Source organism: Cavia porcellus, unplaced genomic scaffold (assembly GCF_034190915.1).
Source record: "Cavia porcellus strain 051 isolate PalLab524CR breed Dunkin Hartley unplaced genomic scaffold, mCavPor4.1 scaffold_6, whole genome shotgun sequence".
In the NCBI taxonomy this organism is placed as follows: Eukaryota; Metazoa; Chordata; class Mammalia; order Rodentia; family Caviidae; genus Cavia; species Cavia porcellus.
In genome coordinates this window covers 101,971,536-102,023,752 of record NW_026947489.1, presented here as the reverse complement: position 1 = coordinate 102,023,752, position 52,217 = coordinate 101,971,536, and the positions used below count along the sequence as shown (strand labels likewise).

The following is a 52,217-nucleotide window of genomic DNA, read 5'->3' as shown; positions in this document are numbered from 1 at the left end:
AGCTGCCATTTGTGTGCTAGCTAATGTAGTTCCTCACTGGGACATGATGTTCCTCGAGCCCTCAGTGCAACCCTGTAACTTTTAGGTCACTTTATTATTAAAACAATCTGATCATTCAGAGCTCCCTGTGCCCCACACGGTGCCCACTAGCTGTGCTGCCCATGCTGTACGGACAGAAGGGCACTTGCAAACCCCTCTTCTTGCACTACTCTCTCGATGGCCAAGGTAAGGGCAAGGGCAAAAGACACATCTGCCTACATGAGCAGCCTCCCGTTGGTGGTGGTGAGGTTACCGATCCCCTTCATCTGGTCATCATTATTGTGGGCTTGAAGATGGGTGCCCTACAGGTTCTGAAGACTCAACTGCAAACAGCATTGGTGGTCTAATGAAGCCTGACTACTCTTTCCAAGCTCCTCCCAGCATTAGGCCTTCCTATGACGCCTGCACCACCATCACATGCCGCACTGGTTGGCCAAAAATTTCATCATCTTGTCCTGTCCCTGGGGATGTGGATGCTGTCACATTCCATCTCATCAGCCTCTGGAAAGTTACTGAGAACCAAAAGAGGCAGTCCTTTCCCCTAAAGCTGAGCTTGGCTGCTATTCTGACTGGTGCTTCATGCCTTCCCTGTCATAGATTGGTGCAAGCCATGTGTCTTGGCTTCCCCCCTTAGCTACGAGTAGCTCCCATATGAAGTTTGTTGCCCTTAAAGTTCCTCTCACTTCTGGACTAAGGGAGTAAGTCTAGCTTTTTCTTCCTTCACGGGAAATAGGGTGGGAGGTCTGACTCGTAAACACTGCACCCTTCCAAAACAGCACTAATAACGGGGCGAGCGTACTGCCTCAGACACCCTAATGGCGGCGCCCAGCCAGCTCTGTGCAGGTCTCAGTCCCCAGATCCTGGCCATTGGGATTTAGAAACCCATTCTGCCCCACACCCCTCCTCCCAGCTGGCTGTGTGGAGAGCTCAGCGAACCTGGCCAGAGGACCTTTGGGTGGCGTGGAGGTAGCTAGCTCCTGCATTTGGCTTCGTAACAGAAGCTTTATCTAAGAGAAGGTGAGACCTGAATTGGGTTCCTCCTGAATATCAAGGACAGAGTCTCAGCTTTCCGTGGTAAGCAGAGTAACAGTAGCCTAAAGACGGCCACAGCCTATGCTCCGGATATTTACCTTACATGGCAAGAGGCTGCAGATGGAATTAATTTAGGGGCCTTGGCCTGGGAAAACTATTCTGCATCAGCCAGGTGAGCTCAGACTAATCCTATGAATCCTTAAAAGTGGAAACCTGCAGAGAACCAGAGCCAAGGCACTGAAGAGGACAGGCCTGTTGCTGGCTTGAAGAAGAGGCCATGAGCCCAGGAATGTGAGCCACCCCGGAGAACTAGAAGAGGCAAGGAAATAGATGCCCTCAGAGCTGCCTGGTCCCAGAACCCTAGATAGCTGCCTCCCAGACAAATGCCTCATCCTACAGCTGTAGTCACAGGCAGGGAACAAGCAAATGGGGCACAGGACAGCAGCTCCTATCTCGTCACTTTCCCTTGTCAATCAGAGGACAAATCCTTCCCAGAAGCCCTTTGGCAGCTTTCTTTTTCTCACTTACACTTAAGCTTGGCAGCTTATATTTTCTCAGAAGTGAGTCCTGGGGCCAACCCTAGCTGGAAAGAGCTGTTCAGCAGCCAGGCTGCCAGCATCTGTCAAGGCTTCTGTGGTGAGAAATCGGTCCAGGAGAAGAGCAGCGAGATTCAAGAAGCACACTCCACTCAACCCTTGCACGCTTCAGAGCTGTGGCTAGCCATCACATCTACACTATACATGTGTTTTGCTAAGGATGCTGCAGAGCTGTCTGTGTTCTTATATTCCAGTGGCTACAATAACAACACTGAGTAGGGTCAGCCAGCAAATGAGCGCCAGGGACCTCCTGTATGTCATTTACCACTGTCTCTGGCACCTGGCACATGGTCTGACACACGCAGGGGCTCAATACATTTTTTGTTGGATAAAATAATGTTCAGCATCTTCTCCAGACATATCCTCAAGCTTCGCCTGGCTGGTCGTCTCCTCTACACAACACCCATGCCTGCTGCTGCCCTCCCTCTGCCCCATGGCCAAGAAGGCCTTTCTTGTTCCCTCTGGCATCCTGATAAATGGTTATCAATCCCAAGAGCCAGTTCCCATGCCAGCTTTCCAAGCCGTGTGCTGCACTCAGGCTCCAACACGCGGGTCCTGGGTTGCCTTTTTCTGTTGTGTGAGTTTGGTTTAGCTGATGCCTCGGGGTATGGACTCCACCCAGGGAATGTACTTAACACAGCACCTGCTCCTGAGCAGGCTCTCCACACACACTGCTGAGCAATACAGAGGCTGCTGAGTGGTCCCAATGAGTCTCAGCACCCAATGGAGAACACCTGTATATTTGATGGCAAAATAATCAGTATATCCAGGGCATACTGAATGAGATACTGTTTTGGTCAGACTTTGGTCAATCTTTCTGTGCTTTCATTTCTGTATCTGTTCAATGAAAACAGACATGGAATTCAGTGCAGATGAAATGGGTTCACGCAGGGAGGTGGAATGCCCAGTATGGTGCCTGAAATCCTCAGCCCTTAGTGGCTTCAGCCTTACAGTCCTTGCAGATTCTACAGGGCTTGAAGTGTTACAACCCCAAACGGATTGGATCAGTATCCCTCTAACATGTGGGATGAGGTGTTAGAGGTGTTAGAGGCTGGGTCCCCAGGATGGGAAGGTGGAAGGACCCTGGGTCACTTGGGGCCATGCCCTCAGAAAGGACCATGGGGTTCCAGTCTCATCCTCTCTCTTTTGCTTTCCAGCTATTAGGTGAATGATTTGGCTCCCCTGCATCCCACACCCACACATACACCTCAGTGTGACCAGTCACCCCAGTACAGAGCCAAAGCAGCAGGTTCATGACTGAAATCTCCCAAACTGTCAGCCAAAATAAACTATTTCTTTTTGGGAGTTAATTTCTTAAGTATTTCATTATAGCAAGGGAAGGTTAACACAGACCCAAAAATACATTTGAGGGGCCAGGGATACAGCTCAGTGGCACAGCACCTGCCTGGCAGGCACAAAGCCTGAGTTTGATTCCCAGGAACAATAGTAAAAGAACCCAGAAATGCATCTGCCTGTTACAGAGGCTTTTAAGATAAGACACATCCATATTCTGTTTGTTCTTCCAAGAGATCCTGAAGTATTTACAACCTTAGGACTAACTCCCACTCAAAAATGGCTAAGGTTTCTAAAATATTTTGATGCCATCAAATATTGGATGCCAGACATCCTTCAGATGTCTGGGAAACATACATCAGTGGAAGACATCTTTCTTGGGGTTTTTTGTTGTTTTTTTAATAATATAGATCATCTATTTTTTTTCTAGCTGGGTTTTACGTATTTATTCAAAGTCAGAAGAAAAGCAGTCCAAGAACTACAGAAGAGTAGTCTAAGTGATTTATGCTTGATTTTTAAGTGAACATATGTGTTTATACATAATTTAAAACCAAAGAAAGCATGCTTATATAATCATGCACAATTTTTAAAGTTTAATAACTCTGGACGAATACATGATGGAAACAGTTCTTGGCAAGTAAAAATGTCATTTGCAGAATGACATCTAGCTTGATGTTCTTGGTTTGGATGCCACAACCACAGTTCATAGAGCCTGGCTTGGTTTGATTTTCTCCATGTGCTTGGTAACAGTCTGCAGTTTCTGCTAAGTGATTTTGCAAACCTCGTTACTAATCTGAGCCTCCTAAGTATGTCTTCTGCATGTTAACTTAGATTCTATACTCTAACTATGTGCCTTCAAATTTACTAATGCACATGTCAAGAGGAGACAGTGTCCATGCCCCTGTCTCCACTAGAATGATGGCCACCCCGCACTGCTATTTCTGACACAGCTGCGGAAACAACGTTGACATTATCTCTCCTTTGGGGCGTTGTGTTAGCGGCACTGAAACTGGTTGGGTTAACGGGGAGCATGATGGGCTTGGAGTCACACAGCGGAAAACTCAGTGTGGGCTTCACTTGCCACGTGACTTGGGCAGGTAGCTTGTGGTCTCTGAGCCTCCACACACTCCCACCCACAGACCGAGAGTGACTCAGTGGTGGGTATGCAAATTCTATCCTGACACGAGGTAGGAACTGAATAAAACAGCCGAGCAGATGAGCGCGCATAAAGCACAGCAAGCACCAGGTGCCTGCGCCTGGGGAAAGAGCTGCACAAATGAACCACTCACCGCATGTTTGCCAGGTCGGTGTTTACCAAGCAGGGCTCCCCCAACATTTCCCCAGACCCATCCTAGGCAGACACTACCTCATTTTCATCCCCCACCTTCAAACAATTCTCTAATTGATGTAGAGCAGATTGGTGTCAACCTGGAGGGGCAGAGGGGCCGGTGATTCAGGGCAGCTGGATTCTACCCCCATTCACTCTGCCACGCTCCACCTTGCCCAGAACAAGGATTCTGGAGTGCTTTTGGAGCATCTGGACGAAGGCACAGCACCTTGTTTTGCCAACCCAAAGGGGGAACTTACTGGGAAGGGGACATAGGGAAAGCCTGGCCAGCCCACACCTGAGGAAATAAATTAGCTATTTCTACTGCACATCTACCCGTGGCCTGGATCTGGGTCTAGATCTCTCCCCCCAGCAGCTCGGTGGCAGCAGGCTCCCCCAGCACCATCTCCTGCGTCAGGCTCGGCTCCAGGTCCTCCAGCTCCTGGCGCACCTCCTCCATGAAGCCACCATCTTTGTATTCAGCAGGGCCCTCATTGGCCAGCAGGCTCTGCTTGTTGGGCTCGTGGCTACTGTCGAAGGCCGGCTTGCACATGTACACCAGGCTATGGCTGCAAAAAGATGTGGCTGTGGCTTGGACAAAGATCTCCCCATGGGGGCAAAGCCAACTCTAGGTTGTGGGGGGCTGCTGTCTGCTGGGTTTCTGGCCTCACCTGCACACTACCACCTCTCTCACAGTTCCTGTCAACACCTCATTTTAAACAAGGTAGCCAAAGAGAGGTCAAAAGAGAGAATGTCCTGTGTTCCTAGTCCGACCCTGGCTCAGCAGCCCAGGCACTTTGGACTCAGGAGTTGAAGGTCACACATGGTGCCATCCCAGCCCCCTGCCCATCTGAGCGTCCAGGTAGGACGCAGTCTGACAGTGAGGTACAGTCACAGGCTAACCCCAATACCTGCTGCACAACAGGGGAGCCCAGGCTCATGCCTCTATAGGGGAGGCTGTCTTTCCAGCCGTGCTGGAAAGTTCCACTAGGACAGGAAAGTGTGTGGAGACGCTGTTGTGCTGGAGCCCTTTCCTGGCAGCCTCTGACATCCCAGCGCCCTCCACCTTGGGGAGGCACTCCTAACCACCCCTCTGCTTCTGCCAGTGCCTTCTATTCTTACCCATCACCATGGCCTGAGTGCCTCCTCAGCCTTCGGCTCTTCTCCCTCTATGCCCTCTCCATGGGGCATCCTCCCGGGAAGCTGCCACTGCCATTTATATGAGCCCCAAATCTGAACCCACTAAATGCCTGACACCACCAGGACCCTCCCCTCTGGATGGCCCAAGGCTACCTCCAAGCGAACCAACCCTCAACTGGGTCCACAGCACCCCCAGCTCCTGCCCTGAACCCCACCTACCCCACCCCTGCTGCCCATGGCACATTACCTCCCCTCACCCCTGCAGGAAGCAGAGGTGACTCACCTGTGGGGCTGGCAGAGGAGGCCACTGGCACACGGGCACCGGTCCAAAGCCCCCTCGGGCTCCAGCTCCCAGGTGATGAGGCCCAGCAGCCGGCTGGCAGGGTCATGGCAGAGCTCACCCTCCACGGGCAGCGGGGTACACACAGGGAACAGCAGGCCTGGAACCACCGAGAATTACCACAGAGGGGCAACAATAGGGGTGCACCTCCTCCACCCTCAAATGAAGATAGGTTTGAGGAAGTGGATGGTGGTCTGAGCTCAGGAGGGGATGACTAGAGAGCCCTGGAGCAGTCAGGGACGTCTGGAAGAGGAGAGTTGGGTTCAGAGAGCCACAAAGCTTGGAGAGATTAAGAGTGGACCGGAGGTTTGAGACCAAGGCTCTGCACTGACAAAAAAGCCTGAGCCAGGAAGGCCCTGAGGGAAAAGCTGGGCTAAATAGAGAAGGGGCCGGAGGGCAAGGAGGTGGGTGGCTGCAGGAGAGCTATGGGAGCTATGGGCACGCCAGAGCAGCACTCCCAGGAAAGGCTTCAGGAACACTGCAGCTGCAGGCACTGGGCGGAGTGGGGAGGAGAGGTTTAGGGGGAACTGGGAGGTGGCTGAGAGCTTTGGGGACACAATGCTGGGGGTAGAGTGGGTGTATGCAGAACTCACCTGGGGAGGCAGAGAGGGTGGAAGCTGGGAACAGGAGGGGGATGCACTGAGAGGATGGGGTGAATGGGACAGGGAGGGGGAGATGTAATCCCCTGGGCTCATGCCTGGATTTATTTCAGCCAGGCATCAACAGGGAAAGCATAACAACACGGTCTCCCCACTCTGGGCCTGACTATGGGGCCGAGAACACACGCGGAGAGCTTTCAGAGTAAACAGGCCTGGATGGCCTGCTGTGCTAGGCAAGGCTTTCCATGGCTTCCCCTCCACCCAGAGGAAAGCTCACCCACCTCTCTGGAAGGCGCAGCACAGCCCCGGCTGGCAATCCCTCTGGTTGTCACAGATGGTCCCATTGCCACCTCTGGTGGCCTTTTTGGTGCAGTGACCCCAGACGCATAGCTGGTCTTTGTAGCACTCACGGTCCCGTGTGCAGACCTGCAGAGGCAGGAAGAAACAAGAGAATCTGGGGTGCTTAGGGAAAGTCAAGGGGGTCAAGATGAGTGTGCAGTGCAGATGCAAGGGTCAAAACACCGGGAAATGCCACTTGGAGTGCCTAGGTATCAGACTGACGAAGCTCAAGATTTTGCAAAGGATAGCTGGGTATCGATGAGTTCCTCTCACCATCAGCGCCCTGGCCAGGAAGGGAGGGCTCAAGGCCATCTGTGCAGGAAGCTATGTGATTCCAGTGACATAGTAGGTCAGCCCTCACCACGAAAGCCCTGGACTGGAAGGCAGTGGGTGCTGAGAGCTGCTGCCACAGAGGGCATGGTGTGGGATCTCCACAGCTGTGGTGATGTAGGGTGGACTGGCAGGTACAATAGCAGCTGCTTCACCACGGATCTAGCCAAGCTGGGTAACAAGATGCCCTTTATTTTTTAAACTTATCAGGTTGTGTTGTTGTAATAAGGCAAAATGACAAAAAGTCTGAGAACGCATGACTTTGTTCCCAGTGTCTGTCATGAGGATGGAGAAGCGGCCCTTTGCACTGGCCTCGTGCTTCTCAGTGAAATGTCATCAGCAAAGCTCCCATCTCTTCCTGCGCCCTCATTCTGCCTCTTACTGAGCAGACTGGCAGAAAGACCTGGGGGAAGCTGCAGACCCTGGAGGAGAGCTGTCCTCTGCCCTGCCTGAGGCGGGAGATGTGCTACTCTGTATCTCTAGGAAAGGATGGCATGGAAGGGACAGAGACAGGTGTAGGGCCTCCTCCTCTCCCCTCCCAACCTCCCTCCTTGGCCATCCAGGAGGCAGAGGTGGCAGCAGGCCCCAGCTGGCTTCTGTGACTCCAGTCTGGGATGACTTCCTGCTCACTCCAGGAGTCAGCCGAGAACCCAACTCTGCAAGGCTATCCCAGCCTTGTCTCCCCACATCCCCTCGAGCCTTGTCTGCAGCCCTAGAGACCCTTGGGCATCCTCACCGTCTGCTCATCCCGACACGGCTGGCAGGTGTACTGGAAACTGGAGAACTGGCAGTATCTGGAGGGGCCGCAGTCCTCATCAATGATGCACTCCTGGGGGAGGCAGGAAGGGCAGCTCCATCAGCGAAATGCAGGGCAGCAGACCTACAGTGCCCTGGAAGGCTCAGGACACTCAAATGTCCAAGACCTCAGCCACTCTTAACTGGTCCACCTGGCTGGTCTCAGCATTTGCCCTCACAAGTTCCCTGCAGCCTTGAGGACCCCACATCCATGTCACACAATCACTGCCTATGTGCCATCTCCCCCCACATCCCTGGCTGGGTCTGGAGACTCAGGGCTGGTCTTGCTCATGGAGCAGATGGGTTTAATAAGTGCTAATGAATTCCAGGGAGGGCTGGGAGCTGGGCCTGACAGAGGCTGTGCTGCTGGCCATCCGTCCTCCAGGCTGCAGCTGTGCCCTTGGGGAGCCCTTCATGGTGGACTGGAGCCTCAGCAGAGACACAAAGGCGGCTGCCAGCTTCAAGCCAGCCCAGGGCTTTGCCCCGGGGTTGCCAGCTCCACTCCATGGAGGAAGGAAGGCAACTATGTGCCTGTTCCAGAGTCAAAGTTCCTCTTAGGCTCAGGCCTGGGAAAGGGCAGCTTTGGGGCAGGAAAAGGAGGACAACAACCATCATGGGTCCCTTCGCAGGGCAGGCACTGTGCCAGGCTTGACATTCCTGCTCTCACATGCGACCTCCACTAGTGGCAGCCTCCCCTACGCGGCCAACTGGAAGATAGAAGCTGGGGGGATACAGCCGGTGAGAGTGGAGGGACACTTTCCAGCAGCAGCTCTTGAATGGAGAAAACTCGGGGCTCCAGATGCACAGGCAGAAGTAAGGAAGGTCCTCCTGAAGCTTGGAATTCTGGGGTCCCAGCAAATCATCTAGAAGAGTGTTGGCAGACAGGGGGACCTGCCTCCACTCTGTCTTGGAGTGCTCTCCATCCTGAAGCAGGTATGGAGCTGTAATCATAAAAGCCAGGATGGGTGGCCAGGCCTGAACCTAAGGGCCCAGGGCTGATCCCCCTATATCCTGCCATGGGAGCTGAGGCCACAGCCCAGTGGGTATGGGTAGGATTTCTAGGAGCTAGGAAGCAGGCTGGGGCTCAGCAGAGGCCCTGACTAGGGGCAGAGGTTCTATCACTATCATTGGTCTAGGGGCCCCAGCTAAGCCTGCAGGATCTGAGTGCATGGAAGCCTGGCTCACGGCAGTTGCAGGCTGCTAAATGGCAGACTGAGCACTGTGGCAGGCCTCGGTGTATGGGCTGCTCACCAAGCAGAGCTCAGGCAGACAAGAAGCCCTTCAGTGCCACTGGATGCCACCTCCACTCAGCCCCACAGGACACAGTAAGGAGGCTGATAAAGATGCCTGCACCTCTGGGCACATGCAAATCAACCCAAACCCTAATCCTAATCCTAACCCTAACCCACCATACCCCACCCTCCCGACGGACCCCCATGTTAATAGAGGAGCGATTTAACTCTTACTAGGATTTCTCAAACGCCAAGAGAGATCACACTGCCTGATGCCCTAAAATGACCTAAAATTAGTTTTCTGTGCCTGCCCCTCCACAGTCCCATTCATTTTATTTATTTTTTTATCTTAATCGGTACCAGGGATTGAACTCATGACTGCCTGCTTGCAAGGCAGGCACTTATGCCGCTGAGCTAAATCCCCAGCCCTAATCCATTCATTTTAGCCCGGCAGCTTCTGCCAGTCCCCTCCTTGCAGCTCTGCCTGCTTTTGAGACCTATAGCACGAGGTGCTGGAGATGGAGCTGATGACTCCCACTGCCTTCTCAGCCACCCTAAAACAGGAGGAATCGCTATTACTGTGTTTCCTGGTCAGAAAACCGGTTCTGAGGGTTAAGAGCTCAGCCGGGGTCTGGACACTTGGTCTGTTAGACCAGGACCCCACCACAGCAAGAGAAGCCCATCCTCCTGCATACTTGAAATCGTCCGTAGATTACTTACAGCACCTCACACACACATACACCTCCGGATAAAGCAGCTTTAAAAAACCTTTTCTCAGTGTGAGATTGGTTGGATCTAGTAAGAAACCAGCAGGTAGAGAGCTCCAAATGGAAATCACGAGACACTCCTGTCTCAGCCAACCACACCTTCCCGTATCAGGTTCAGCCCAGCAGCTCACCCAGAAGCTTCCTGACATTCCTCCCAGTGACAGCAGAGTGGAAAGGGTGACACTAGGAAGGGAGGAAAGACCAACGGGCCCTGGATGCTTTCTCTGAATCCTTATGCATTTTGAGGCTCTGAGAGGGACACAAAATGGACTACGTGATCTTGAGGAATTCATAATTTGATTGGGAACAGAAAAGGCAAAAAGGCAACCTGGCAGAAAAGGAAACAAAGGGTACAAATAATGACAGTTACGAGGATGTTTTGCTTCTTCAAGACATAGGAAAAGATGTTCAGCTTCCCCAGCAGTCAAGAAAATGCAGCTTAAAAGAGGAGAATGTCACTTTTTCACTCAGAATAGAAAAAATGTAGACAGCTAATCTTTGTTGTTCTGCAAAATTATGTCTCCTTTCTAAAATAGCCACAGCCACCCAGGAGCCTGCACTGTTACCTCAAAGGGGAAAAACAGAATTAGGCTGCTACTCAGCTGACCCGAGGACTGGAAGTCTATCCTGGGTTATCTATCCACTGTGCTTCGTGTAAACACCAGGGGTTTAAAAATGGAAAGGGAGATCGGAAAAGAGTCAGAGTCGGAATAGCCTTGTGTGAGATGCCACAAAGGCTCCACTGGTTATCGCTGGGTTTGTAGATAAAGGGAATGAGGGCCAAGGAGCAGATTCTCCTCTGTGCCTCCCGAATGGAATGCAGCCCTGTCCGCACTGTGATTTAGCCCAGTGAAACTTGAGTTAGATTTCTGACTTCTAGAAACATAGGATGATAAATCTTTTTTTTTTTTTTTTTTTTTTTTTTGGTACTGGGGATTGAACTCATGACCTCATGCTTGCCAGGCAAGCGCTTATGGTGCTGAGCTAAATCTCCAGCCCAGGATGATAAATCTTAAACCACTAGGGTTGCGGTAATTTGTTACCACATCAGTAGGAAACCAATGTCCAGTGTGGGTAGGGGTCTGAGGAAATGGGCACTGCCAGGTGCCTTGGACCACACTCTTTTGCAGGCTCATTACAGGAAGAACATGGGTCAAAAGCTTAAGGCATACCCTCTTTGACACAGCAATTTTCCTTTCAGGTGGCTACCCTTAGAAACACTTGTCCTAAGTGCACATATTTGAATATGAAGATGCTTAAGGTTACACTGTTATATTATTTGTAATCCAAAACTAACAGAAATAGCCAATGAGAGGGAATTGATTATCACACAGACACTGTGTGGAGAAACGTCTCAAAGACAAGAAAGTGCTTCTTTGCATAATGATTTCCATAATGTACCAGTGAGCAAAGCAAACCTATGCCAGAATTATAATCCCATGTTTTAAAAGCACAACAACACCACACATGAGACTGTGTCCAGGCACACAATGGACACACAGTGTACACATGGTCAATCCTTAGCAATGACTGGGCTTCCCATTCCCCAGAAGTCCTATTGATTCACAATTTTCCCTACAGGCTTCTTCCTCCAGATCTTACATTTAACAGGACATGAGCCAGGATCATTCCTGCGCCCATCTGTTGGGAGCAAAGCTATCTGAACCTCGGGAATCTAGAACAAGGTCACCTCTTCTCAAAAGAGTTTGGCAGGGCCCCAAGAGAAGCGTACAGAGCTCAGGGAGCTGATGCCCAAGGTGACCTGGCCTTCCCCTGAGATAACAGAAACAACTTCTCTCTTGTTCCCAGGTAACCACCAAGGCATGATACTTTGTTGAAGATGAGGAGCTATTCTTGCTCTAGATCTTACCCTCTCCTTAAATTCTCTGTGAAAAGTCTCTTATATGGATTGTATAAGTAAAGACACTTTCTCCCATCAGAAGAGGGCTCTGCCTGACCTCAATTCAGCCTCCAAAGTCCTCCCTCTGGAATTTTAAGAACCACGCTGAACGTGGCACCCATCCCCATGAGAGACTCTGCTGTTCACAATTCTCCATCAAGAAAAGTACACGTGCATGACCAGGAGCCGTTTCCTCTCCCCATGAGCTCCTGTGTGTGACAAACTGTCCAAACCCTGCCAAGCCACAGCAAAGCAATTCCATCTTTTCAAAGAAAGGGAAAGTTGGGGTCACAGAAGCTTGCCAAAGACCTCTGAAAATCTAAGTACACTACCACTGCTGCTTTCTTTGGCTGACAGGGCTTGGGAACCCCCAAGACCTCCAGCCCATTAATTCTACATGACAGCCCCTGAGAAAGCTCAGTGTCTGTTTTGACACAGCCTTCCAGCTTGCCTGGTGTGACCGGGCAGCATCATTCCCAGCAGACCCCAGAAATCCTTCAGAAGACGCGTCATACTAGAACCCTTGGAACTCCCAGATGCCTGAACTTTGAATTTTGTTTTATTGTCTTTTTTTCATTTTTATCGGTACCGGGGATCGAACTCACAACCACCTGCTTGCAAGGCAGGTGCTTATGCCGCTGAGCTAAACCCCCAGCCCCGGAACTTTGAATTTTGGTTAAGAGCTGTTGCACCTTGGGGTGCAGATTTGACTTCTGTTAAAAAGTAAAGAGGACAGCAGGAATTACGGTGTGGAGTGAATTCGGGGTGTCTGGTAGCCATGGCAACACAGAGCCAGGCACGCACACCCTCACAACTTGAAAGCCTGCTTCCTTCCCCCACACATCCTGGCCAGGACCCAGCTTGTCAGCAGAAAGGCGGGCCTAAAGCAGCAGGGACTTGATGCTCCCAGTAAGTCTGCATCTCTGTCCCTGTCCACGTGGGGACTGACACCCAAGGATATCAAGCAGGTGGGCAGTGGCCTATGAAGAAAGTCCTGGGGCAGAGCGGTCTCTCATTAGAGGAAGACCCTACGCTACAGCTCTATGGCCCTACAGCTCTCCCTGCACTAAGACTGTTCATACTAGGTGTCTTCTGAGGATCCCTCAGCGGGAGGGAGGGGTCCCCTCATTCTGTGTCACTACTCTAAGGAAGAGGTCAGCAGAAATGAACAGGTGGGAGGGAAGGGCATGGGCTGGTACAGAAGGGAGACAGCCAGGTTTTTACCATTTTCAATAATTCCAGCTTCTGTTAGCTATGCTCAAGGCACATTGGGGTCAGTATACAATAGGGTCTCAGTACCCAACAGGGCCCGGGCTGGCTGAGCAGCTGAGACCCTAGGTGCATGAGTCTTGTTATCTTGGCCATGTGAAACCACAGAGGTTCTTGGTTTGGTTCCCTGACTTTTGAGGGGCGAGTACCTTACAGGGCCCCTGTGTCTTAGGGCCCCCTCTGTCTTCGGCCCAGGAGTGCAGGGGGGATTCCACAAGCCACACAGCCTACACTGAAGGCTGCCCAGGAGGAGGGATGAGACACCATGCTGATCACCATGACTAGGTGCTCAAACCAGGGCCCAAACAGCCACTTACTGCATCCCAACACAAGGACTGGCTCCACAGGGCCAGGAGTGGCCACTAACCAGCACAAGTCTCTCTAATCCTCTCGGCATGGTTATTACCCCCATCTCACAGGTGTGAAAACTGAGGCTCCAGACGAAGGATTTGCCCAGAGTTACCCACCTTGTCATAGGTAACACTGGGCATGCTAAAGCCCAGCTCTCCCCATCTCTTCCTGGGGAGTCGATTCGTCCTTTTGTTCTCTCTGGGTCAAACAGGGTCCTGTTCAGTTGCAGCTTAGCAGGGCTTGTCTGCACCTCTCATCCCCAGGCACAGGCCAAAGTCACATCCCTTGGGCATGTAGGCCGCAGTGTCCCTATGGCTGAATGACAAAAGCCAGCCGCGTGAGTGTCAGGGCTCCTCTGCAGACACTGCCACTCCCTGTCTGTCCCTGCTCCCCTTTCCCACCCTGAGTTCTGGCACCCTTAGAAGGTGGTCACGGGACGTGAGCCATTAGAGCATGGTTTCTTTGTTGTCGCAAGAAGGAAGCTGTATTTAAAAAGCCCAGAAGTCTGTAGGAAGTGGCCTGGGAACATGGCATGAGATCAGACAGGAACGCTGGTGTGGAAACTTCCCCGGGCTTCGACAGCATTCTGTAATAGTGAAACTGCCCGGGACTTACTGCACCCTGAAATAGTGGCAAGTGGCAAAGAGCTGTTCTGCCTCTTTGATTTTCTATTTCAGAGTTTATCAGTGGAGCGGGAAGAGGCTCCCAGGAAACAGAAGCAAAAAGCTGTGGGGTGACGTGGCAGCGGGGTTTCCAAGGCCTGCGTGTTTGGTGTGGTCAGCCTTTGCTTGCAGACAAGGAATCTGCCTCAGAGCCCAAGTCACCATCGCTAGAGGGAAAGCTGAGAGAGAGGGGAGAAGACACCATCTACAAGCCAAGGAGAGAGGCTTGGAGCGCGTCCTGACCCCCTGACCCTCAGAAGGAATGGTCCTGGCTCACAGTGGCACTCACCATGCCCCTGCCCTCTACAGGAGCTCCGCTCCCACATCTTTGTCCTGAATCTTCCTGCCGCCAGGTGACCGGGGGGGGGGGGGCAGTAGAGAGACACAAGCACATCCTGAAGGATATGGGGACCTGGCAGAAATCAGAGTCCATCAGGGAGCCCTCGGCTTCGCCACCACACGCTCTGCTGCTTGGGGCTTGGCTGGAAGCACTGTTTGGGGTCAGCTGTTCCTTGGCCCCTGCAGTTATGCTGGGCCATAAATGCTCCAAGGATGAGAAAGAAGCTGGGGTGTCAGGTGGAAGGACCAAGGTCCCAGTTCTGCCAGGACTGGGGGCCTGCTGGGAGTGGAGCTTGCAGTGTGACATCACATGTCTGGGCACCTCTGTCCTTCACTGTCCCCATGTGTTCTCCTTCAGGCTGTGATGGTGCCCTTGCCACACTCAAGCCTGGTGCAATGTACTAGAGGTGAAACTTGGGCTCTCAGGCCCATGCCTGGGTTCAAATACGGGTTGACTGGATGCTCCTTGGCAAATTACAGAGCTTCTCTGTTCCTTGATTTCCTTATCTGCAAAATGAGGACCTATTCGGTTTCCGGACATGTAGATTTGTGCACATTTCCCCAAGTCACTTAGCTCCTAGAGCACATCTCTCCCTGCAGGACTGAACTGGGGCAGGTGGGACCTTGAGGGCAGCCCCAAGGAGGACCCAGCAACCTGCACAGCTTCAGTTCAGGCCACTGATCACATCCTAGGATGAATATTTCTCTTCCACTGAAAAGCCCAGAATCATCAGGCTTGATAGGGGGCTCTCCTCATCACAATGCAACCTCCTGCTTCTCTAGAGCCCACTGTTACAGGGTGAAGAAAAGAGGGGAGGACAGATGCACAGAGCTGCAGGAGGGCCCAGGACCAGCCAGCTCACCAAGGAGGGTAAGCAAGGGGGCAGAGGGAATGAACATATCAACACAGAGGGCTGGGGATATAGCTCAACAGCACAGCACCTGCCTGGCAAGCGCTAGTAGTGTTTGATCCCTGGTACCAAAAAGAAAAAGGGAAAACATCAACACAACTCAGTTCTGGGGATGGAGGCCCTATTCTTCACCTGTAGCTCATCTTCACACCGTCTTATCTTCCAAGGTGAGCAAAAGGAGCCCCATTGTACAGACAAGGAAACTGAGGAAATGAGATAAAGTTGCTTGTAAGTCATGGGTAAGTGGCAAGGCTACAAGTGACCATGAGCTAGGGCTGTGTGGAGCTAAGGGCAGATTGTAGGGTCACAGTGTGAGCTCTGGGGAGCTCTGGGCTCTCAGGGAGGGGCTGCCTGCCTTGCCCACTGTGGAAGGACAGGGTCCACCAGGCCAGCTCTGGTGTCAGGTGACTGGAAGGTTAGGAAGGGAAGCACAGGACCTCTCCTCTACTCTTGGGACTTTCCCTATTCTTGGGAGTCCTTTTCTGATTTGCAGACAAGGCTAGTCACAGGAGCCTGTAAAGTGCTCACGTGTCTCAAACACAACAGTGCCTCCAGTCTTTCCTGGACATGGCCCTGGAAACTCTCTGCCAGCTCAGGGCTGCAGCAAACTCGCCAAAGGCTCTGGCAGAGACAGCCCTGTGGAAAAATCTGGGCCAGCTATGATTATCCTAAAATGCCAGCATCTGCAAAAGCCTGGGTTACCTGAGGATGCTCAGGGAAGGGGAGGCTCCCTCAGTCCCAGCTGGGCTCTGCACACTGAGGTATGGAGTATGCCTCACTCCCAAACCTTCTGTGCCAGAAGCTCTCCCTCCACCTACACTGCCCTTGCCCGCAGTATAACACAGCCCCAGACCCAGGGCTCTTGCCTATCAGCGTGGGGCGACCTTCGCACATCAGGTCTTAGGTCCAGAAAGGGGTTGCACAGAACAGTCTGCTGCCTCTTCCACAGACCTTTTCCGCTGCCTGGCCACAGCACCAACCCCATTCTCTTTCTAGCACATTCCTTGTGCCGGAGCGTCTGTGCCTCCTCTGGAGAATGCATATCCAGACTGCCTTCCAAAGGAAACTTCTTCACAGGCCTGAGTCTAATCAGCCATGTGCCCGTCACCCTGCCTGGCTGGAGCGACGGGGACAGCCCTCCTGGCCAGGTCCCTCAGCGCTTTTCTGGTCTGGTTTGCCACAGTCCCAGCTGCCATTCCAAAGACACAAGGTGGCCTGGCTCTCTGCTTCCAGCCACACCTCGTACACAGTTGGCCTTCCACGTGCTGAAGGCTAGGACACTGGCAGAACTCCAGGCCAAACAGAGGGACTAAGTTACAGCAGCCACCGGAAGCACTTCCAGTCTCCCGCAGGAAGAAGGCCTCAGCCCTCCCTGCTCCAGTGTTTCCTTCTTCTGTGCTGCAGGGTCCTCCATCAGGGGTCTCAAAGTAAGATCACTGCATTTACCAAATAAAAAGGTAAGACACCTGGCAAAATTTGAATTCTGAATTTTAGTATAAGATACCCCAATATTTGTGTGGGGCAGACTTATACGAAAAATCATTTTAGCATTGCATACCTGCTCATCTACCTGCTAATCTAAGATGGAAAGCTTCACAGTTATATTTCTTGGAAGGGGGGCAGAGTGGGACTCATGCAGGATGACAAGGGGGAAAGGCGTGGGGCCACAGGAAGAGAGACGGTGGCCTCAAAGCCACAAAGGCAGCCCACAAGCACTTTAGGGAAGACCATGCCAGACCTTGGAGACCCTCAGCAATATACATAAGCTCCGTCATCCTTCAGAAGGAGGTAGAAGAGGGGTACCCTGCTCCTCTACACCCAATTTTGGCCTGGACATCAGTGTTCTATTGCAGGTGCAGCTGCTGTTCTTACAGAAATATCCTCTGATGCTGCATGATAACTATGACTGTAAGAAAACAATCATAGTCTCATGCCTCCCACATGCTAGAGCATGCGCATCCTGAGCATTTAGTCCGTCACCTTTAAAACTGCCCACTGATGCTGGACTGATTACAGGGATACAATCCACCCAGCCACAGATTATTCCTTTCTGTCTTACAGATGACAAAACAGAGGCACAGAAAAGTTGAGTAACCTGTCCAAAGTCAGACAGCAAGAGACAGGTGGAACTGGGACCTTAGCACTTGATCAAACAGCAGTGAGAGGCCAGCCAGATGCCCCAGGACAAAGGCGTCTTCCCAGCCAGACTCTCAACCCACAAGCCTTTCCCTGTGGGCAAAAGCAGGGAAAGTGAAGAGCACTCCACCAGCTTTGATCTAGAATGCTCCAAAGGCCCCCATACTACAGGCATGGTCACCAGCCTGTGATGCTGTTGGGAGGTGGCAGAACCGTGGGAGACGGTGCTTAGTGGCAGGAAGTGAGGTCACTGTGGGTGCAGCCTGGAAGGGCATGTGGCAGTTTAGCACCAAGCATTTGAGCTGTTTTACTCTAGCCCTACCATGATATTCTTCCCATAACCCCCAAAACAAAAGTGCCAGCCTCCTTGGACTGAAGCTCTGAAATCATGAGCCAAAATAAACCTTTCCTCGTTTTAAATCTATTTTTGCAGCACCAGAAAGCTGACAATCCCCAAGGAAAGGGAGGACCCCAGGCCTCGGCTGGCTCCGTCATCCCCCATCCACTGGGGGGTGCACCCACCTCTGCTGTGCTCCCACCCACAGAAGCCCTGCCTTCCCTGATGCATTCAATAAAGCAGCAGAGGCTGGGCAGGGCCTCACCAGGGGGCTCCCTTAGTTACAGCTCTTCTTCTCAGAACCCTCGGCCATGGGTGCTGCAGGCTGCAGGCTGCAGGCTATACATGCCTTGGACCTCCTGCGCAGCATGGAACCCCGAATTCAGGTGGGTCTCAAGCCTCACAGTGAAGCAGGAGAAATGCTTCCAACAGTGAGCAGAGAGCATGTTCTTATCAGGTTCCCAGGAGTGGGATAGGAACCTGGGTCCCTGGGAAAGGCGCTGCCTGCTAGAGAGAAATAAGGCTTCTTCCAACTTTTCCCCTCCGCTCTGCTCAGGGGGCTCTTGCAACCCGGGGTTTTCCCAGGCTCAGACCTAAGCACGGGGTTTGTTTGCAGGCAGTGGAGGGCTTTGTGGCTCCCACACATGTCCCAGGTCACACCTTAGTCTCAGCACCGTGTGTGGAAATAAAGACCTGCTCTCCAGCCACCGGGCTCAGTGCCACAACATAGTTATTGCCCTAAAACACAAATCTGATTATGCACATCTCTGATCATAATTGTTCTCAAAACTGTGCCATGAGGGGCCCTCAAAAGGCTGAGGGCTGGGCTAATTCAATCTGAAAAATTGGAGGAGACAGCCCGCCCTCCAGGCCCTGGGAACCGTCTGCCTGCATCTCTGATAGTGGCATAATAAGATGATGTGACAAGGGATGGACAACAAAACATGCCCTGGATTTACAGGGACCTGGAGTTCTGTCACTGGGGAGCTGACTGCCTGATTGCACCTGGGAGCTCCTGGATCCCATGAAGGGTCCTTCAACACTTCTGGTCCCCCTTACCCTTCACTCTCACTTACTTAATGAGCTCCAGACAACCAACCAAGACCCTCTTTCCTCAGGACCTTGACCCTAGGTGGAGGACATCCTGGAGAGGGTTTGAATACTTCTGTGCCTGAAAGACATGCTCCTCACCTCTGCTGTCCTGTTCCATACTAGCGAGGTCTGAATTTAGTCAGAAAAAAGGCTGAGAATGCTTTAGGGCTCAAGAGTCCTGAACTGTAGAGAATTCACCACCGCTGTGAGCACCAGTAAACCTTCATCCTGAGTATGTCTTTCTACCTCCTCTACCCCCTCTAACCTGGAGTCCAAACTTTGTGTAGTCTATGGAATTTTTTTTTTTTTTTTTTTTTAGGAGAAAAGAAAAAAAAGCAGAGAAAGGGTACAAGTTATACAGATTTGCAGAAAAAAAATGAACAGTAGGAAATCACTAGTTAATGGATTACATATTGTCATCTTAGAAATAATTGTTCAAGTCACAAAATTAAAGCTTGTAAAGTGGACATTCCATCAATGATACTGCAAACAGTTCTGTTCAATGATCCAATAAAACTCTGTGATATCATATTCTATCTTATACACTTAAATATACATGCAGTTATATAGTTTAGAGCACTTTCTTTTCCTCTCTTTTGTACAATGACTATTACACATTTTGGGTTTCATTGCTCCCACGGTTCTTATTGCTTTTTTGGAAGAGAGTAAAACCAAATGTGACATAACAGAACAGAATCGGTCAAGTCAAAAGGATGGACATAATAGATAATGTAAAAACATAATACAAGGTGATCAACAATGGTTACCATAATGCCTCCTGCTATCTCTAATAGAATTGCCTATATCCTTAGTTATAATACAATTGAACAAAACAGTAAAGAACAAAACCGACAAAACCAAACCATTGGAGACATTGTAGGTCTTCAAAAGTAGATAAAAGTCAACGAGAATGGGCGTTATAATGAATCTCATTATCTTCACAGCTGATGCCTAAATTTTCAAACCTGATACTATCCAGCAAAACAGAATAGGGGAACATCAGTTAAAAACCAGATGGTGAGAGTAATACAGGGCTTTAAATCGAGGTAATGGAAAGTCAAAGTGGGTTACTATAATATATCCTGCTATTTTTTTCCTTTAATTAAAAGGATAAAAATTTTTTTAAAAAGTATTAAAAAAGTAAATAATGGAGTGGAGATTGAGATAAAAGAGGGCATAACAATGAAACAGCACAGATCAAAACATAACCATTTAAGCAGAATAGTGTTTCACCACCAGATAATCCTGACCTAAAAGTAGTTACCATATTGTCTCTTTCCTTGAAATCCTTGAGTACAACTTCGTATACTGTAGCATTAAGTATATCAAAACAATATAAAACCATTTAAGAGAATGACAGCATTACAGAGTATTTAGAATCGACTAATAGAAAATGAATAATGGTTTCCGTATAATCTCCTTATCTTTAAAAGTTTTTGCTTATACTATCGTACATAATAAAATCCAGTAAGATACAACCTATTTAGACCATTGGAGACAGAAGGACAAAAGCTAGATGAGACTTCACAACAAGATGATACTAAATCAGTATTACCTATTAAGATGTCATTTTCTCCAAAATAGCTTTTCCTATCATCCAATCTTCTCTGTCTCATTTCTGTTGAGCTCTTATTCTGTCAGTAGCTGTCAGTTTGTCTTCTTCACTTTGTTCTCTGCTCCATTAGTTGTGGCCTCCACTATTTCTGGATTCTTTGTATTTTTCTTTTTTTAGAATATCCTGCAATACTCTCTGTAGAGTTGAATTGGTGGTTGCAAATTCCCCCAGTTCCTCTTTATCCTGGAAGCACCTTGTTTTTCCATCAATTTCCAGGGACAGTTGTGCAGGATATCTCAATCTTGGCTGGAGATTATTATCTTTCAAAGCTTGAATTATTTCCCCCCACGCTCTTCGTGATTTGATGGTTTGTGCAGAGAAATCTGCTGTAATTCTGATGGGTGCTCCCTTGTAAGTGGTCTGTTTCTTGTCTCTGACAGCTTTTAATATTCTGTTCTTGTATTGAATTTCTGGAATTTTTATTATTATATGCCTGGGTGTTGCTCTGTTTGGGTTGTAGGTAGCTGGGGTCCTGTATGCCTCATACATCTGAGTATCTTTACCTTTTGCTAAATTAGGAAAATTCTCCTGGATTATTTCTGTGAGTAGCTTTTGTAGTTCATTTGTTTGTGTCCCTACTTCTTCTTTTATGTTCTTAATCCTTAAGTTATGGATCCTCTTATCATCTTCTTGTCTTTGTATTATTGCTGTTTGTTTCTTTGTTATTTTTAAGAAGTTTTTCATTTCATTCTCCCATATTACAATTCTGCCCTCCAGTTCAGATAGTCTGTCCTTAGTTTCTTTCAAGCTGTTATGCCAGTCTTCGATAGACTTCTTAGTTTCCTGGTAGTCTCTTTGAACCTGCTTCACGTATTCTATGCTTTCCCTGTTTTCTCCATCAAACAATTCTCCCCTCTTTTTCTGTTCTTCCATTCCACCATCTGTTTTTTCTTGGGTGGTGCTTAGCATTTCTCTAACTATTTTGCATACTTCTAGCTTCAGGTCATTGATAACTTCATTCCTGAATTGGTCTATGAGGCTCTCTATATGGTGCTTTATGTGTATTGGTGCGGTGTCCGCTATTGCCTGTTTCTCAGAATTGGGGGCCGAGGAGCCTTTCTTGTTGCTGCCTCTTCCCATATTCTCTGTTCCTTATATATGCAAGCTTATATGAGAGGCCCAGCTTCTCTCCCTGTCAGCCACAGCCTGATCGAATTGCACCGGTTAGGTGTTCCCACTCACCGCTGCGCACCAGGCAGCCTACGCGGGGGCCCGCCCCTCCCGGCCTCCGTCAGGCTCTGGGATCTGGGCTGGGCCAGCCTACGGGGTCCGCCGGCAGCGTCACGCAGGCCAGGCACTTTTCACCAATCCCGCCCGAGAGGGGAATGTGTCGCTGGAGTCACCACCGCGCCCTGTTCCCGCAGGACTGCTCGGGCCCAGAAAGTCCGCTGGAGTCAAACTGTGGTGGAGTGTCAGTTTCTCTCACTCACCTCGCCACAAGTCAGAACATGCCTCCCTGCCCGTCCTGTTTTCGACTCCGTTCGCAGACTCCCGTTCTCAGAGTTTCCGCGCGTCTCTCTCCTTGCCGAGCTGATGTAGAGGCAGCCAGCCACCGCGCGGCGGGAAACCCAAATCGCGGCTTCCAATGGCGCAGGGTCCAGCCTCAGCAGCGAGACTTTTCTGTTCCTGTTTTAGCACCAGGACTGCATTCCAAGTTGGTTTTTCTCAGCCGAGTTCATTCCTGAGTCAGCAGGACATAACTCCACCTGCTTATGTCTCTTTAGTCCGCACCATACCTGGCTTCTGAGCCTAGTTTTTCAGAGAGCCTCCGGTAGTTGCTGTTATCTGTCTGCCATGTTCTCCCGGAAGTCTATGGAATTTTGTAGCATCAGTTCCCAACCCATATCCAGGCCAACTTTCTGACATCAAAAAGTACAGATTTTAGCCCATGCTTTTTTTTTTGTCTTTTTGAGACAGGGTCTGGCTATGCAGTTCAGACTGGCCTTGAGCTCACTTTGTAGCCCAAGCTGGTCTCAAATTTGCAACGATCCTCCTACCTCAGCCTCCCAAGTGCTTGGATTACAAGTGTGAGCCACCATGTCTGGCCAGCCCATGCTTCTTGAATCCCTTATCTGCTGGTTCATCTTCAAGAAGCAGCACAAATAACTCCTCTGGCTTGATGCTTTCCCTGGCTTCCCAATGGGAATCCAAGGCAGAGCAGGATGTGACTCCATCCTTAAAGCCCTGGACCTTCACTAGAACCGCCAGTCTCTTCTTCACTGAGAGCACATAGAGCCTCTTTGGATTCTGTGATTGTTTCTAGAATCAGAAAGCAGGAGGTAACAGTATACGTATCTTCCCATCCCATCTCAGGGGACACAAGGGCTCCAGGTCACCCGTGACTCATTCTTAATGAACTGCATGTAGAGGAAGGAACCTGCATGGCTTCCGAAGCCAGCTTCTACCTGGCTCCCTGCCTCTGGCTCTCTAACTCTGCCCTCCGGACCAACTCACTATATTGTGAGCAAATCCAGGCTTTGTGGCAAGGTCGTGGTCCTGGCAGTGATCCTAGAGGCAGTAGCAGAAGTCCACATGAAAAGAGCCATTAGGAGAGTCCCGCCATAGCTGAGCATCACCCCTGGCCTCAGGTGTGAGCTCCCAGACACAAAGGATCAGAAAAAAGTCACCTGCAGTACCTGTTGGAATCCTGGAGCATAACAGACAGCTGTTCGGCCCACCGAGTGCAGGCTGATAGGGAACAGAACACCGCGTGTCTCACCTCACCCTCTGCTTGCCAGCTCCTGCTCGGTGCTCTGAGGGTGGAGACTGGGTCTAGCATGTCCTGCAGGCAGGCTACCTAGAAGCAGCTAGAACATGACCATTTTGTGCCCCTAGCAATCTCAGGCAGCCATCAAAGTGCAGAGGTCCACCTCCATACTCCTCCACTAGGTCACTTTATGGCTTGGCTGTTGACTTCATAAACTTTTCACCTCCTCACCCTTCCTGGTCACTCTCCAAGGCAAACCTGTGAAAACGCTGGTTTCCTTGGCTGAGCCACTCCCATCCCCATGCAGGAGCCAGGTGGGGCTTGAGCTCCTGTGAACCCCAGTGAGTTTCACAGGGTCTCGGGCCCCAGTGATGGGTGCATGACTGGAGCAGCTGCTAGAGCACCTTCCGACCAGCCTTGAACTTCTCAAGTCTGGAGTCCATGGTGAGGGTTTTCATCCTTTCTCTCAGGATAAAAATTCTGAGCAATCACATCTCAGTAGCCACATCTGAGGAGTGACATGGGCTCTCAGAGGCCATCACACGTCTAAAGAGTCAGAGTGCTTCTTGACCACAGTGTCTTAGGGATGTGAAGAAACCTCCTAGAAGAAGATATGGGAGGAGTCACATCCAGGTAATTGTGACCAGCCTTCCTCCAGGCACGATGGAGCTTCCAGGGAAGAAGGTCGGTCTGTGGTACCACGCTAGCTCTCCTAGGAGTCAGCTCCGGATGTGACAGCCAGAATATCCCCAGTGGACCTCTGCATGGCACTGGTCCGAGGGTTGCACCTGCTTGACCCCGGCCTCTCATCCACACCCTGGGCCTCTCAGGGTGCTCTCATCACTCGTCCTGATGCAGGGTGGGAAACAGCAGCTGGTTCACATCTGTGCCCAATGCGTCTCCAGTCTGCAGGCTCAGCCGCTCTGAAGCACTCACACCCACAATCTGAGTTACCCAGCCCTGTATCTGCCCAGGCAAACACCACTCAGTCCCAGGAGGCAGCAGAGCCACTGCCATGGGTGGCAGCGGTGTCCTGGGCCTACACATCCTCAGGGATGAGGGGAGACCTGGGCCGGTGCTCAGTCAGGGCCTCCTGGGGCAGCTGTAGCTGAGTGTCTCCCTGCTCCAAACACTCCACATGTGGGTCCTCCTGAGGTCACCTTCCTTTCAATGCAGCGCTCAGCGGGAGGAAGCCTAGCAGCGATACCCGCATTTACTGACTTCTGCCTAGGCCTGGAGTTGTCCACATGGCTGCACAACCCTTCATCTGTTCGGGGACAGGAGCAAAGCGGGGATGCAGGTGGCTGCTCATGTCACTCAGCAGTTACACAGCGCCAGCGGCGCTCCAGTGAGCGGCTCTTGCTGCTCGGTCTCCTGCACTCACCTTTCCAGCTCCCCACCATGGCAATGGGTAGGCCTCCTCCAGTTACTCAGCTGGTTTCCTGTTTACTCTTTTTATATGAGTCAGGAGTGACATTTGACTAACCCTTAAAACTGTTTTAGCCTTGCCTTGGGAAGAAAGTGATCGTCTTCACAGTCCAGATTCTCAGATCCGTCCCCTCTCCAGGCAAGTCCAGCCTGCAGAATGCTCCCTCTGTCTTGTCTATCTCTCACGTAACAGCAATACATATTAAAAAGGAAGTTTTGTTGCTGATGTACATTAACTATACATTATACTTCATATGTGGCGTGATGATTAATCTTGTCACCTTGACTGGTTTCAGAGATGCCTAGAACTTCAGTAAAGCTTACTTCTAGATACCTGGGTGGCTCATGGGTGTGTGTCCTCTGGTCCCTGCCCCTTTCCCCCTGCCTCTTTTTTTCCCTTTTGCTTTGCTTCCTGGCTGCTGTGAGGTGAGCAGCTTTCCTCCATCACATCCTTCATCGTGATGCTCCCGCCTGGGAGCCAACCACAGATGGAAACCTCCAAGTCAAACAAACCTTTCTGCCTGAATTGTGTGTGTTGGGTGTTTTGTCCCAGCAACGGAAAGGTTACTAATACACCACCCAAGGCAATTCTTCCACTGAACATGGCCCAGGCAAGACAAAATGTTGGATACCCATACTCTGGACTCAGTCCCTAGACATAGGGGCTCAAGAGCACCAACCAGGAAACCAAGGCTGGAGATCACCTTTCCCGTCTTCCTCACCCATCCAAGAGGTTCGGCTTAGAGTTCTCCGTAGGCTGCAGATGTCTGCTCTAGGGAGCAACAAGATTCTAGTGGCCATGTCAGGTGATCTCCAACCTCCTGAACGTCACAGCTTGGATCCTTGCTCTGCACAGCTGTGGAACTGGCCAAAGAGCAGAAGGGAGGCAGGAGATGCCTTGAGAGGAAGGAAAGGGAGCTGGCCTGCAGCAGGAGGCCTCACCTCCTCAAGAGAAGCAAAGGTGGAAAAGGACTAGAGCCCAGGCCGGGATGTGTGGGGCCAAGTTGGGCAAAGGCAGGTAGACTCAGGCTCAGCTCCACTCGTGCGAGGTCCCACCCAGCAGCTCTGCTTTTTCCACTGCCTCCAGACTCCTGTCTCTCCCAAGCACGTCTCTGGGGATCTCCTTCCCCATGGACAGCGTGCATCACGCAGCAGGAAGGCCAAGTCAAAGGCCAGAGACCAGATCAGCGCTGCCTCAGGCAGAGCAGCTCCCCGGGCGCCCCCGTGCTTCGCAAAGGGTGAGAATGCTTACCCTCTGAGCATCTGTGTGTGCCAGGAACCGGGAACCATGTCTTCCATCCTGCTCGCTGCCTCTTGTACCCACTTCCTCTGCTGAGAGGCCAGGATTTTCAAGACTGTGAAAAGTTTGGGCCTCTTCCACATTGTATCACTGAAACGTGTCTTCAGACAGGGACAAATGCCACCCACTTCAAGTGCAGCTTGGTGGCAGCTGAGAATGTTCCTCTGTACTGCAGCAAGTCTGATCCTTATCCATGGCAAGAACACAGGAGAGAGAGAGAGATCCTCACTGTCCTCTTCTGTCCCTTCCTGGGATCCCAAGGGGTTGTGCGACATCGGATAGCCAAGTCCTAACCTTTCTGGAGCTCGCAGTATTACAGAAAACTTCTTTGTTATTTTATGAACTTCCGATCTCTTCTCTGGGACCTGAGAAAACCTGCTCCCATCGCCCTTCACCAGCTTCCACAGCAGTGCCACTAACCTGGGTGCTGTGACAACACAGAGGCCCCATGACCCTGCTTCCACAGTCCATTAAAAGCTGAGGTTCCAGCTCTGATCATTGCATATCTGGAGACACATTAGATACCACCTTGTCTGTTTTCTGATCTGTAAAATGGGAAGTTTGGCCCAGAACAGGGGTGGGAAATGTGTTTCAAGCACAGGCCTTTTCCAGCTGGTGGCAGCAGTTGCTTACGGTGCTGTGCTGCCTCTATGGCTGAGGCTCTGTCTGGGCTCATAAAGCAATCGATTAGCAATGTCTGCCATGGCCTGGAGATGGCGGATGGCAGTGTAGGTACGTGTATTCATTCTCGGCCTAAGGGGTCTCAGAGACCTTCTGAATTCTACCATACATAATTCCATGACCCTGTGAAATACTGCTCTATCTCTGGTGAGGCTGTTCTTGACCACTGTCACCTGTCGGAAGCTTTCTTAATTACTGTAGTCAAAGTAAGGGCAACCTGATAACAAAATAAACATCTTTTTATGTTTTTTTATTCTCATATCAGCAGGCTGTGCTTCATAGCCCAAGAGGTCCAGGAAATTAACTCAGAAAATACATTCTCTAGTGCCTCTTAGATAGATAGTTCCCACACAGTGCCTCCTTCTGAAACACCCTTTCAGACACACAGGGCATCCCCTTCACAGAGCAGGCCCACACTCAGAGGAAGCGAGCTGCCCAGGGAGCCGGGAGCTGATTCTGACCTGTGACAGTGCAGGGCTGAGCTCTTCTGAAATGCCCCAAATGTTCTCTGTTTTCCAGGAGATGGAGGTGAAAAAAATGAAGCCAACAGTAGGGTTTAGACAGAACCCTGAGGTCTGAGCAAACATTAAGAAGGTCTGTCCTCCATCCGTCACTGTCCCTTTCAGAGCCTGCTGGGATGTGAGCAGGCTAGAAGTTTCTTGTTTAATTGGAGAGACTAGCTGAGCTTGTCAGATTTGGGGCATGGCTGCAAATTCCCTGAGAGCATTAAATGTGTCCCCCAACTTCGTCCTGACCCACCTCCCTTCCCCTGTATCTGACCCTGGCCAAGACTTCTGCTGGCACTGCCCCCTGTTCCCCTCCAGGAAGCCATGGTAAGAATCACAACGCCACACAAAATTCCCTCGAGCACAGGGGTCTGGGGTCCCAGATGGAGACAGGGGTGGCACTGAGTCTTGGGAGATTCTTTCAGGAGATCATGGGGCTAGGGGACAGGGTAAAAGGCCGTCCCTCCCTATATGGCCAGGAGAGGCATGTCTTTGGATCCTGGGGATGAATCTCTTGAAGCAGCCTGGGCCTGGGTACACCCAGACCTGGGTTTTTACCACTCTGATGAGAGGTGTGGCTCATGGGGAGGGAACCTAGGCTCGGTGATGTATGCGTCACAGTCCCCGAGGACTGTCACGCTGCCCACAACTGCTGCAAGCAGTGTCAGGAAGGCACTGCTTTCTCCAAGGATTGCAGAGACCAGGAATGTTTAGTTGAGCCTTTGGCTCCAACTAGGCCCTGCATCTCCTAGTGCCGACAGACACGAAAAGTGAGAGGTAGGAAGTCCTACATTATGAGGAGGAGCTAAAATAAAGCAGCCGCCATGGCAAACAGTACGGTGCTGCCTGAACAAACCCAGAACCCAACGACCTGATGACCTGGAAATTCCACTTCTCGGAAAGAAGTGCACAGATCGGAAAGAACTGAAAATAGGATCTTGCAGAGGTGTTTGGACACCGATGTTCACAGTGGCATTAACTAAAGCAGCCAAGATGTGGAAATAGCTCAGTCGTCTATCAATTGACAGATGGATAAACAGATGTGATATTTGCATTTCAGTCTTACAAAGGAACAAGACTGTGACATGTGCCACCGCAGGATGAATCCTGAGGACACCATACTAAGTGAAAAGCACCAGGCACAAAAACACAAATACAGCGATACCTCATTTGTCAAATGACTTCAAACACAAACCTTCCACTACTCAAACAGCAAAGTGCAGAAAAAGTCTGCTCGATGTTCAGAGCTTGTAACTGTGCTCCACAGTCGAACCACAAACCCAACTTGAAAGAACTGTAAAGGCTGACGGTGAGTGACAGGCCACGTCCTGCTGCAGACACAAAGCGGTGACACTCGCCCCGACAACATACAGTGCTTGTGTTTGGGCGTTAGAGCACGTTCTCGTGCTTTTTTTGAGTGCGCTTTATTTGTGTAAAATATTATAACCATGGCTCCAAAGAAAGTCTGTGATACAAGAAACAAAGCTAAAAGGAAAACAGTCAGAACCATGATAGAGTTAAAGAAAGCAATCACTGTGCAACTTGCTAAAGCCCTGGATAAAACAATCTATAATTCTAATTTCTGGGCCTCTGAACCTATTATCTGGTTTTCCATTACTTCTTACGGGAAATATGTGTTCAGTTATTGAACTTTTTGTTGTTCGAACACAAATTTGGAACAAATTTAGTTCAACAACCAAGGTATCTCTGTACTGCATGATTCGTATGTGAGGTATCTAGAGTCATCAGATTCAGAGACACAAAGTAAAATATTGGGTGTCAGAGGCTGGAAGGAGAAGGGTAGAGGAAGTTGTCACTGAATGGTACACAGTTCACATTTTACAAAACCAAAAGAATTGGGGAGACTGACTGCATGACAGTGCAAATGTACTCAACAGTACACTTACTGTGATAAATTTTATTATATGTACATTCATATGCATACATGAGCCCAAGTTTTTAAAATGTTCCATTAAGAACCTGGGTTTTGGAAGTTTGGGAGTCAGTAAGACCTCAGGGTGTGGCATTATTTTTTTCTTTTAGTACCTGCTCTATCAACCGCTAACTTACTATGCAGTTTCTCTGAGCCTCAGTCAATCCATCTGTAAAATGGGGTCAGGGGATGTCCTCCTCAAAAGGCTGTCACATGGATTATTGTAGAGGATGCCGGAGACCTAGCATAAGAGCTTTTGCTATCATTGTTAGGTATTCCTTTTACCAATTAGTAACACTAATTATCATCACATCACAGCATGATTGGGTGGTGTAGGTTGTTACCAAGGCCATTACCTGAAAATGAGAAGTAGGTAAATTTGGAAAGAGACTGGCAAATCTAGTCACTTTCTGAGTCCCTTGCCTAAAAATGGGAGTACTAGGGAATGTCTTGGCCCTTGATTTTATTTTCAAAGCAAAAGAAAATGGAATTTTTTAGAATGATGCCATGGGCAAAGAAAGGCAGGGTATAGCACAGAGCCCTCACAACCAGAAGCCGAAGACCCTGGGTGGACGTTATCCAGGCTGGTCTGGAGGTGACAGCCACATACCTGCTTGGAGTAACTGTGCGGCTCCTGCCACGCTCAGGCTACTCAGAAACCTGCTTGTTCTGCAACTGATGCGTTCAGTCTAATGAGATTTCAAGTCCAATCACTGTCACTTAACGGCCTGACCACTGGCATGGAGCAAAAGGAGAACACTCCATTTCTAAGTAAAAGTTTGCAGATTTCCAGGCCTGAAGCCAGGCTTTTTGCAGGGCATGGGCTCAAAGCCCAAAGGGGACTAAGCCTCAGGCTCCAGGGAGATTAGGCAAAGCCCTGTCCCCGGTGACGTCTCTGCCATTCAGGCCACATTTTCCTGCCTGTTTCCTCTGGGGCTGATGTGGCAGTTTGTTCCACAGAAAAGCACTGCAGATGTAGGACGCAGTCCCAGCCCAGCACGTACCTAACTTTTTGCTTGAGCTTTTTCAAGCCCTTCCTCATCCAAGTCCTGTCCTCTCCAGGCTTCAGCTGCTGCTCCCCAGACACACATCTGGATCTGGCACCCTACACTGGTTAATATTCCCCAAACATGCTTTTATTTCCACAGGCCTCCTTGACTCTGAGTGAGGAAGGTTTTTTCCCCACCACAACTGAGAATTCCTAGACACCACTGAAAATGCAACTTAGCAGCTGCCTCTTCCAGGAAGCCTATCAAGAAATGTGAAGGGTCAGGGAATTCCCCACTTGCAAAGGGCCAAGTGAGTCTGCCCAGTTTGCAGCGCTAGCAGAGAACGGGAGACTCCTGGGTCAGACAGAGGACTTTATTTCAACAGTAGGAAAGAAGCACGAGATTCTCTGTACACCAGCTCCTCCTGCTCCTCAAGTCTCACACAAGCCTGTGGGGTGGCCCAGGAGATGCCACCTGTGCAGTGGGTTTGTATCACACCCAAGGAATCTGTGGCTTAGAGAACCCAAACCTTTTCCAGTGGACTGCAGGCCCACCTGCCCTCTGCTACAGATGGAGAGGAGTCTCTCTGTCTCCCAAGACCTTGGCTGCACACACACTACTGAAGACTGTCTGGAACAAAATGAGCAAAAGCCTGGGAGAAGAACTGTCTCCCAACAAAGTCTTCCCTGACTATCTGACCCTGCACCACAACCCCACCATGCTCTGCCCAAATTATGCCTTAGAAATTACACATTCAAACCAGGCGAGGTGATGCACACCTATAATCCCAGCACTAGGAAGGCTGAGGCAGGAGAATCACTGTGAGTCTGAGACCAGCCTGCACTACAAAGTGAGCTGAAGTTCAGCCTGAATTGCATATCGAGACCCTGTTATAAACAGAAAGAAAAATTACACATTCATGTTGTTATAACCTGTTTATTCTTTTGGCCCTCTACTAGCCTGGGCGCCCTTTAATGTTAAAAACTATTTTTTATGGTTACCTGCCAAAAACATCGTAGGTATTCAAAAGAAAATGCAAATAAGTGAATGAGTAATTAATGCTGGAAATTTGCATGGGCCTGGAGATTAGGAGTAACCAAATAATAACAAGGAACTGACATTTACTGACTTATTCGTGTGTTTCAGGTACCCTACAGTGGTTTTGACCTGATTATTTCATTCTCCTCTATCTTCTTAACAGTATGAAATGGGAGGAAGTCTTATTAACCCCATTTTTTCATATGAAGAAGTACAGAGCAGCAGAGGAACCATTACAGTTTGGGTCTGGAGAGTTCCCCAAAGTTTGTGTGTTGAAGGCTTGGTGCCCGAGGCAGCAGTGTGCCCAGGTGGGCATTTGGGGAGTGAGAGGATCAAGGGGGCTCTGGCCTCATCAATGGATGGACCATGACAGATTCATAATTTGATGGCACTGCTGCGGGAGGGTGGGGTCTAGTTGGAGAAAGCAGGTCACAGGAGGTGTGGCCTTGAAGAGCAATGCTGTCCCCCCCTTCTCTCTCTCTCACACCCCTCCTCTTCCTGGACACCATGAGGTCAGCACCTTTGCTCTGGCACAAGTTCATGATGTCATGATTGTCTGCCTCCCCACAGGCCTAAAGCCATGGGGCTGGCCAGCCATGGACCGAGACCTCTGAATCCATGAGCCACTGTAAATCTTTCCTTTAAATTCATTTTTCATAAGCACTTTGTCACAGTGGCCCAAAGCTGACTGCACAGAAATGTAACCAAAATCGCACCACTACTAAGCAACAAGCATATCATCTGACTGATCTGCCTGTGCCCAGCCCTTCACTGCCTCACTGAAGTGCTGTTTCTGCCAAAGGCATGTATGGACCAGTTTGGGGTGTCTGAGGAGAGAAAGAAGGAAGAAAGGAGGGAGGGAGTGTCTTCGTTTTTTTAATTTTCAAGGGCACAGGCAATAACACGCAACTCACCACCACCTACGCCCATGTGACTCAGCTGTCAGACCACACAGCCCCCATTCCCTGGTCTCCTAGGACCCCCCATCTCCCTATCTGCCCCACACTGGCTCAGACAGTATTTGGCCTTAGAAATAGTCTGGAATGCCAAATGAACTTTCTCTGGGACAAAGACAGGGATGCAGTCAATTTGAGGAGTCCTCTATATTTGCTACAACTTACAATTTTCAAACAACCATTGGCTTTGACTGACTCATAATCAGCAATGCAGAAGAACAAAGAAACTGTCCTCTTTCCTTGCCTCCCAGTAGATCAGTCATCGTAACACCATCGTAGGTCAGGCTTGGTGACAGAAGCCTTAGAAATGGCTGTGAAGAGGAAAAGTCAGCGGGATCTGTCGATTTTATGTGGCCTTACCCTTTGACTCAGGAAATTTATTTCTAACAGTGACACAATGAAAATATTTGCAAAATCAAAAAATACAGGTAGTTGGTGCTGACAAAATTATGAATAATTTACAGTCTTTTAAAAAATATTTTTAAAATATGTTTGTAAAAGAAAACTCCACCAAATTTAAATTCCTCCAGAGATTTCTACTATTAATAATTTAACATGTATTTATCACACTTTTAATGCATCTTTTCCTACAATGAGATATTTTGTTTTATATATATTTTATATAATGTACATATTATATATTCTGCTGAAATTTGCTTTTTTAAGTTAACATTTTATTGAAGACATTGTTTTATACCAATTTATACAAAACTTATATATGAGCTCCAAGGAATGATTTTGGATGTGGAATTATTTATATTTAATGAACTCCTTTTCAAAGGGTATCTCAGTAGAAGAGAATACAAATTAATATCCCAGGCTACAGCTCAAAACGAAATCCCTACCCCGTAAACACCGCTTGTCCACATTAACTATTTACTGCAGGATTATTTAGTCATCTCTCAGAATATGCAATTACTTAATTTTCCCCACCACTTTTCTCTACTGGATAAAGCTGAGGACTTTATACATGACTACAAATCACAAAGTCAATTCAAAATCTGAATCCAGAAACCCAAATACAGCCATATTCTTAGTGTGGCTGCAGGAGAGCAGAACTGGACACACATAGGACCCTTGTCACCCTTGGAACAAGGCCTCTCTGGGTACAGGAACTGGCACCCACACTGCCAACATGAGTCCTCATCCACGACCTTGCAGGACTTGCCCATCAGCCTCTCACTCTTTACCCTTCCCTTGTCCCCAGCACCCACCCCAGGAGCCCGGGCACGCTCAGAGGAGGGGCAGCACCCAGATGAACCAGGCCTGTGGCTCACAGCTCTCAGCTCCAGCCCCAGCAAAACTGGCTCGAGAGCTCGGAGGGTCCAACTCCTGGCATCCGGGAAGGGCTTCCCATCCCCTCTCTGCTTCTACCCAGTCCACTGCTTTTCTAGTGCTTTGCTGGGAAGCGGGGGCAAGTCAATTAGAGCCCAGTTTTAATTGCTTTTCGATAATAATGAGCTTCAGACAAAGAGCTTTTGTAAACCTCACCACACGGATCCTCACGCAGTCTTGTGAAAAGGAGATTATTTGTCCCAAATGACCCATAAAGAAACGGGTCACCAAGGGCAGAGCTTATAAAGGCTTCGGCCTCAGCCTCAGCCTCACTCGAACCCAGACCCAGCTCACATCTTGTCCTCATTTCTCCATTCTGCCTCAAGGGCTACCTTTCCTGGGGTCCTTCTCCACTAAGTACTCAGTCTCCCTGGAAATAACCCCAGAGCGTGGACAACCTGGAGGGAGTCATCTGAAATTCTGTGAATTCAGTAGGGTCCCAGGAGGAAACTGCCTTTCCTCTGGATGCTGGGGGCATCCAGTTGGGGCAGGAAATAACTCAAGGAGGGAGGGATGGAAGGAGGGGGGAGAGAGAGAGAGAGAGAGACAGAGAGAGAGAGACAGAGAGAGACAGAGACAGAGAGACAGAGACAGAGACAGAGACAGAGACAGAGACAGAGACAGATCATCACTCTTAGCTCACTGTCTCCTGGCAAAAAAAAGAACTGGGAGGCAGGGGTCAGTCTCTGGATCTAGTAAGTTACTGGGTCACTCCAAATTTACTGCCTAGGTGTTTCTGGTAGTGAAATGTGCCCACCTATGGCCTCAGGAACTGACCAGTATTTTGGAGTTGATGCATGAATGAACCTGCAGTTCAGACTAGGTGTGTCTGGGTACAAAAGCGAATACACACATTCTGTTCTATCATTTGAGAAGGTGAAACCAGAAAGGCAGCAAACGCAAGGCATGCTGAGCCTTGTAGCTGTGAGCTGTATTTAACTAGAGGGTGCATCCTTTCAGAACGGTGCCTTGGCTAACTGCGGCAGATTCTTCTGTCCATAAGGCATGTCCATGCACACACAATGGCTCGTCCACTCTGAAGTTTTCAACATTTTCTTCCTAATCTTCTGCACAAAAGTAGCATGACACTGGCCAGCTTACCCACTGGCCCCTGAAGCAGCCAGGCAAGGACTCAGCACAAAAGCCCCCTGTCAGCCCACATCACTGCTGCTGATGCACTCAGGTGAAATAAACCAGCCCGTCCTTCCCCCCTTGCACTTGAGTGTAGAAACAGACCAGGGCTCTGCAGAGTCTGCAGACTCCTAGACAAGGATATAGAGTTACTGTCAGTAACTTTCCAAGAGCCTGATCAAGTTACCATGCATGTTAGGACACATACTGGCATTTAAAGAAAGGAAAATATGAGGTGCTTGGTGATTATTTTTAATCAAATTCATCTGGGAATTTTAAGTCCTGAAAATTTAGAGCCCCCATTCATGCTGACTGAAGGCTTGAACAGCACACGATTTTTTTCATCTGGAATGACAAATCTGTGTTTTCCTTTAAGAGATGATTTCTGTAGCATGAAGTACAGTTTAGAACCAACTGTAAAAATCATTAAATTGCAAGTAATGGGTCCATGGTGACAATGCACGATCCTTTGCATTTCTCTAAAAGCAATCTGGTTTTCATAAGAATCTTGCTCAGAAAAAGAGGTCCATGACTCAGTGAGCCCTTGAGCCCTGGCTCTACTGTGTTAGGGTGAGGTCTAGCGGCAATGGCTGGGTACACTGGAAACTGGATCTTTTCCCCTGACTCAAACTGGCCCCTCTACAAGGAGTAGGGGTCTGGTACTGAACTGCTAACACCATCTCAACCACATGGCATCCCCTTACAGGAAACGTGGTAAGTCTCCAGAGTGTTCTCCAAAGCCTGGGGCATTTGCCAGACACTGCACGGTCCATCATCAGCCCCCCAGATCTGCCTCCCAGCCAATCAAATGGATATTTATTCCCTGGGGGAAACTCACTGACCCCATACCCTCAGGGCCTGGTGTCCTGTGTCTACCCATCCCCTCCAGCCTCCTCCTCTCCTAGGCTGTCACACAGAGGAGTGCCCCCACTGTCCAGTGAACATCAAGTCATGTGGGCAGGTGTCAGACCTGTCCCTCGCCAGGCCCCCATACGGACTCCCTCAGGGGTATTCTGCAGGCTTTCCCTCTTGGAACCCTCCAGCTTCCACCAGGACTGCATCCCTTGGCTGGCCTGTCTCCGCTTTCTCCGCCTCAGTTAACCCCTTCTTTGTCTCCTAGGCCTCTGCACTTCCATGCCTAGGAAGTTGTTACTTCACAGTTCCTTCACATGCAGATGAAGAAACCAAGATGGCCCCTGCCTGTAGATGACAAATTGCTTCCATTCTCCAGAGTCTCCCTTTCCAGTTCATGGCATTGTACCCATACCCACTAGAGCCCTGTGAATGTCCACCCTCACACAGCCCACAAGACCACCAGCCTGCAGTACACGTCAGCCAGCTCCCAACATTTAAGCACCGTGCCAAAACAAGCAAAAAAATTGCCAACTTCCAACCAAAACAACATTGCCTTCTTAAGGAATAGCAGTACATTAGTTTTCTTCCAGCAATAAGGCCAGAAGAGGAAGGCACAAATCTGATGCCCTTGGAAAGCTGGGGGGTTGCATAAGTCATTCAGGGACAAGGAAATTGGTCCTGGCAGTCTCCATAAAGGAGGAAACTGCTGCTGCTGAGCACATCCGTGTCACAGCCGGCTCATCTCTTTGAGAAGACAACGTGCCACTGAGCCTCCTCTGGCCTGGAGATCAGACCTGTGACTCCCACTGGGTCATCCCCAGAAGGATTTCCCTCTTATCTTTTTCAACTTTAGGCCTTTAGACTATGACACAATCCATTCCACCTTGAGACTAAGCAAGAGACAACCCAGGGGGAAAAGTTAGAAGGACCCAGAGCCCGCCCGAAGCCTGTAATGACGGCAGCCTTTGTCCTAACACATCAAACTCCCTGGCCAGGGCTTGGATGATACAAAGTGTGGGTCACCCTGGAGGCTCTGGGGATTTTATGATCTGATGCATGAAGTCCTCCAACAGAGTCCCCATCGGTGTACTTGGTACCTGCTGGCTCCCCTTTCACAGCTGAGACACAAATAACAACTGGATTTAAGTTCTCTGTTGTTCCCAAACCAGGGATAGTGTGCAATCAGACAGTGAGGTCTGGTCAAGGAAGCAGGCACTGGGGAATCCTGGCAGAAGCAGGGCAGAGTCAGCTCCTTTCCCCGTGGCCTACAGCTTGGGCTGCCAGGCAGGACAGGCCACACAAAGGCACAGGAGATGCCAACTTACGTGGCTTCTTCGGCCTTCTTCATCTCCTACAGATGTAATAATCGTCTCGGAAAAGACCGTCTGTCCAGTCTGGTTGTTGGTTATCTGCAGGAGAACAGGCACAGTGAAAATGAAATCACAGTGACTTGGGAAACCCCATGAGACATTTTTCTTTCCTTTTCTGAAATAGGAGCATCGGGTAAAGTATCCAGGATGCCCACGTGCACTTTGGGGTCTGCTGGCAGCTGTGGGATGGACAGTGTCCTTCGGTGCTGAACCAGAAGACAGGGAGACTGTGCCCCCTCGGGTCACCAGGAGGGAAGTGAGGAGGGGACCATGGGTGACACCAGGAGCTCAGCACAGCAGCTACTCTCCCCATTCCTGGGGCTCACCCTTTGAAACTCAACTTCTTATTTTTGATATGCTTTTGATACACAATAACGACACTGTTTCTGGGAAATCTGTATATGCATATTCGATCTTTTTAATCACATCATGCTCCTGCTTCCCCCAATTCCCTTCCCCATCTCCAAAAAGTTTCCTTCCCTGTTTCCTGTCATCTCTCTTTTATTTTACTATTACATTTAGTCATATTTTGGATTTCTCCAATAAGAGAAACCATGCAACAGTTAACCTTTTGCATCTGATTTATTTCACTTAACATCATGGTTTTAAGATCCACCCATTTTCCTACAGGTGATTCAGTCATCCTTCTTTCTGGCTGCATCATACTTCATTGTGTATATATGCCACATTTTCTTCATTCATCTGTTAATGGACCTCTACAGGTAAGGAGTGTGATTTGCACTATTATCAACATGGATAGACAAGTTATCATTGTAATCTGATAAATTTAACTCTTTGGGGAAATACCTAAGAGAAGAATATCTCGGTCAAATCAAATTGCTATTTTTAGGGGTTTTTTTTTGAGAAATTCTGAATTTGATTTCTATAGTGATTACAGTCATTTAAATTTTCACCAACTATGGAGAAAGGTTTCTGTATCCCCCACAACCTTGCCAGCATTTATTGTTTTTGAGTTCTTGATGATTAGCTGTTCTCCCTGGAGTAAGATGGAATCTCAGTGTTGTTTTGATTTGCACGTCAGATCAAATGTATGAAAGCACTTTCCCGATGCAATGAAGTCATTCCCCAGAATCGGGAGTGAGGCTGCAGAGGCCAAAACCTCTTCGCTTCTCATGAAAGCTGCTCAGGGTTCCGGTGGACTCAGAGACCTGAAACTTATCAAGAAGAAAGCTGACAAACTGAAAAAATCAGGACGCTGAGCATTTTTTCACATACTTATTTGCATTTGTATTTCATCTTTTGAGAAGTGTCACTATGGTAACTACTTTTATGTCGGGATAATCTTGTGGTGAAACACTATTTTGCTTAAATGGTTATGTTCTGACCTGTGTTGTTTGTTGTTATGCCCTCTTTTATCTCAATCTCCTTTTTTATTATTTATTTTTTCATTTTTATCCTTTTAATTAAGGGAAAAATAAACAAAAAAATAGTAGGATATATTATAGTAACCCACTTTAATTTCCTACTAACTTGATTTGAAACCCTGTATTGATCTCACCATCTTGTTTTGACTGATTTTCCTCTATTCTGTTTTGCTTGATGGTACCAAGTTCGAGAGTATAGGCAAAACTGTGAAGACAAAAAGATTCATTATGACGCCCATTCTGGTTGACTATTATCTTCATTTGAAGTCCTCTAATGTCTCTAATATTTTGGTTTTATTGGTTTTGTTCTTTACTGTTTTATTCAATTTTATTATAACTGATGATATAGGCAATTTTTTTAAGATAGCAAGAGGCATTATGGTAACCATTGTTGATCACCTTGTATTCTGTTTTTACATTATGTATTATGTCCATCCTTTTGATTTGATTGACTCCGTTTTGTTATGTCACATTTAGTTTTACTCTCTTCAAAAAAAAAAAAGTAGTAAGAACAGTGGGAGTAATAAAACCCAAAATGTGTAATAGTCATTGTACAAAAGAGAGGAAAAGAAAGTGCTCTGAAGGACATAACTGCATGTATATTTAGGTGTATAAGATAGGTTACCACATTACTGAGTTTTATTGGATCATTGAACAGAACTGTTTGCAGTCTGTTGAATCTCCACTCTATATGCTTTAATTTTGTAACTTGAACAACTATTTCTAAGATGACAATATGTAATCTATTAACTAGTGATTTCCTACTGTTTATTTTTTCTGAAATTCTGTATAACTTGTACCCTTTTTCTGTTTTTTTTTTCTTTTTTCTCCTTAAATAAAATTTTAAAAAAAGAAGTGTCTATTCATTTTATTTGCCCATTTTTTCAGTAGGTCATTCGTCTAGGGGGTCTAAGTTTTTTGCTTTAGCTCTTTATGTATTCAAGCTATCAGTTCTCTATCAGAAGAGCTGCTGGCAGAAGCTTTTTTTCACATTCTGTAGGCTTTACACTCTTGTTTTCTTTGCTGAGCAGAAGCTTTTAATTTAGTGTAACCCCACTTGTTGATTCTTGGTATTATTCCGTGTGCTACTGGAGATGTGTTCAGGAAATCCTGGCCTACGCCTGCCTCAAAGTGTTCCCCCATTTTATCTTCCAGCAGATCTGGTGCTTTTGTTTTTATATCTAGGTCACTGACCTGTTTTGGTTTGATTCTAGGACAGGGTGCGAGAGATGGATCCAGTCTCATTGTTCTGCATGTGGATACCCAGTGTTTCGAGCACCGTTTGTTGAAGAGGCTGTCTTTTCTCCAGGGTATATTTTTAGCTCCTCTGTCAAAGAGCAGATGGCTAGAGGTGCGTGGGAGTCTTACCTTCCATTCTATCCCTCTGGTCTGCGTGCCTACTTTTGTGCCAGGACCATGCTGTTCTTTTGTTACTACAGCTAGTAGTGAGGGTTTGATGCCTCCTGCTTTGCTGTTTTTGCTCAGGATGCTCTGGCTATTCTGGGTCTCTTCTGGCTCTACAAAAAACCTTAGGATTATTTTTTCTAGTTCTGATGTTGGTATTTTGAAAGGAATTTATTTCATTAAATCTGTAAGTCAGTTTTGATAATAGGGTCATTTGGACAATACTGACTCTGCCTATCCAGAGAGAAGACATGATTTTCTATTTCTAATGTCCTTTGCCATCTTTTTCTTCAGAATTCTATGGTTCTATGGTTGGTTCATAGGATGGTAGGTTAGTTGGTTGGTTGATTTGTTTGTTTGTTTTGCTCTACCATAAGGAGGATGATTTTCCTGATTTTTTTTTTCTTAGTGTATCAACTTTCTTTTTGATAGGTTTCAGGTCTGTGTGTCCACCCGAACATCTTTCATGGGAAGCAGGGCTTTGGTCACAGCACCTCCATCCTGATGCTGGGGAATGACTTCATCCTATCAAGAAAGTGCTTACATGAAACAGGAGACTTGCCAATATTCTTCTGTCTGTTGTCTGCCTTTAGTTCTGTACCTAACTGCAGGCACCTAAAAGTCAAGCCCAACAGAAAACCCAAGCCAGTCCTGCTCCATTAAAGGCCAGGGCGAATGGCTGGCCCGGCCCAGGAGCTAGGAGGTCTGTGTTCTTTGAGGCCTGGCTCTGTTGCCAACCACCGTCTAGTGCATCACCTGCAACAAGTCATTTCTCTTCTCTGATTTAGTTTTCTCATTTCTACTTCATGTTTAAAGTCCCTGAAATATCACAAGAATCCACAGTCAGAACAAAGTGGAAATAGCCTACTTTGCAGTCAGGGATCAAACTGCAGTTCTGAAAAAGTAAGGACCACGTCTTTTTTACTATGCTTTTAAATGTTCACTCAAATAATTCCCCTCCTCAAAAAAGGGATGATGTCTGCCTTTCTTCATGGCAAATTTTTCAGGATTAACCAGTGGCATAGCTTTTTTAAAAAATTCTACATTTTTATATGAATGACTCACAGAATTTCTCAGAGCCTTTATTATACCCACTTGAATTTTTTTCATCTCTAGGAGGAAAACATATATATTGTTTTTCAAATATATTTACCCATTACTAGAGTCCTCTTTCACAAAGCACTGCACAGAATTGGTACTTCCTAGAAACCACTTGAGACATACTTCACTGTGTTGGTAATATAACTTAGCTATAAATATAACAACAGTAAGAATAAGACCAATTGTATTTACACAGCACTTTATAGTTTATAATGATCTTTCACGTATCTCAGGTCATTTGACCTTTAAGATTCTATAACATAAATGTTGATATCCATATTTTGCAAGTACTGTTAGTGAGGGCTAGGAATTTTAAATAAGTTTTCAAAGTCACAGAAGTTACTGGTAGAACTCACACACAGGGATTCGGATATCTACAGGGAACAACTTCAAGATGCAGCTGAACCAACATGACTGTCAGAAATGATGGTTCATATTGGCTTTAAAGAGAGTATAATAATCACGTTCATATTCATTCTCCAGTCTAGGGCTTCTGTTTGGCTGATCCAGCGAGCTGGGGCCATCACCACACAGAGCACAAGAGTCACACAAAAGCTACTTTATAATAGAACCAATGGCCCACAAAAGTTGACTCCCTTGCACTCCACGGCACAGAATTACTATTGTTTCAAACAAGTAATTATCTGGGTGCTTGAACAAACACAAGCCTCTTTCAGGACAGCCATCATGGCCTTGCCTATAGGAGTTCAGACCAGATTGGAGGTCAGGTTCTTTGATAATCACAACAGAATGTGAAGCAAACAGCCTCTAATAGTGATGCTAAATACGTGCACTGCATGCCCTCTTCAAAAACCTGTAGACCGACATCCTTTATTCTCTGAGTCCTGCCAAACCCCACTACAGATATAGATACCGCACACTAGGCTACTGCTATGTTCCTAGAGCTTAGCAAAATTATCTTCAATAGCCCAGGACAGGAAATAACCTTCTTGTTCCTCATGCAAGACACTAGCCCAACAGACTCTCCACAGATGGTAGGATGGGAAAGAAGATCTGCTCTTGGATGGAGAAGCAGCAAAGGAATGAGTATTGCATGTCATGGCAACAAAGCGTTTCTGTTCTGGAGGTCAGATGTATCATGTTTGAATTCCTCCAAAGAAGCAATGAGGATCTATCCACGCACAATAACTGGTCCCCGTCACATCTCGCTACTGAGACAAACGTAAAAATCTAAGAGACAAAGTCCTCCTAGACCAGAAGGAAGCCCAGAGTTAAAAGTTATTGTTTAAATGCAAAAGCAATTTAAGCTTCGGATACACATTTCTTCTCTTAATATGGTCCTCTCACTGCCTCTCCTTTTTAAGCTTAGTGTCTTCATGTGCACTCTTGGCTTACATACCATGTTGAACAGACTTCAGTGGTATTGCAGAAAGGAAGAAGCACGGCCACAACTGCCCTTACCTTGTGAATTTCTCGGTGCACATGGACAGTGTTGTTTCCCACCTTGGTATCTGTGTTGGTCTCATTGTGATAGATGGCAGGTAAGCTTGCCAAGTTCATTTCTGATGATGTTTTAGCAGCAGCTTCTTCTGCCTCCATCTAGTAAACCAATGAAAATAATGCACAAAATTGTTGTCAAATGCAATAGAAAAAAAGAGAACTACCTCTCTTTCCTTCTTGTAATTACAAAGAATGGAAATAAGGATTGAGACTCCATTAAGATCAGGCACCATCCTCCCTAAGAGGTGAGTGTTAATATCTCCATTTTTACAAATGGGGAAACTGAGGTACAGGAAGGCTAAGTGAATTCCCAAGAGTCCCAGTGAAAGGTGGAGTTGGAACATGTTTCCACGAAATGGTCCTGGCTGTCATGGAAATGTTCCTAGTGCTTTGGCAATCTCCTGGTGGCCCAATCTGGAGGTCACCTGCATTCAGTTCTCACATAGACCAACAGTCAATTCTGTGTCTTCCTAAGAAGTATACTCAGTCTGCACAGCCCATGCATGGCAGCAATGATGGAAAACATATGGGGTAAACATTCCAGTCTTTTCTCTCTTTGATGACCCTCAGTGGCGTTGAACCCCAAATCCCCACAACAGTAACCTGCTTATGGGAATACGCTTTATTGTTTTCCTTCCTGTCCACCTCACTCTTGCTCTTTCTGTTAGTGTTTTCTAGGACCCTCCCAAATCCCAATGGTAGAGCCACAGCCATGTGTCTTTCTACCCCATCTCTTAGGTACCCATGTAGGGCGCCCTGGCAGACGGACCTCTAGGGAAGTTAAGTGAACAAGTTTGTGGCATCCGCACTCCCTCTGGATCTTCTTGAACATTAATTGCCCTTCTCTAGCATCACGTTTCTGAGGTCATGTCCTCAAATCCTCCAGCCTCATGAGCTTCCACAATATCTATATCAGATACAGCAGTCAACTCAGGGCTGTGCTCAACCTTCCCTTCCAGATTTATCACGCGCATCCTTAGGCTGGATGAGCAGACAGTTGAGAATGTGACCCATTCAAGACTATGTCATACACTGCTTGAGCCAATCAGATACTCTCTCAGAGAATTTCAAAGGGCAGGCACAAGGAGAAGTTCTGGTTGATGGCTGGCAGTTTTCCGACACTGCTATCTACAACTCTGAGCTATTTTTAACCCTCAAAAAGTACCTCCTTGTGCCAGGGATTTAGTTTAGTGGCATAAGCACCTGCCTGGTAAGTGTGAGGTCCTGAGTTCAATCCCTGGTACCAAAAAAAAAAAAAAAAAACCTTTCTTACTGAAAAAAACTCATTTCCCTCTATCTCCTTCAGTACTAGGTAAGCCTCTTCCCACCTCCCCCAATCAGATCTGCCAAGCTGGGATGAATGGGACAAAGCATCCTTGCATCTCAATGCAACACACACATGCTGAGCTAGACATGCAAAAAAGTCTGCAGGGAACAAAGGTCCAACTCATCAGACAAGCCGGGTCGGTCCTACTATGAACACTGGACTAACGCCAAGATGATGCTGAGATGTCAGACACTAGGTCCCTGCTTCACTATAGCAACTGTCATAATCACTGTCGTTCATCTGAAGCACTGGCTACTCTGAGCATTGCACCAGGCTCCTTGAGTATTCACAGCACCCCGACAATGAAAAGGTGCTGCTTACTCCCACAATGCAGGTGAAGGAAAGCTCAGTTGGAGAGATGGTCACACTAGTTAGAAAGGGGCAAAGCTTGGCTCTAACCAGAGCTCAGGCCTGTTTGACTCTAAATCCTGCATCTTTCTCAACATAGGACTTTACTCCTCACAAGTAGTTTATGCTTTTACTAGAAGATAAGACACATTCCACAACCATCTGAGTGATGGACAGTGATGAACTGTCCTATGTGACCATCTCTACAAGCAAGTCACAGGAGAAGTCAAGCTTCCAGGAAGAGGACAGGCTGGACCGGGCTGATCACAGAAGGTAACCATCTGGGGACTGAGAAGAGTGGAGAATGGTGCAAAAAAAAACAAGCAGCAGAGATTAGCCCCGACCAGCAAGAGCTAGAGCAGAGGCTCCCCGCTGGGCACAGGAAAAATGGTGACCAGCAGATGAAGCACAGAGAGGTGAACAGGCAGATCCACAAGGGACTTCTAATGTAGGACACACTGGCTATTTCTAAGCCAAACATGTATCTCAGGCTCATGCCCAAAACTTTCAAAATAAACACACTTGGGATTCCTTCCCCATCTTGCCAAAGTATCATTTCAGGAGTTGGGGTCCCTTTATATCAATGAGTTTCTTCAATGATTCTGAGAATTCCCTCTGCTCCAACTGAAGCCAGGTAAGAACCTCTGTTCCGGGCAATGAGGAGCTTCAGCAAGTACTAGAAGCTGGGAAAGAATAGAGTGACTAGCGAAGGGAACCAGCAGAGTTGGGGCACTGGTTAGATTCAAGTCTAGAAAGGAGCCATATCTAGGGAAGGGTTTTCTAGGTGACAAAGGCTCCAAAATAGGACCAAGCTCCTAAGAAATGGTCACTGGATTATGCAAGCAGTTGCCTGTAATGTCAACAGAGAGTTACCTGGCAGGAAGCCCCAGAGTTCTGGAGTCAGACAAACTGGGTTCAAATCCAGGCTCTGCCACAAAGTAGCCATGGGACCTTGGGTAAGACACCAAATGCCTCTAAACCCCAACTTGCTGGTTTTTAAAATGAGCAACAGTCCTACAAAGAATCAAGATCATGAACTCTAAGTACTGGTACAGTACCTGCCACTTGGCAAAGACATAATATGTCACTGCCTTCATAACACTGTCCTATTAGAAAGGAGAAGAAAAAAAATAAATTAAAAATTTTTGAAAAAAAAGAAGAAATATAAGGCAGGCAGAATGGGAGCTAGAGTGGGCAAGAAAATGACTTTTTCTTTTTACAACATGTTTGGTGATGGAAAAGAGAGAGCTAGAAAAGGAGGGTGCAGATGCCAGAGAGGACGCTTCCAGAATGCAAAATTCCCATTGGAACCTGTAGCCTACAGCATGCTCTCCGAGTAATTGACAAGCTTGCTGCAGGCTGAGCTGATAGCCTTTCTTTCCTCTTCTTTCTTTCCTTTTTGTAAAACCATTCCCTCTCTCAGCCAGTGGTCAGCTCCATGGAATGAGCTAACAGTTCCTTAATAGCACTGTGAACTCAAAGTACAGTTTACAATGGAAATTTCAGCCACAACTATTCCAGCCACTAGCAGGAGAAACTTTTGCCTGCAGCAATAGTTGTTTCATGGAGGAGGAATGTGAATGCTGCTAAAAATGGCACTGAGAGTAGCTGAATTCATGTCTTTTAAAAGGACACAGCAGGAGCCCTGGACAGATAAATTCCGGCTGGGGGGGGGGGTTCTTCCTGGGACCAGGCAGGGCAACAATACATCAGTTACAGATGTGGCAGTGAGGGTGGGAGCTATAGAGTGGTTTTATCCTCCAAATACATGTTTTGGGAACACTCAGAATAATAAGACAGGGGCTGGGGATTTAGCTCAGCGGCATAAGTACCTGCCTTGCAAGCAGGCGGTTGTGAGTTCGATCCCCGGTACCGACAAAAATGAAAAAGACAAAAAAAAAAAAAAAAAAAAAAAAGAGTAATAAGACAGGGAAATAGAAATACCCCAGATTGAAGTCATAAATGATCTTACAAGTAGAGCTACTTTGTCTTTTTCTCTTAAGAGACATCAACAGGCCGAGGCAGCTGGAATATATAAAATACCAGGAAGTTACTTGAAAGCAGATTCATGATACAACTATGTAAACAATCAAAGTATCTGCTCCAGTCTTTTTGTTTCTTTCGTAGGATGACTAACAGCTATTTTGTGTTTATGAGACTTAAAAGCTTTCTGGAAGAGTCTTTCAAAAAAAATAATGGCCTTAATCTGTCACACTGTATTCTATTTTATTTTTGAAGATACTCTGAAAATATATTTCAATATTTTAACATTAGATTTTAGTACTTTAAGATATCTAAAAAGAATTTAAAGATAGGTTCTACTAAGTCTATGGATGTTGGCAGTGCTTCACTCTTAATCACAATGCAACTATTAACATGATGATAACAGTAGCTACTGTTTACTGGGAAACAGCCATCTCCCATAATCCTGACCTCATGAGAAAGGTGCTTGCATCCTGTTGATTTTACTTATTTCAATTTTAGATGGTCAGATAACTTGATTTCCCCGAATTATCTTTTAACTCTTTCTTTCCTCCTAGGATGGACAGCTCCCCCTTCAGACCCTGGACCCCATCACTAGTCAGCGGCAGAGCTGGAACTGGATGAAGATTGGTCCTCTCCAGCCCATTGTCCTGCCATGTCTGTTCACCTTTCCTGTCTGTCCTCAATCTGCAAGGACATTTCTTCAGAAATGACCACTACCTGGGGTAGATAAAACAGTCATTGTCTCTTCTGATGGCAAACTAACCCAACAACCTATATGACTCAAACTGAGCCCTGTCTGGAGGGAGAAGGCTGGGAGCTCTGGCAAAACCCAATGTGGATATGAAGACATGACCACCAGGGTCCTACTGGGGTCCCCACTGCTCTGACCAGTGAACAGACTGATGAGGACTTCTGGGCTAATCCCAGAGACCACCTTGCAAACTTTCCAAACGAGATGGGCATTTTCCCACTGAATAAAAGCATGGTAACCAAGTCAGTCTTAGAGGGCATCCATGTGCAAAAGGAAAGTCCTACCATCCAGATTAGGAAACCAAGTGGCTGTGCCTGAAACTACAAAGTTCACAAGCTCAATGTAACTTGTGACTGCAGAGTTAAGAGCCATAGGGGCCTACCTGACACCTCTCACTCTTGCACTGTTCCATGTTGTAACTGTTCTGTTGGTAAACAGAGCCCATGCATGGGTTTTGGGATCTGGGCCTGATGAGTGGACATTTAGGTACAGCTGTTCATGTCACTGCCGGCCAACCCAATATCCCTTCAGTGAAAACTCCAAATTACTTATGGTGAGGGGAAGAAAGTGACCCCTCCCTGCCAAAATCTACATTTAAGACTTTGCCCAAGGCGGCTACCAAGCTGGAGACAGCTATAATGTGGAGAAGCCAGTTTGGACATCTGGTCTCTCACTGACTCCTTCACTGGGATGGTTGGCTCATTTCCAAAGATAGGTTACAGCCAGAACTGGGCCCCCACAGGCACCATGCCTGCCCATCGCAGGCACCAGGGACAGCTCCCCTCACACTAGATCAGGAGGACCCAGACAGCCTTCTCCATGCTTGGGGCCCACCATAAAGGACAGAGCAGAATCTCATCCACTGTTTGGCCCAGGAAAGTGATAGGAAGAAGCCACAGAGTGGTCCCTGGTATCTGATAATATCAGCTGTGATGTAGTGCACACCTGTGACTCCACAGGTGCCATACTGCAGTATTTAATTCTTATAGGAAACTGAGGCTCTTTATGGACTTTAGATGATTTGTTCAAACGCCACCTGTGAGGCACTCTTGGGTGGAGGTGGGGTCGCCTCTCACACCCTCGCCCACACCTTGGGTCTTTAAGTAGCTGTTTTTAGGGTCTCAGTCACCAGCCCCTCACTCACCTTCTGTCTTTACCTCAGAAAGGAATCGAGACCTCCCAGACAGACTACCAGCAGATCCCCATATGCCATCTTAACTTTTTTTGTTTTGCTTTTGTTTTTTGAGACAAGGTCTCAATGAGTAGTTGAGGTTGGTCTTGAACTTACTCTTTAGCCAGGGCTGGCCTCGAGCTCAGCGATCCTCTGGTCTCAGCCTGCCAAGTGCTGGGCTTACAGGCATTCGATACCCTGACTGTAATTTGTGGAGAAAAGTCACAAACTCAAAGCTTAACACATAGGCTAAGACTTGCAGCTGTTTGGAACTACCTCAATTTCTCTACAAAAATCACAGCTCTGGAACGCCAGAGAGCTTGCAAGCTTCGCCTCCAACACGGAAAGGCCGACGCTCAGTCTGAGACAATTGCAAGCTGGTGGCCGGCGGTCTGCAGGCAAAAAGAGACCGTGGCACCCGGGGCAGGGTGAGGTCCAGCCGAGAATCTGCGGAAACCGCCTTGTTCCAAACCTTTGGCTCGCCGGCAGCATAGGACGAACCGGCAGAGACCGGGACCAGCTCACCCCGCCTCCCTCAGGTCGCTCGGCGTCTGCCGTGGCTCCTTCCCAGCGCCCTGCGAGCTCGCAGCACTGGCCCGCTCCCCCAGCCGCACACTTCCCGAGCCAGGACACCCACCTCCTCCACCGCGCTGCGCAGCTTGTGCTGCGTGTCCTCCATCAGCTCCTCAACCTCGCGGAACATCTCGTTGAGGGTGGCCTCCTCCTGCGGGTAGCTGAGGGCCGGGCCCGGCTGGGCGGGAGCCGACGTCGCCGTCGGAGCCGGCGCGGGGGCCGTGGGCACCGCCACCGCCAGCAGCAGGCACAGGAGGGTGCGTCCGCGCCGCTGCATTTCGCCTGTGTGAGCCCCGAGCGCTGGGAACCCGCAGTCCACCCCTCGCCAGCCCCGCCCCGCGGCCCGCCCCGGCCCCTCCCTGCCCCCTTTCAGGCCCCCGCCCCGGCACCCGCGAGATCCGGTGCGCGTCCGGACTCAGCGCCTCCCGGACACTGGTGCCCCGGGCCCTCCGGACTGCGTGTGCCCCGCATCCCCGCGCACCGATCGCCTCCTCACCCTGGATCCTGGTACCTAGGCTGAGCTCTGCTTGCAGCCGGGGCGCTAAACAACCTGGATCCCCTCTGCTCGCAACTGCCCCTGCATCCCATCTCCAGCTCACCCCAGATTGGTCCCGGGTTCGAGCCCAGATCCCTCTTTGAGTCAGAGCGTAACTCTAATGCTAGGACTCCCAAGCTTCTCTCTGGAGTACTCAGAGCACAGGTCAGCCTCAGCCCCCAGCGGTGGAAAACGAGTCCTGGGCCCTGCCCCGCACCCACTCAGGAGAGGCTGCCGCCCCTCACCCCCCGCCGCCGCCGCCCCTCACCCACCCCGGCTGCCCGGAGCCGCACCTCGAGCTGGATTGGCCGACGCCTCGCTAAGATGCAGCCGCAGAGTCGCTGGGGCGGGAGGGCGCGGTGCGGGGACGCGGCAGCGCCGGTACCGGGCGATCACAGGTCTCCAAGCCAGTTTCCTCCCAGCGCGCAGTCCTGCCGGCTGAAATCCCAGCCCCCACAGCCGTCCCAGGCTGACTTTTGTGATTATGAGCATAACTGCTCAGGTAATAGTGATTAAATGTGGACCAAATGGGGAAGCGAGTTACATAGCAAGTGACCATGAAACAGGCCAGGGCCTTCTCCTGGAGGGGATAGAGGGGGTACCAGATACCTTATAACTATGGGGGAGACAGAGACTTCCCGCTGTGGGCCAGACCTCGAGATAAAAGATCAAAACATATGCTCTCATCCTAAGGGTAAACATCAGGGACTGATATTCTAAATAGGTCTCTATGGCCCTAATGAAGCCAGGACTCACCAACCCAACCCTGTACAGGAAGAGTCACTGTTCTTTAAGCATGCCCACTTGCTATGGACTCGCTTCCCCATTTGTCCCCTATTTAATCAATTTTACCTTCCCCATTTGTCCCCTATTAAACAGTCGATCTCATTGGTTAACTATAGTTCTGTCCCACCTCATGCCCATCTTGTGGGTTCCATGTTTTCCCCACCTTAGACCTGTCTCACTTTGTGGTTTTACTCTATAGAAGTCCCTGAAAAGACAGCGTCTTTGGTGACCCCCTTGGTGTCCTTTCTGTGCCTCTCTCTCTCAGTAGCTTTCTTTCTCTCAATAAATAGATTGTGCTCTTAACCTCCATTGTTTCTAAAATTCATTCTTCATTTTTAGAGAACACGGACTTAGGCCGAACATCAGGTAGGTTGGGAGTTTCCTTCCCCTGTATTGACAGCAGGGACCTTCTGTATCCAAGGAAAGTCCCCCCAACCAGCCAGCTCTACTCCTTGGGTGTTTGTGAGTCTTGGCCTGGCCATTTGTTAGCTTTTTGGGGCTGCTGAGTCCTTGCATGCGACCTGGGGCTGAGTCCCCGAGGACAGTCTCATCGCAGGGCACATGCGTGACAGCTGAACTACAGGGTACAGCTGGGGGGAGCTCACTCAGGGCCAGGTGCGAGCCTGCAGTCGCACAGATGTACAGGGCGCAGTGTGCTCCTCTGCTCCCCCGTGCTGCTGGCTGGAAAGAACTGGCATTTGCCCAGATGAGCCTGCCTCTGCCACAGATAAGTGTTTTGCTGTGAGGTCCTGGCTGAACTTACAGAGGCACTGGTGAGCCCAGGTGTCAGTTGAAGGGCTGTGTGAGGACGCACACAGAATCTAAATTTTGTACTCCCAAATGGAGCAAGTAAAACAGAATTGCCTTGAGCGAAGGAAGGAAGGAGGGAGCAAGGGAGAGCAGTTAGGAAGGAAGGAAATAGAGAGGGAAAATAAAAACTATAGCCTCAAAGTTAGGTGACTTTCCTGCCCAGCTCTTAGCAGACCTACCACCGGCCGGAGGTGCTCCCAGGCCGTCAGGAAAGGCACTATGCCATGTACAGACATGGTTCCAAAGAGTTTGGGCCAGGGTGAGATGGGAAAGGTTCCAGCCCAGACAACCAATGGGAGATGAGAGTCGCAGGGGCGCAGGGAGCAGCCAGAGCCATCATCATCTCTAAGGAACATCAAATATCACAGTTTCAATTAGATCTCCTTTAGCTCTGAATCCATTAAGCAATTCTTGTTTTCTTTTCTCTTTTTCTTTTAGTGTATTAGAGGCACTTTGCAGAGTTACTTTTTTTGTGCTTTTTTTGTAATCGAACTCAGGACCTTATGCTTGCCAGGCAGGCGCTATGCCACTGAGCTATATCCCCTGCCATTTTGCAGAATTATTAGAAAAATTCTAATAGCCATTTTCTCTGTGAAGGACTTGCCAAGTCATAAACCAGAGTCCCATTTCGTGGATGAGAAAGTGACAGCAGAGTTCTTGCACTTGCTGGAAATTGCCTAGAAAGCAATGTGACAGCCAGCCATCCACTCTTCCAAAACACCCAACTGTGCACCTGAGAAGACTTGTATAACATATCCACTGAAACAATATGTACAGTGACAAAAATGTGAAAACTACATACAGTGTTTCTCAGCAGGAGAATGCACAAGATGAGGTTCCTATAAACACCTAATACATATGAGAGTAAAAGTAATGAACCATCTGTAGACCACAGCATCGCTAAATCTGAAACACATAATGTGGAATAGAAAAGGCAGTTTTCAAAATGAGATGTAAGGAATTCCATTTGTGTATATTTAAGACTCAAAACAATCACACATATTATTTATAGATGCTACACATACAGTAAAAATAGACTTGAGAACAATCACACATATTATTTATAGATGCTCCACGTACAGTAAAAATAGACTTGTCCAGCCAGCCGCTGTGTGGGAGGCAGGAAAAGACATGAGGGATACGTATAGGTAGTGACCTTTTATAGAAAAAGAGTGTGTCCACATGGAGGAATTCTGAGCAAAAATGTCCAAGTATTCATGTCTGTTTAATCATCATCATTGATTAGTTACAGTAAGGATATACCTAGGGTGTGTCTGTTTTTATTATTTTCAGTATATTTGAAATACTTTGTGAATAAATTAGTAAAAGAAAAAAGAAAGTCAACCTCCTTCCAACAAACAAAACAAACCACACAGGCACACACACTCGTGTTTGCACACACACACCACCAAAACGCCTTCTTGTAGCCACGCAGGCTTTTATTAGCTTACTTCTTCTCCTTCTCCTCCTTCTCCTTCTCCTTCTCCTTCTCCTTCTTCTTCTTCTTCATACACAGATGTTTACTGGGTACCTTCACAAATACATGAAGGAAAAGTTTACTGTCCATAGTACTGGGCTGTAAGTATTACCCTGGTCACTGACGTTTTCCATCATAAATAGACTGGTAAGTAGAGCTAAGGTCTGTGTTTGAGGTAGAAGGTCTGTAATGTAAGTGTGACATAATGTACAGCAATTCCATTACTTATTCTGCTTCAGATACAGAATGTAGGCCCCTTAGACACTTCAGGATGGCCTTTCTCACCCTTGGCTTCTTTCTTGATGAGGATGCTCACCCTCCCAGGGCCAACAGTGGCCTCCATTGCTGGGAAGTACAGCACAGCATGTTCTTTGCACAAGGTCTCCTCTGCCTGCCAAACTGGGAGGTGCCTTGCTGCTGTGAGTGGGGTGG

The 52,217-nt window shown here is 48.4% G+C and overlaps 1 protein-coding gene across 1 annotated transcript; it reads right to left on the bottom strand.

Annotated features, from left to right (window-relative positions):
• Positions 1-3,447: 3,447 nt before the first annotated feature.
• Positions 3,448-48,459, bottom strand: Dkk3 (dickkopf WNT signaling pathway inhibitor 3). The gene is made up of 7 exons (XM_023563265.2): positions 48,242-48,459; positions 41,983-42,120; positions 36,626-36,709; positions 7,772-7,864; positions 6,648-6,792; positions 5,711-5,867; positions 3,448-4,856 (listed from the first exon to the last, which is right to left on the bottom strand). Exons 1-7 carry the CDS (start codon positions 48,452-48,454, stop codon positions 4,643-4,645), a joined length of 1,044 nt encoding a protein of 347 aa, XP_023419033.1. The 5' UTR covers positions 48,455-48,459; the 3' UTR covers positions 3,448-4,642.
• Between the last annotated feature and the right edge of the window lie 3,758 nt (positions 48,460-52,217).

Excerpts from the sequence above, each read along its gene's own strand:
- Dkk3 (XM_023563265.2), bottom strand. The coding sequence starts at position 48,454 with ATGCAGCGGCGCGGACGCACCCTCCTGTGCCTGCTGCTGGCGGTGGCG. Across the intron at positions 6,793-7,771 it reads CGTGTCGGGATGAGCAGACG|GTCTGCACACGGGACCGTGA; the intron begins GTGAGGATGCCC and ends CTGCCTCTGCAG. Across the intron at positions 5,868-6,647 it reads GTGCTGCGCCTTCCAGAGAG|GCCTGCTGTTCCCTGTGTGT; the intron begins GTGGGTGAGCTT and ends CGGTGGTTCCAG.